The sequence below is a fragment of the Cupressus sempervirens genome, chromosome 5, assembly GCF_028749045.1.
Source record: "Cupressus sempervirens isolate cs-2001-9-10 chromosome 5, ASM2874904v1, whole genome shotgun sequence".
Classification (NCBI taxonomy): Eukaryota; Viridiplantae; Streptophyta; class Pinopsida; order Cupressales; family Cupressaceae; genus Cupressus; species Cupressus sempervirens.
Window position 1 is genome coordinate 493,838,459 of NC_143122.1, and position 72,089 is coordinate 493,910,547.

Consider the following 72,089-nt stretch of genomic DNA (forward strand, 5'->3'; position numbering starts at 1 on the left):
TTCTATGTCTCTAGTTTTTGAACATGCTTAAAGTGGCTCTTTGGTCTTAGCGCTCTTGGTCTTTCTATCTTCATGGTCTATGTCCACTTGCTAGTTATATTTTTGCTGAAATGGTTGCCTTGATTTCTTGACTACACTCTTGGGTTGGAGAGTTGTTCACTTGTCACCCCGCTTGCTCTATCTATTTAGCTATTTGGGCATCTTGCCTAGCTATTGACTTGAGTCATTCATGTCGTAAGTTTCTTAGACATATTTTTTGACAAGTTGCTTTAATCTCTCTCTACTATCTTGGCAAGTGAACACTCTACCTCCTATAGTTTCAACATCAAGTTATCTTGTAGGCTCTTTTATGCTTGGCTTTGCATCTAAAACTATGGGATCTAAACCTTGTGCTACCAAACTTCAACCGAATCTATATGATCATGATATCCTCCATGTCACTAAAGAGTTTCAAGATCTATATGCACAATACAAAGAACTAGAAGAGACAAATGATCTTTCTTACCTTCATCTCTCTAAGCGCATGATGAAAATGAAGTCTAAACTTGAGAAAAGGTTGGAGGAGAAGATTAAATTGTTACATGAATCTTCCTTAAGGTCTTTATATGCATGTGAGTCACCTTCTTTGAGGTTATCCTCTTCTTGTAGGTCTACATGCTCTACTTCAAGACATCAAATTTCTTCATCTTCTAGATCTAAAGACCTCTTTAGAGAGCAAGCAAGTGATACCTTCTTTGAGCCTATGCCAAAATTTCATGATGGACCTATCTTTGATGAAGATAATGATGAAGACATGAATGCATTCTATTCACTTGAGAAACAACCAAAGGACTCTAGACATACTTTTGAGAGAAATTTTACTCCCTTGGGGAATTTTTATGAAGAAATTTTGAGAACACTTCTTGGCACCAAGCTCATCATGTTGCCTAAGTCTAGCTCCTATGGAAATCCATTCTTGGATACTTATTGTGCCTATCATCGATCTAATGACCATGCTACTTCAGATTGCATTGAGCTAAAACATAAAATCCAAGATCTTATTAATAATGGAATTATTGATACCTCTAATGATTCATGCGATGAGGATACTTTTCTTGAGCAAGATTACATTAATGAATCTATGTCTAGTAGCAGATCTATTACATCTTCCACTTCTTCCAACACTCGTGCATCTCCCAACACTTCAAATCTTTCCAGCATGCCTCCATCAAATAAAGAACCTAATGCTTTCCACATTGACTATGTGTATCCTCAAGGGCTATCTCTAAAAGAAACTCAAGCTAACCTTCACTTGGCTGCAAACCTTTTCCATGCTACTAATCCTAAACATCCTCAAGCTTCATGCACTATTATTCCTAATCCAAGCACTACTCCATTCACTCTTCATTCTTCCTTGTCCTTAGAAGTGGTTCCATGTCAAGAGGACTCTCAAAAAGAAAAAGCTATAAATGTCAAGAAAGATCAAGATCAAGCACCCTTTCATCTCTTTCAAGATTTTTCCCCTCCATATCCTATATCTTATCCACCTCCTAAGTATGATGAAGAAACCACTTCCATTATCCCCCTTGAGCTTACTAAAAATTATGAGAAAAGTTCTCTTCCTATGCTATACAAGGCTACTTGTCAAGATCAAAGCATCCCCTCATGTTCTACTTCTCCACATCCACTTCAAAATTGTGCTCAAGCTTCAAGTGCTCCTATTAAAAATGGTGTTCTTATCAAAGGTACTCATGAGTCTATTGATGGCTTTGACCACGTTGCTCACTCTAAAGATGTTGATATCCCTTTTCACTATCCATTTGCATCTCCTAAGTCTATCCTTGGTCCTTATCCAGCAAAGCTAAAGACTTCAAACCTTCCATCTATATTGGGACCTTATGTTCCTTCATCTCCTACACTTTCCACTCCTAGCTCTCCCATCATACCTCAAGATCAACAAAGACACTCATCCTTGATGACTTTTCACCCATCTATCCATCTAAACCAGTCATATCAGCTTTATTCATCCACAAATCCCAATTCCTTTGGAAGTGAGAACAAACATAAGAATCCATTGAAAAATGAAGATCACTATGTCCCATCTAATCGACATGTGAATGCTAAGAAGGAAAATGCACAAAAGAGACTACAAAGGTCCACTATTAAGAGAGCTAAATCAAAGCAAATGTGGGTTCCTAAATCCATCATTGAAGAAATGCACTCTCAAGCACCCAAAGAACAAGGAAAATCTAAAGCTATGTGGATTCCCAAGTCTCTTTTAAAAGACTTGAATATTGAAAATACTTCAAAGTTGACATTCAAGCTTCCAAAGGTTTCCATTCTATCTTTTTCCAAAAATCTTCCTAAAATTATTCCAAAGCCTTCCACTCCACTTTTTTCCAAATCTCTTCTACCACCTCATACATCTAAACCTCAAGCTACTTCATCCATGATTCCTACATTGTTCCAATACCCTTCAAGGCGTGTGTCAATGTTGATCTTGTCCAATATTTTAGCTACCCACATGAAATCCTCTAAAGCTTACACCTCCTTTCTATACATGAACTCTTATCCTCCATATATTCTTCCTACTACCATTTCCCTTTTATCACCCTATCAACATCTTTGAGCATACCTTTCTATGGTCTTGGCTTATCATGGCTTATCTTTCCTATAGGAGCACTATCTACATTCAAAAAGCTTGAGCTCTTTCTAAAAATTCAAAAATGAAAAAATGAAAAAAAAAAAAAAAAAAATGAAAAAAATTGAAAATGTGCCTTGGTGAAAACCACTTCTTGTGGCACCTTGGTAGCAAAAGTAAAGAGAAATAAATCCATCCTATGGTGAAAACTACTTCTTGTGGCACCTTAGATAAGTACCATGATGAAAACCTGACAAACAGGCATCATGCGTAATTCTTCCATCATCCATCTATCCCTTCTTCTCTCTTTGATCTTGACAATGTTGAGCTATCTTTGCATATTGGCTATCTTATCCACCAAATTTTCTATTGTGCTCTCCCATTCACTCATAGCCTCTATCTTGAGCTTTATTCTTATTATTCTATCCCATCGCTATCCTATCTAGTTGACCCCTTAGTCTTGATCATAATAAATGAAACATGGTTCTCATAGGTCTCTTGACATGGCTACTCTTTTGGACTACACACTTCATGCTATCTCACTTGTTAGCTTCATTGCTTATCCTACATGCTATATTGCTTATTTCTTCCATTTCTTATCCAAAAAATTCTTCATATGACTATTTCACCTCTTTCCCTAGCTTGGGTACTCTTGAGGAGTCAGTTCTTGAGGATCACTTTCACTTGCTTCGCATTCCTTTCTTATGCATTATTGCTTATCCACTGGCTTGTGTCTCCATCATGTCCTATACCTTGCTAGACATTAGGAGAAAATGATGTGATCTTGCTCGAGAACTAGTAATCTCTAAAACCTTCTAAAAAATCCAAAAAATCATATATGATGCAAAAAAAAAAATTCTAAAAATTAGAAAATGCCCTAAAAAAAAGATCATCTTAGTGGAAACCTAGCAATAGGCACTTTGATGTATCACCAAAATAATTTTTTTTTAAAAAAATGAAAAAAGTCCTGAAAAAATCTGTCAAGTGGTGAAAACCTGGAAACAGGCGCTACTTGAAATCCTTGCACCTATGTCTATCAGTCTCAATCGTCCACTTCGCTACACATTTCCTAGCTTGGAATTGTTTCTTGTCCTCATCTCGAGGGCATAGCTACTTAGCCTATTGAGGTATTCTTGTGCATTAGGGTTTCTTTGACAACTCACAAAATAGTGTTTCTCAACACTTCCCCCACTTTGACATCAAGTGTTTTTTTTAACACTTTACAAATAGTTTACCTACGGTCTCTGATGTTGCGATATTTCTCACTATCAGAATCAAGTCTTGAAGAAATGGCCAAGTGACTTACACACACGCACTTTAACACTTAAATGACTGAGCTATGCTGATCTTTATCTACTTTGTGTGTTGTCTATGATGATTTCTTTGCCATGTGTTCCCTCCCTAATAGTCTTTCAAGGATGTCATTGACTAGAAGACTGGGGGCATGGGACATATTTTCTTGATTTCTACTTGTGGGTATGCTTTTGTTTTTCTATAGTGTTGTAAGCATTTATGCCGGTCCTATTCAACATGTTGACTTACAAATGTATCATCCTTGACTATTTTGCAAGACTGCACTTAGGGTTTATCCTGGCGCTTATGCCTTGATACAGGTGTAATCTTGCTAAATTAAACTTAGGGAATCTAATCGTGTAGTTATCTTGACTTACATGTCTCTGATGCTTATATTGGATTTCCACATACCTATCTAATATCGATCATATTCATATCCTCATAGTTATACTAGTGATGGTTATATTATCTCATGATGTCCCTAATAAATGCTCAATAATGAAATTAAGAGTCTAAATGTTATGCACTTCTTGCTAGTAAACCACTTTGCATATTAGCTTGCATTTTAGGTTCATTTTCTAGATTAGTCTTGCATTCTTGCATATGGGGAGAGCTCTCTCTTCATCTTTTTTGTGGACATATCAGCTAACTCCTTTCATATATTTCTTTACTTTCTTCTTGTTCATGTCTTTTCACCTTCTTAATCTTTCACTTCATCTCTTTTCTATCTTATCATCACATTATATAAAGTTTTGACCTCTTAAATAATTTCAACGTCCTAGATTCATTTTCAGGATCGAAATCCAAATTCGAGCTCATCTTGATGGTCAAAATTGTCTTTTAAAAGTATACTTTCTTATGAGTAGTTAGCTGACCTTTTGAGGTCTAATCTTTGAATCATCACTGGGGCATCTTCATTTCTTCATGTCTTCATCATTTCCATACTTCATATCTACTTCAATTCACTGTTTCATGTCTAAAATCACCTTTCTACTCATTTTGACCTAATTTTTATGCTATATCCTTCAAGGTCAACTCTAGTCAAACTGGGGCATTTTATCAGTTTCTTATAGTCATTCTTGGGTTCTAATCATCTATCTATCATCTTGGACATTGTTATATTCTTGATTTTCTCATATCTAGCTTGTTTCTATGTCCCCTTACCTCATTTCGATTTCGATCCTGAGGGGGCAGAAATACTCTATCACTTCTTAGGAGCATTTGTTTGATCTTCTCACTTGCTCTCACTCTATCTGCTTTTCTAGGTGTTAACATTCTTCTTGAATTCTAACATTGTTCTCTTCCTAGTGTTGAGTACTACCGCTATCAGGCTGTGCATTCAGGACTTGCTATCTATTTTTGCATTTCATTCTTTGGAATCAGACATCTATTTCTATTGCTACCTACTTGGCTTCTATTCTTTGACATAATGTGTTCTCAAATCAATCACACATTAGTCAAAGAGGGGCAAATGTAATCACCTAAAAATGGTCATCTAGACTATTAGCCCCCTTCTCAACATTTCAGCTAAATTAATTTAATCATTTACCTAGACCAAATTTCTAATAATCAATTTATTTGATTATAACCTATAGTTTGACTATGCTATCCTAAGTTCATTATTTGATTAAAAGAACATGTCCCCTTTTAATTAAATAAAAGACCCCATTCTTCTAACCCACTTAAAGTGCACATATAAAGTCCTTTTTCTATTTTGCAATTAAAAGAAAAGGCTTTATGACTTTTGTCTTATATGACAAGTCAACTTATATTCTATTGGTTGACTTGTGTGTGCACATGGATTACTCCTATTTTCGAATTCCACCATTGATCATCCACCATCTTCATCTTGATCTCTACCATCCATATATCTTTAAAAGGGAGAGAGCTTTCCCCCTCAATCAATCCATCATTTGAATATTGTTATGCTGCAAGTTTTCTAACAGGTTTCTTTGGAGCTTTGTGGAGAACTTCTCTTTCTTGTCTACATTCTCTCATCCATGGCATTCTAGCTTAGCTTAGCTTTCATTTTTACATGTAGCTTAATCTCACATAGCTTAATAATGGTATTGTAACACTCTCATACATGTTTTAGCATAGCTCCACTTTGCATCTCATTCTAGCTTGATTTTCATTTGCATTGCATTCTTGAGGAACTCCTTGGGACATTTGCATTCTTGAGGAACTCCTTGGGACCTCCCATTGCATGGTTTACTAGCAAGAAGAGTATCTCTAAGGCTCATCTGAGAGCCCTTGAACTTGAAATACACTCTCTTGCACTCCGTGGATAGGGAGCTCTAAGCCGACATCCAAGCATTCTGAACTCATGGAATCGTTTGGATAGAAGGGTTTAGAGTGGGACACTTTTGAGTGTACAATAGCTAGATGATGATCTTGACAATGACAACTAGTTACATTGAAGCTTTGATCATAGAAACCCTAGAGCCATCTGCTAGTGCTAATATTGAATAACCAGGTCAATAATCAACCTATGATAGATTGTCTTTCCATTTGAAGGGAAAGTCATAACAACTCCTTACCATTAGAGAAATTAACTACCAAAAAGGGAAGAAAATTAAAAACAATAACTTTAAAGGAGAAAAGTAGGTGATCATACCTGATGATGTGTAGTTGAAAGATGAAGGAATTTCGTGCAGTGCCAAAGCAAAGTCTCATGTGATAATAAAGAAACCCCATGAACAACACCCCTTTCAAGAAAACAAGCAACATGTGCTAAGCATGCAAGAGGCACATACATGGTAAGAGGCACATATTGCAGGTTGTGCAAAGGACATGTAGAAAGACAAATGCATACATTTTTAAGATTGAATTTTATGTCAATGAAAAATAAAAGACTACTAAGAGAATGCACCCTGACTAATGGAAATGCTAGGAAATTCGGAGGGAAAATGATAATAAATTGAAATGGACAAACATGGCTGAATTTGATGAGATTCTTTTGATGTTTCCTTGGCAAGAGACTTTTAATATATAAGTGATGTGGAAACATTAGTCCCCACCTATAAGTGACCAAGACTAATAATCTGATTGAACAATTAAATAAGGCAATTTTATGAATGCAATAGTTTCATGGCACCAAGAAAATACCCTTCACTAATGGATCAATATGTGAATCATTGGTTCCTATATGGCATAGCTAAAGTTAAAAATTAAAATCTCACGCTGAAGGAATAAGCTTGCAAAATTTTATTATGACAAGGGCTCTACAAGAGCTAGAGTCCCTGCTTTTTGGTGAAAAAATAAATGTCTGTTTTAGTGATTGATTTGTCAAATTTTGTTTTAATCATATATATATTTTAAAATATTAATCGGTAAGTATGTAATTAGAACATAATGTACAAATATATAGTGTGGATAAGATCCAATGCATTTCTTGCAAACAATTTTATGGCAACAAAATTAATACTAGTAATTGTAAATAAATTAATTTTAAGATAGACAAAAATAAAATAATTGTATATACTTATTTCAATATATATTTGTAGTTGAAATTGTTGGGGAAATTAATGTTGAAAAGAAAAGACAATTATGCTGTGTGCAAAAAAACAATAATCATATTTGTCTGTTAAGCAAAATTCATATTTCATTGCAAAATAGAATACAATAAATAAACAACATTTATAATAATTTTTGAACTTGGAAGAAATCTGAATTTTTTATTTGAAATAAAATCAGCAATATTGAAAGGAATATGCAATATAGGCCATAATATTTTTAGGATAGTAGCAATAATATTCTCCATTTATCAAGAGGGAAAATAGTAAAAAAATGCATCAAAACACCTCCATATGTTTCCTAAAATGAAGAGCAAAAATATTTTAGTTGTGTATTGGTAAATCTCAAAACAATTAAATAAAAATTAGTTAAGACCATTATTGTTTCTTGTGCTCAAATAAAAAAAATGATGGACTTTTATAGAATATTTCTAAAGGCATTGTTAACATCTAAATAGGAGGCTACAAACCTTTAAAAAATTAATATCTACCTTAAAATCATTGTGGAAAGAATAGAAAAAGAAGAAACACCATGAACAATTATTTAAACATAAATGAACAAGTTTTTGAAATAAACATAAAAATGAAATATTTGAGTTGGATGGGCAATATGATTATTGCGAACTGAATAATGTTGAAAAAAATCCTTCAAAAATTTATTATTGGTGGTGTTGTATATGTTGAGGAAGATTGATGATAATAATGAAATGAAATGTAACATTATGTGCGAGAAACCAAGTTCTTTGAATCATAACCTAATATAAATAATAGAGCTCAAGATTTATTTATCCAAGTATTCTAAATGTTCTAGAAAATCATTGCATAGTACATTGCATGAAATACTAGTATTCTAGCTATTGTAAGGGCCAATTGTTTCCAAACTGTGAGGCAAGATTTAGAGGAAGTGTGGTAGATGGACAAGGAGGAATATCAAATACAGTTACAAGAGCAGGAGACAATCCTAACAATCCAAAAGTCCCCCCACCATTAATAACAAAGGCATCCAAGTGATCATAATTGGTGACACTATTGGCATGGCTAGAATCCACAATATTATTGTTCTTCACAATTTGCAAATAAATATGCATGTCTCATCATTCCTGGTCTCACAAATTCCTCTTCTCATGAAAAAATGCCACATCATAAGAAAATGTATTTCACAGACAACAATTTGAGCCTTAAAAATATGGATTTTTATAGATGTCTAATACATACCTCCTTTAGTGTTTAAGTTATTTCTAAAATTCACAAGAAAATGATTGGCACTATGGAGGTATTTGGTTCTTGTAGTGCCTGCCCCTAGTCTACATTTTCGAGCTACATTTCTGATATCATTGCCAAACTCTTTTAGGCCAATTTATGTTTGATGATTAGTATTATTATTTTAGAGATTATCAGATGTTGTTTTACACTCAGTTTATTATATGATGAGATTACTTGGTACTCTATATTTCATGCATGTATGATGATTATTCAATGGTTTCAGTTATCAATGATGATTAGTTAGATGGTTTATTATTCCATGTGCTTCTTATGGATACTTACCCCATACTGCATGTGTATGGTGTGCGTGTTGTTTTATTTATGTATGGTGTTTCTGATGTGGTTAAGGAAGGGAGTCATAGTCACCTGCTAGTCGAGATCTACACGATGCACCACTTCCTGCCATTGTCTGTTTAGCTTAGAATATTGTGTTTGTACATGCGTGAATTTTATGCAGGTTGCAGGTATCGGTTATCGACTTCCCTGAATTGTCAGGATGAGCGTACCCTATCGCACTGTCTCAATGGTAAGAGAGGGGAGATAAACTCTTTAAGTCCAATTCTTAAACCCTTTAGCCAATTGTCCTAATTGATAATTAGGACATTTATCTGAGTTAAGTACCCTCTGAATGCATCAAATGATGTAATTTCAGGATTATAACCTTTTTGTTTTGATTTAGTATATGCTTTTCTATGTAGGGTTTTCGTATGTTGTTATATGAGTCCTTGATGTGTTTTCTATTAATTAAGTCTAATTAAAAAGATTAATTAAAGATTTAATTTAATGGAGAATTAATATGATATCTTTAATATTTAATTAATTGAGAAATTAATTAAATAAAAGAACTAAATTTGGAGATTAAAGTTCAAAGATAAATTTAGAACAGGATAATATTTATTTAATTTAATAATAATATAATTGGAGTTCATTTTTAAATAAATGCTAAATATTATTGTTAATTAAATTAATTAAATATGTTATCAATTAAGTTTCTAAAATTAATTTAAAAAGTTGAAAGACATTAAATTATTAAAGGATTTTAGATCGCATGATCTAAGCATGAGTTTAAATTTGAGTAATAAATTAAAAGATTAAGTTATAGAAATTAATAATGTTATTTTAATTTCTTAAAAGTGCTCATGAGATTAAAGTAATAAATTAATTTAAAATAGAAGTCAAGTAGAATATTAAATAAAAGTTATTTAATAAATCAACTTAATATGCATGAAAGTTGAATGCAAAATAAAAGAAAAGATAATAAAGGTTAATTGGAGTTAACTCAGTTGTGCAAAGAGTCTTCTCGGGTGAACGCACAATTAAGTGCCCCGGTTTGAGGAGAAAATGGGCTTATCACAACGTTGGGGGTTCATTCTTGGGGGACACGAATGGGGATACGTTTTTGAACGGGAATTTTTGGGAGACTACTTTTGGAAGCGAATTTCAGAAGGCTGATACCAAGAAGGTTTTCCAGAAGAAGGTTACTGAGAGGAGCGAATTCTTTTACAGTTCTTGGAGATTGCATAATAGCATGAAGATCAGTTAGGGTCTTGTGTTTTTGTTTATCAATTTATTACGCAATTATCCTTTCCTATCTTCTTCGTGTCTGGGGTTTGTAAATTTGAGTTCTCTGTGAGGAATGTTTAAACATTACCATATTAGAATTTATCAGATACTTGTCTATAACTTCTGTATACAAAATTTAAATGGGAAGGGTTGAATCTTAGACTGAAATTTTAAATTAAACGTTCGGATGATTGACTATATTTTCTATATTAATATATATAGAAGGAAACAAATTTTCAATGCATATGTTTATATATATATTAAAAGAAATTATTTTAATATATATATATAGTTATAAATTTATATATATATTTATATCCAAACAAATTTAATTTAATTTTTAAAAAAATTGATATAACACATATTCGTACTTCTAAAAAATATATATATATATATATAATAATATAATTTTTAAGTGGGGGGGAGGGATTTACCCCGTGCCCACCCCCACTGTCGGCATAGCCGACAGAACCTGCGTCGCAAGTACTGCGACTGTAGGTACGATGTACCTGCTACCGCAGGCCCTGCGTCCGCAGGACTGCGACAGGCCGTCGACTTATATAAGCTGACGGTTATATATATTACATGGTTTTATTTTTTTTTATAACATATTTGTTAATTCATTTTTTTTTATAAAAAAGTATATTATTTACAAAACGATTTTATTATTATTTAAAATTTTTAATTAATAAAATTATAATATATTTTATTTAATAATAGTTTTATTTTTATTAATATTTAATAAATAAATATTAAATGTATTTCACATAGTTTGTAAATATTAATTTATTAATAATTTTGGTTTAATATTAATAAGTTAATAATTAATGAATAGATTAAGATAGGTAATTAGAACAAGAAATTATTGATTAATTTAATTAAAATTGGTTTAATTAAAGTTAATTAATAATGAATATCAAATGATTAATGGCAGATTTGGAATATTGACTTAATGGAAGTTATTATAGAAATGGGTTAATCGTAAAAGGGTAGTTGAGAAAACCGAGTTACTTGAATTCTACATTAAACTGAAACATAAACCTTACCTTAACTCAATAATATACTTTCAAATCCAATCTTTGAGACTTTGACGTTTTCTTTGTGTTCTCTGTGTTTTGGGGTTGTTCTAGTATTGACCAGTTTAGGTCGTTACCAGAGGCTCGGGGTTGTGATTGTGATGTCATGATGATTTGGTCTCGATCTTTCTTAACCCGACCATGGTAATGTGATGAAGTGCTCTATGACATGATTGTGTTTACTGTTTGTTATTGCTTTCCAGTTTCCTTGTGTGAAGCTGAGGTGTATGTATTTGAGATACCTAACTTAACCATTTTTGAGTCTCGATCAATTATATTTGATAACCATTTCTGACTCTCGATCAGTTATACTTGTATTACCTTCTGGTTGCTTAGACTGAAATGTTTGTTATGTTCTTGATGATGTCATGTGTTGACTTGACCATTTGGAGTCTTCGATCAGTATTGTAATTTACTATTGAGATACTTTCTGGTTGCTCATTGGAGAACCATTGGATTTTGTGACTTATCATTGATGCCTTCAGTTGCTGATAGAGAACTGTCGTGATCATATGATTAATATTTGATATTATCTATTGCTCATGAAGAACTGATGTAATTTTGTGGCTAATCTTTTATGATGTTTTTCAGTTGCTTTTATAGGATTGAGGTGGTTTTATTATGATTCTTTGATTTATGATTTCATGAGCCTAGGGTAGGTTATCTATGTGTAGAGTCGGGAAGTGGCTTACAATGGGGGTCGGAGCCCTAAGAGGCTGCCTTGAGAAACCCATTGTAAGTCATTTTTAATAAGTGAAAACATTTACACTAAATGAGAGAAAATGAACCTAACAAGATAATTATATGTTCTCTCCCATGCCTTGAGTGCTAGTACAGACTAGGATGGGGTAGAGAGAACGCTTGGTTACAACCTTGCATTACATAGTAGGCCTCGTCCGTACGAGAGGATACTAGTGGCCGCAAGATTAGTTGGGACCCGGGATTCCTAAGGGATTGCTCGGGTAACTTCTACATGACTTTTGTGATGACACTTTCCCGCTTGCATATTAGGTTTCCTACGTGTCTTGTGGTACCTCTGGGATTTAGATGTCGATCTTTTTAGGAACCCTTGAGTTAGCATACTTATAGGATTTCCTGGACTTAGAGAGTATTTATGATTATAGGTTTTGTTATCCTATTTGGGACTTGAGACTATCTCCTCAGCACGGTGGGAGTGGACCATTTAGGTTCCACGCGGTCGGGTGGTAGTGCTTTTACTCTTACCATTGAGATCCGTTCCGTGGTCACCGTGGCTGGAGTTTTCGTGATTGGCATTTACCTTCACTATGTTCTTGGATTATTATGATGGATGGTTAGATTTTATGATAGATGTTTTATCATTATGGATGTATGGATGTATCATGTATGGTGAATAGTTTCATATATTTTTACTGTACTTTGTATCATGGATTTGAGGATGTTGTATCTTGATCTTTACATATGTATATTCTTTTAAGCCTTTCATACCCTGTGACTTGTATAGTGGATGATTGGGCATTCCAAATTAATTTGCCAAGAGGCATTCAGAACAAATGTATATTATGGACATGGGACTTTCTGATTATTCTTTCATATGTATGTGATAGTTGTTAGACTTAGAATTAATTAAATTTAAACGTGACTCAACGTCTTGGGATCTTTAAGAAATGTAACTTACAATGTATGTTTGTCGATGATTACATGTTATTGCTTCCGCTACTATGTGTTTGATGTGTATGTTGTACTTTCTTACTTTAAAAAAAAAAAAAAAGTTTAGCAAACTTAGTGAAACTTTAGGTTAATTCTTTTGGATCCCTTGGCGGGGCGTTACATCTGGTATCAGAGCCCGAGTTTCTACATTGGGAGCTCTGGGTATATTGGAACTCCACTAGTGTTAACTAGTTGAATAAAAATGCAAACCTTAAACTGAAACTTGAAACTAGTTGAACTAAAACAATATGTAAACTATTAGTTACCTATTTTTCATACTTCAACACTCAAGATTTCAAAACTGAAATTATACTTAAACTGAAATTATAGGTAAACTGAAAATTGAAAATATCTTGTTTGCAAAACATGTGTCTTTTATCTATGTGTTTCAGTAGTATGTTTCATGGTTATTTTAGCATCTTGTGTCTTGGATATTATTGTAGGATGGTATCTGGGACGAGATCTTCTGTTAGAGGCCGTAGCCTTGGCCGTGGCAGAGGTCGTGGACGAGGCAAAGATATTAGTGTTCATGAGTCTATCCACGAGAGCCCCATTCAGGAAGAGAATAGGGAAGAGCATGTCAGTGAACATCAGGAAGAGAACCACGGAGAGGGACATGCCAACTCTGAGGAGGTTGATCTGAGGCAAATGATGCGAACCCTTATTGATCGCTTACCTCCTATTCTTGAGCAGGATAGAGCACACCAGGCAGGACATGAGCATAGACACAGATCTAGGAGTCCTCAGAGGGATCGACATAGATCCATAGTATCTTCTCAGATGAAGGATCTTCAGAGGTCCAAGATCAAGCCCTTTAATGGGCAAGGTTCTGGGTATGTAGCTGAGCAGTGGCTTATTGCCCTTGACAGGATTTTTGCTATGCAGGACTTTGACATTAATGTCAAAGCGAGATTTGCCATTACCAATCTAGAGTTATTTGGGGCCACCTGGTGGACTATTGAGGAGAAGAAGTTGGGCATTAACATGGGTAGTGTCACTTGGGAGATTTTCTTGGAGAGTTTTCATGAGCGATTCCTACCAGAGAAATGGAAGCAATATAGAGCAGATGAGTTCCATAACCTGAGATAGTTCACTATGACCGTTGTAGAGTATGAGCGCAAATTCTATGAGCTCATGCCTTTTTCGGGATTCAGTGACAACCCAGCGTAGTTGGCACAACATTTCATTCGAGGCTTGAACAACCATTTTATTGGGGGTGTTAAGGTATTTGAGCCTAAGACCCTCAAGGATGTGGTACATTGAGCTATCCTGGTAGAGCAGAGTGTCAACTTTGGACAAGGGGGTTTTGTGGGAGCGCCTACTATAGCAGGATCTAAGGGCAACCACAACTCTTGTGGAACCAGGAAGCCTCCCTTCCCTAGGAGGAATCAACATTCTTAGCAGCATTCTCAGCAGCATAAGGGATTTTACCCTCAGGCACAGAGTGGTGGCGGTGGATCCAACTCTAGGATCAATCGCAATGCTCAACGTAATAAACAGAATCAGCAAACTTGGCCTGCACAGAGCAGCCAGTCTTTTACTAGCAGGGGTAGCCACCAGCAGTCGAATGCACCACCTATAGGGAGAGGATCTGGTAGAAGCACGGGATGTTATTCGTGTGGACAGATTGGTCATATTGTAGCGTACTGCCCACAACGAGCATCTCAGTATTCAGGACCTAGGCCAGCAGCATCTGAGCCTATAGTCGGAAATGCAGGTGGATCTCATAGAGTATTTGCAGCGGTGGATCACTGTCAGGTAGACCATCAGGGGACAATAGTTAAGACTACAGGAGTTATCTGAGGTACACCTCTCTCTGTATTATTTGATTCAGGTGCTACAGATTCTTTCATTTCTCCATCTCTAGTTGATAAGTGTAAGCTAGAGTCGGTTAAGCAAGATCATGGTTGGCAAGTGGAACTAGCCTCAGACGCTAAAGTTTCCACAGATTTTGTAGTTCATAAGTGTGGACTTAGCATAGGAGGGTTTGAAACTTCAGTCGATTTTCGAGTTATTCCTCTTGGCTCCTACGATGTGGTCTTAGGTATGGATTGGCTTGGCTCTCATAGGGCTAGTATAGACTGCAGAAAGAAAACCATTATGTGTCAGGATGACCAAGGGAAGGATGTTGAGATTGTGGGGATACCAAGGCCTATATCCCTACGGATGATCTCTGCTATGCAATTAAAGCGAAGCTTTCGTAAGGGATGTCAGGGATTTGTCGTTACGGTAAATAAGCTAGATGAGGAAGACTCTACGAGGGAGACCCTAGATCACCCTATTTTACAGGAGTATGCTGATGTCTTTCCGAGTGAGATTCCAGGCATGCCTCCGAAGAGAGACATTGATTTTAGCATTAAGCTCACTCCAGGAGCGGAACCTGTCTCTAGAGCTCCTTACCGTATGACCACTCAAGAGTTAAGTGAGTTGCGTTTGTAGTTAGAGGAACTTTTGGCCAAGGGTAGTATTCGACCTAGTGTATCACCATGGGCAGCTCCAGTGCTCTTCGTGAAGAAGAAGGATGGTTCTTTGCACCTTTGCATTGATTACAGACAGCTGAATAAGGTGACAATAAAGAACAGGTATCCTTTACCAAGGATTAATGATTTATTTGATCAGATCAAGGGGGCTACAGTGTTCTCTAAGATTGATCTTAAGTCGGGATACCATCAACTTCGCATCAAGGAGGCTGATATTCATAAGACTGCCTTCCGAACTCGCTACGGGCATTATGAGTTCACAGTGGTACCCTTTGGGCTGACAAACGCTCCATTAGTTTTCATGTGCTTAATGAATGGGGTGTTCCGTTCCTATCTTGATAGATTTGTTCTTTTGTTCCTTGATGATATTCTGATATATTCTAGGTCCCAAAAGGAACATGAGGAACATTTGAGTTTAGTTTTGCAGTGCTTGAGAGATAATCAACTTTATGCCAATGCGGAAAAGTGTGATTTCTTTCAATTAGAGATACAGTATTTGGGACACGTTATTTCAGGTGAAGGTATCTCTGTAGACCCTGCGAAGATCCAGGCAATAGTAGATTGGCCTGCACCCACTACTGTGTCGGAGATTCGTAGTTTCATGGGTTTAGCTATTTATTATCACAGATTTGTTCAAAACTTCTCCAGAATAGCACACCCTATTACCTCCCTTCAGAGGAAAGGAAAGAAGTTTCTGTGGACAGAAAAATGTGTAGAAGCATTTCAGAAACTCAAAGAGCTTCTGACCAGTGCACCGATCTTAGCAGTACCTGATCCAGAAGGTGATTTCATGGTGTGTACAGATGCTTCCCTTGAGGGTATTGGAGCAGTTCTAATGCAGAATGGTCGAGTGATTGCATATGAATCACGCAAACTCAAGGATCATGAGTTGAATTATCCTACACATGACCTTGAGTTAGCCGCAGTAGTTCATGCCTTAGTGAGATGGAGACATTTCTTGTTGGGACACAGATTTGAACTATATAGCGATCATCGTAGTCTTCAGTACATATTCACGCAGCCTAATCTGAATGCTAGGCAAAGGCGTTGGATGGAGTTTTTGTGCGAGTATGACTTTGAGGTAAAGTATATCCAGGGGAAGGAGAATGTTTTAGCTGATGCTTTGAGTCGCAGGAAACATGTGATATCGTCTATGACTCTTAGTGTCGATTTGAGGTGTCAGATACTTCAGGCACTCCCCACTGATTCATGGTATCTGGAGGTGTGCAGTGAGATCAATTCAGGGAGACCCTTGGAGGGTAAGTTTTTAGGCTATGTCCTTGAGTCAGATGGCCTTTTGAGACATTCAGGAAGGATCTATGTGCCGCTACTGGATGAGCTTCGCATATTGATCCTATCAGAGGCCCATCGTGCACCTTACTCGGCACATCCAGGTGTCAAGAAGATGCATGCAGATTTGCGACATTTATTCTATTGGTTTGGGATGAAGCGTGACATTGCTGATTTTGTGGCTAGATGTCTTGAGTGTCAGAGAGTCAAGGCAGAACACCAGCATCCGGCAGGACTTTTGCAACCGAATCTCGTTCCTTCATGGAAGTGGGACATCATCTCTATGGATTTCATAGTAGGATTACCTGTGACTTCTCGTCGTCATGATGCTATCATGGTCACCATTGATCGGTTGACTAAGGTGGCACATTTTGCACCAATCAGGTCTTCCTACACTGCAGCTTTTGTAGCTAATGTCTTCATGCATGAAATTGTGAGACTACATGGTATTCCCCGAAAGATCATTTCGGATAGGGATCATGTTTTCACTTCTGCATTTTGGACATCACTACAGCATGATCTTGGAGCGCAGTTGAATTTTAGTTCAGCATATCACCCTGAGACAGATGGGCAGACAGAGAGAGTGAATCAGGTTCTCGAAGATATGTTGAGGATGTACGTGATGGATAGGCAGGCTCATTGGGAGGACTATCTCTACCTAGTGGAGTTTGCTTACAACAATGGGTATCATAGTTCTATTGGCATGGCACCTTTCCAAGCCTTATATGGACGCCCTTGTCGTACACCTTTGAGTTGGGATAGCCTTGAGGATCGCATCTTGTTGGGCCCAAAGATGCTTCGTGACATGGAGCAATAGGTTGTGCGTATCCGAAAGCACTTGACAATGGCACAGGATAGGCAGAAAAAGTATGCTGATGCACATAGGACAAATAAGCAGTTTGTTGTGGGAGAGAAGGTTTTCTTGAGAGTGCGTCCGCAGAAGAGTCCGATCCGTTATGGAAAGGGCTCAAAGCTAGCACCTCGCTTTGTGGGACCATTTGATATTCTTGAGAGGATTGGTCCAGTTGCCTATCGTCTTGCTTTACCGCCCAGCCTTGCTCGCATTCACGATGTTTTCCATGTTTCAGTACTTAGACAGTATATCCCTGATGTTGTACATATTCTTGATTGGAATGCATTGCAGGTAGAGGACGGGCAGCTGGCTTTGGAGCCAATTCGTATTCTGGAGCAGCGGGAGTTGACCCTCAAGGGTCGAACCATAGAGCAGGCAAGGGTCCAATGGGACCCTACTGATGACTCTTCAGCTACATGGGAGGATGCATCTAGATTACGAGATTTATATCCCTATTTGTTTATAGGCTTCCAGGAGTAAGCCTAAGTCTAGGGGGGGTGGATGTAGTGCCTGCCCCTAGTCTACATTTTCGAGCTACATTTCTAATATCATTGCCAAACTCTTTTAGGCCAATTTATGTTTGATGATTAGTATTATTATTTTAGAGATTATCAGATGTTGTTTTACACTCAGTTTATTATATGATGAGATTACTTGGTATTCTATATTTCATGCATGTATGATGATTATTCAATGGTGTCAGTTATCGATGATGATTAGTTAGATGGTTTATTATTCCATGTGCTTCTTATGGATACTTACCCCATACTACATGTGTATGGTGTGCATGTTGTTTTATTTATGTATGGTGTTTCTGATGTGGTTAAGGAAGGGAGTCGTAGTCACCTGCTAGTCGGGATCTACACGATGCACCACTTCCTGCCATTGTCTGTTTAGCTTAGAATATTGTGTTTGTACATGCGTGAATTTTATGCAGGTTGCAGGTATCGGGTATCGACTTCCCTGAATTGTCAGGATGAGCGTACCCTATCGCACTGTCTCAATGGTAAGAGAGGGAAGATAAACTCTTAAGTCCAATTCCTAAACCCTTTAGCCAATTGTCCTAATTGATAATTAGGACAAGTATCTGAGTTAAGTACCCTATGAATGCATCAAATGATGTAATTTCGGGATTATAACCTTTTTGTTTTGATTTAGTATATGCTTTTCTATGTAGGGTTTTCGTATGTTGTTATATGAGTCCTTGATGTGTTTTCTATTAATTAAGTCTAATTAAAAAGATTAATTAAAGATTTAATTTAATGGAGAATTAATATGATATCTTTAATATTTAATTAATTGAGAAATTAATTAAATAAAAGAACTAAATTTGGAGATTAAAGTTCAAAGATAAATTTAGAACAGGATAATATTTATTTAATTTAATAATAATATAATTGGAGTTCATTTTTAAATAAATGCTAAATATTATTGTTAATTAAATTAATTAAATATGTTATCAATTAAGTTTCTAAAATTAATTTAAAAAGTTGAAAGACATTAAATTATTAAAGGATTTTAGATTGCATGATCTAAGCATGAGTTTAAATTTGAGTAATAAATTAAAAGATTAAATTATAGAAATTAATAATGTTATTTTAATTTCTTAAAAGTGCTCATGAGATTAAAGTAATAAATTAATTTAAAATAGAAGTCAAGTAGAATATTAAATAAAAGTTATTTAATAAATCAACTTAATATGCATGAAAGTTGAATGCAAAATAAAAGAAAAGATAATAAAGGTTAATTGGAGTTAACTCAGTTGTGCAAAGAGTCTTCTCGGGTGAACGCACAATTAAGTGCCCCGGTTTGAGGAGAAAATGGGCTTATCACAACGTTGGGGGTTCATTCTTGGAGGACACGAATGGGGATACGTTTTTGAACGAGAATTTTTGGGAGACTACTTTTGGAAGCGAATTTCAGAAGGCTGATACCAAGAAGGTTTTCCAGAAGAAGGTTACTGAGAGGAGCGAATTCTTTTACAACTCTTGGAGATTGCATAATAGCATCAGGATCAGGTAGGGTCTTATGTTTTTGTTTATCGATTTATTACGCAATTATCCTTTCCTGTCTTCTTCGTGTCTGGGGTTTGTAAATCTGAGTTATCTGCGAGGAATGTTTAAACATTACCATATTAGAATTTATCAGATACTTGTCTATAACTTTTGTATACAAAATTTAAATGGGAAGGGTTGAATCTTAGACTGAAATTTTAAATTAAACGTTCGGATGATTGACTATATTTTCTATATTAATATATATAGAAGGAAACAAATTTTCAATGCATATGTTTATATATATATTAAAAGAAATTATTTATATATATATATATATATATATATATATATATATATATAGTTATAAATTTATATATATATTTATATCCAAACAAATTTAATTTAATTTTTAAAAAAAATTGATATAATACATATTCGTACTTCTAAAATATATATATATATATATATTTAATAATATAATTTTTAAGTGGGGGGGGAGGGATTTACCCCGTGCCCACCCCCACTGTCGGCATAGCCGACAGAACCTGCGTCGCAAGTACGATGTACCTGCTGCCGCAGGACTGCGGCAGGCCGTCGGCTTATATAAGCCGACGGTTATATATATTACATGGTTTTTTTTTTTTTTATAACATATTTGTTAATTCGTTTTTTTTATAAAAAGGTATATTATTTACAAAACGATTTTATTATTATTTAAAATTTTTAATTAATAAAATTATAATATATTTTATTTAATAATAGTTTTATTTTTATTAATATTTAATAAATAAATATTAAATGTATTTCACATAGTTTGTAAATATTAATTTATTAATAATTTTGGTTTAATATTAATAAGTTAATAATTAATGAATAGATTAAGATAGGTAATTAGAACAAGAAATTATTGATTAATTTAATTAAAATTGGTTTAATTAAAGTTAATTAATAATGAATATCAAATGATTAATGGCAGATTTGGAATATTGACTTAATGGAAGTTATTATAGAAATGGGTTAATCGTAAAAGGGTAGTTGAGAAAATCGAGTTACTTGAATTCTACAGTAAACTGAAACATAAACCTTACCTTAACTCAATAATATACTTTCAAATCCAATCTCTGAGACTTTGATGTTTTCTTTGTGTTCTCTGTGTTTTGGGGTTGTTCTAGTATTGACCAGTTTAGGTCGTTACCAGAGGCTCGGGGTTGTGATTGTGATGTCATGATGATTTGGTCTCGATCTTTCTTAACCCGACCATGGTAATGTGATGAAGTGCTCTATGACATGATTGTGTTTACTGTTTGTTATTGCTTTCCAGTTTCCTTGTGTGAAGCTGAGGTGTATGTATTTGAGATACCTAACTTAACCATTTTTGAGTCTCGATCAGTTATATTTGATAATTATTTCTGAGTCTCAATCAGTTATACTTGTATTACCTTCTGGTTGCTTAGACTGAAATGTTTGTTATGTTCTTGATGATGTCATGTGTTGACTTGACCATTTGGAGTCTTCGATCAGTATTGTAATTTACTATTGAGATACTTTCTGGTTGCTCATTGAAGAACCATTGGATTTTGTGACTTATCATTGATGCCTTCAGTTGCTGATAGAGAACTGCCATGATCATATGATTACTATTTGATATTATCTGTTGCTCATGAAGAACTGATGTAATTTTGTGGCTTATCTTTTATGATGTTTTTCAGTTGCTTGTATAGGATTGAGGTGGTTTTATTATGATTCTTTGATTTATGATTTCATGAGCCTAGGGTAGGTTATCTATGTGTAGAGTCGAGAAGTGGCTTACAATGGGGGTCAGAGCCCTAAGAGGCTGCCTTGAGAAACCCATTGTAAGTCGTTTTTAATAAGTGAAAACATTTACACTAAATGAGAGAAAATGAACCTAACAAGATAATTATATGTTCTCTCCCATGCCTTGAGTGCTAGTACAGACTAGGATGGGGTAGAGAGAACGCTTGGTTACGACCTTGCATTCCATAGTAGGCCTCGTCCGTACGAGAGGATACTAGTGGCTGTAGGATCAGTAGGGACCCGAGATTCCTAAGGGATTGCTCGGGTAACTTCTACATGACTTTTGTGATGACACTTTCCCGCTTGCATATTAGGTTTCCTATGTGTCTTGTGGTACCTCTGGGATTTAGATGTCGATCTTTTTAGGAACCCTTGAGTTAGCATACTTATAGGATTTCCTGGACTTAGAGAGTATTTATGATTATAGGTTTTGTTATCCTATTTGGGACTTGAGACTATCTCCTCAGCGCGGTGGGAGTGGACCATTTAGGTTCCACGCGGTCGGGTGGTAGTGCTTTTACTCTTACCATTGAGATCCGTTCCGTGGTCACCGTGGCTGGAGTTTTCGTGATTGGCATTTACCTTCACTATGTTCTTGGATTATTATGATGGATGGTTAGATTTTATGATAGATGTTTTATCATTATGGATGTATGGATGTATCATGTATGGTGAATAGTTTCATATATTTTTACTGTACTTTGTATCATGGATTTGAGGATGTTGTATCTTGATCTTTACATATGTATATTCTTTTAAGCCTTTCATACCCTGTGACTTGTATAGTGGATGATTGGGCATTCCGAATTAATTTGCCGAGAGGCATTCAAAACAAATGTATATTATGGACATGGGACTTTCTGATTATTCTTTCATATGTATGTGATAGTTGTTAGACTTAGAATTAATTAAATTTAAACGTGACTCAACGTCTTGGGATCTTTAAGAAATGTAACTTACAATGTATGTTTGTCGATGATTACATGTTATTGCTTCCGCTACTATGTGTTTGATGTGTATGTTATACTTTCTTACTTTAAAAAAAAAAAAAAAAAAATGTTTAGCAAACTTAGTGAAACTTTAGGTTAATTCTTTTGGATCCCTTGGCGGGGCATTACAGTTCTATTGGGGTTAGTAAAAAAGGTTTACTCAATGTCTTTCATGGAGTCTACAGAGATTTTTCTACATTGTGTTAGAACACTTAGATTATACAACTACAAAAAACTTATTTGTTCAAAGACATGTATCTAACTATGTCTAAAAAAAAAGTGCCTCTAACATTTTCTATACCTTGACGGAGGGTTTCAAATGAGCTCCGTATCATAATATTGTATGAGAACTAAAAAAATCTTCACGCCTTTGAAAATATCTTCTCCATTATTTAAATGCTTCCCTAGATTTCCAATTTGGCTAGCAAGATCATCTACTTTCACATCTTCCAAACTCAAATATTTTTTAAAGAACTCTCGACCTTTGCATCATTATTTTTGATAACTTCCTCAATTTATTTCTTAATCAGAAGGCCTTTATGATGACTAGGTGGAAAGATGAACTATTCAAACTAGAACTAAGAACAAGGGCTTTCATTTTTAATCAACTTTCCATCACTTCCATTCTCATCTTCATCTTTGCATCCAGATTCTTGAGGCATTTTTGTCGTAGGGAATGCAACAGAATTTTATGTATTATGTGGAAAAACTTCCTATTCATGACCATGACTCTTACTTAACTCTTGCTTAATCCATCAGACCTTTTTTCTTACTAAACCATGTTTTGATCTGTTAAAGAAAATATATCTGAATACACCAATTTGTTCCTCAAAATATCACATGTAACAATTGGTCTAAAACTTTAAAGGCAAAAAAAAGATTAATTAAATAGCAAAAACAAATTATGAAATTTACTACAAGATGGGCCAAACACTAGAATATTCACTGTGAAAACAAAGCCCTATCTTTAAAAAATATTTCCTTTAAAAAGAGATGTCAAAGAATATGTACCTAGCTAAGGAGAAGAATGGATATGTGGCCAAGGAGGAGCTTCAAATTGAATGGTAGCACAACCTGAAAGTTAGTAACTAAAATGCCCAGAACATAGAAAATTACAGAAAGAAGAAGAATGAAGATGTCTGGAGTCTTCCATACAATGACAAAAACTATGTACTATTAATTTCATAATGAGAGTAGACATCCTCTGCTAAAGTATAATGTTGAACACCATTTTTATCCAAGGAGTACATAACATACCACTATGACTTGGGGTTTTCATTACTTGAAGAATATGAACTCTATATAACTCTATTTTGATGTATTATTGAGAATGGAATCCTTGCAACAAATACAAACCCTTTATATAAATATATAAGGCTATTGCAGTACAATACAAATCCAATATTGATGTGATATGAATAAAAATACCCAAATAATATAAAAGAAAAGAAAGCCATAAGGTAGAATGAGCCATAGAATATAATGGAGAAAATGGAGAAAGACACCTACACTAGTTTTACTTATCTCCAACCCAACCCAAAAAAACACCAAAGCTTAGTGAGTATTTCGAAAACTAGGTATGAAATATAAAACAAGTGCCATGTAATGGCTTAATACTTAGCTTTAATAGTTTTTAGTATAAATCTAATGTTAAAATAATAAATTTATCATAGTATATAGAATATTTTAATCAACACAAATCTTATATGGTTAAATTCTAATCATATATATCATATATACTATTATAAATAATTTATAATATGAAAATTATAATATTTTAATAATAATATATACTAGTGTTTCTTAAAATATTATATAATATAAGTATAGATAATATTTTTAAAAATATTTTAGTTGAATAAAAAAAGTAATTCTTAAAAATATAATATTGAAAGTAAAAATATCTAAACTAACTTATTCACAAATAAAAATATTTGACTTCAATCATTTGCCGATTCACCTAATCAAATTATCAAAAAATATTTAATAGCAATTATTAGTTAAAAAACTTGCATTGAACTATGCATTTTATAATTAAATTAAAAAATGATAAATTTAAGCTTATAATTTAATCATGAGTTAGACATAAAATGCAATGCACAATAAAGTTTAATGAATATAATGCAACCACTAAGACCAAATTAAAGGTGGGTCCTTTATTTAAGCCACTTTCCTTTCACATAGCAATAAAATAATTTCAATAAATTTTTAAAAATGTTTAAATCACTAGCAAAAATAGTAATAACCAATAAAAAATAGTATTTAAGTGTGAAAAATATGTATTTAAATAATAATATTGAAAAACATTTAACATTTAGTAATGTTGTTGTATTTTTGACAAAAATAGTAATAGTATAAAGAGGGCAAAAACTATAACTATAGTCTCCTGCCCACTGGATCTATGGTTCAATCGCTTCTTCAAGAAAAATCAGAAAAGAAAGGAGTGACCAGATACATTGACAAAATGAAGTTAATCTTCGCGAAGTATAATCCATCTTTTGAATAAATTTATCTGAAATATGTAGATTGTATCAAATTCAATGATAAATTACTAAGGTTCCGTTTGTTTGCTGGAATTACTCTGAAATAGGGAAACAGAAATAAGAAAATTGAATAAATCTATTCCAATTTTCGCCCAAAATGGGAATAAATTGAATTTTTAAAAAATTCAATTTATTCCCATTTTGGGCGAAAATTGGAATAGATTTATTCCACTTTTCTTATTTCCGTTTTTGAAATTCGATTTATTTTCATTTTAAACTAAAATTGAAATAGATTTATTCTAATTTTCCTATTCCCGTTTCCCTATTCCAGATTAAATCCAGCAAACAAATAGGGCCTAAGCGAAGTAAAAACGAAACGGGTTTCCGAAAGAACCGAGTTTGTGCATTTGGATCAAGTACTGTTAAGCTGCGGATGAGAAGCATCTGCCCTGCTGCACTTTGTTCATACATATATCCTAAAAATGTAAGTCCGTCCTCCTTTCCGTCGTTCAATTTTTGGTTATTTCTGTGCCCATGTGCCAAGTTGATTGCTTAGAAAATTCATGAATGCATCATATGGGATTGCAGCGCTGTGTTAATCTATTACTGTGAGATCCGTGAAAGAGAAGGGGAAAAAAGAGTTCAAGGTTTTAGGGCAAGCTAGGAAGAAGATGAAAGCCATGTGCGGAAGGAAGAGGTCTGCAAACGCGGCCGTTGGCAGCATATTCGAGAAGAGACAATCATTAACATGCGAGGAACTTGAAAAAGATAATGTGAGCTTAGAGCTTTCTAAGAATGGTAAATACCCTCAGAGTGTGATAAAGGCTGAGGATTGGTCCGTTGCTACTCGAGAATTACGACCGAGGAAGCATGAGCTACCGTTCGTTGAGAATATCATAAAAAAGAATGATGCAGGCATAATAATTGGGAGTAGAGTAAAGGTCTTTTGGCCCCTCGATGATGACTGGTATGCTGGAACAGTTGAGTCTTTTGACAGAAACCGAAAAAGACACCGCATAGTTTATGATGACGGCGACGAGGAGTGGCTTGAGCTTGGACGAGAAAGATTTAAGATCCAACTTTTCCCAGATGATAGCTTTAGGAAAGCCAGTTCTTTAGTTTGGTCAGATAAACTGAGGGTGCGGCATCCCGATAGAATTAATAAGTCCAGAAGAAAGGTTAAGAATGGGAAGAAGAGAAGTGGGCGAAGAATTGGGAAGTTATGTAGCACAGGGGAGGAGAAAGTTATACTAGCAAAGGCAATGGATTGCGAGAAGATGGCAAAGATGCTAATTTTAAGGAAGACTGCACCGAGATCAAAGAGAGCAAGAATTGCAAAACAGTACAATCAAATTTCTTTTGGTAAAAATCTCACCAAAGATGTAAACTTTGAGATTGTGAGTGCAAATGATGTCGGACTGCTGCACGTTAGGAACCAGGATGTCGAAGACGTTGAAGGAAAGATTGGATTGGATGCCAGTTTTCGTAACACTGATGGTGCAGATGGTTGCAGACAAGGAGAGAGACAAAGTTTTGATCCGGTTGACAATTCACTTGGAATGGAGATCGATATGCAAGAAGAAAATTCCCATACACTTAAAGCAGGGAAACAGGTTCAAAATTGCGATGAGAAAGATTCTGTTATCTCCACGGAAGTCGATGAAATGATATCAGAACAGCAGACTGAAAAAAATGATAAAAATTATCAAGCTGAAATTCACGTTAATCAGTTGGACTCAAATCTAACATCTGAAAGGGGATTTCCAAATCAGGGTTGTCAGTTTGCCGAGGATAAGACAAATGTAGAGTCGAAGACAAACCTTAATCACGAACCTGAAGAAATGCAGCCAAATGTTGAAGGGATCCATCAGAAAGTCTTTGGAAAGCAGGCATGTGCTAGGATCAGTGATGAAAGTGTTAACGAAAAGCTGGAAAGTTCTGACATGGTTAACATACATGGAAAGCCACAGGGAATCGAAGACACCTTAGCTGAAAAGCGCCCCTCTGGAATAAGGAGTGATGAAAAAGAAGCTGAAAATCAAGTACGCCGGAATCTCGATAGTGTGTTTGGCAACAAACTTGGAATTAGAAGGCAGCGTAGCATTGCGAAAATCAGGTCAGAAGTCTTGTTTGAGTTGAGGTTACTGACTACTGTCGTAAGTTTACATTCCGCATGTACATTTTATGCTAGAAGTATACACAACAATAGTACTATTACACAACTATAGCACTATTGTTACTCATAAATCTTGAAAGTTTAGTGGAGAGGATAAGATATGGAAATTACTTTCTTAAGAATAATACTTGTCCTTCTGGGATGTTTTCAAATGTCAAAACGTACAACAGTTGTGTCTAAATTGTGGATTTAGATGCGTTGTCTCATATTTGACATTTCTGTTTGGAAGCTGCTCTGATAAACGTAGTGCTAGCCCTTTTAGCATGCTTTCTAGACATAAAACATTTTGACTTTATGGTAGTGCTTGTTAACCGGAGGCAAACCATTAGATCTGTTACCTTCCAACCATAGATGCTAGCTTTTATCATCACCTCCAAGCACACTACATATTTTGTTCATTGCAAAATTCATTACTATTGATGCAAGAATGACCTTGCATATATATGAATCAACGCCTCCTAATAGACCTTCAGTCGGACTTGTAGCTTTGGTGCCAGGAATAGGATCAGACCTGTTGATTACAAGTTACATTCATATAGGTCTTGCCCAATTACATAAATGCAAGTTACATGAATTGCCCAAATAGGGCCAGACTCAAATAAGGATTGATATGACAAAGTTCATTAGCAACATGGCTAAGGCTGACAAACCAGTTAACAATTAGGTGTACTAGGTCGGCCCTAGAAGGGATTCCTTCTTAATATCCGAGTTGCATAGTGACAACCATCATGGTTACTCCCATGAAAATGCAAGCAAACACAACCCACCATGGCTACTCCTCCAGGGTGGACCTATCATGGCTACATCCATGAATAGAAACACAAGTGCTTATCACAGAAATGTGATGACGTTTACCATGGCCACTCCTAGAGGGTGAATAAACAAAAGTGGTACATCATGAAATTTCTTCTATGACATCCACCATGTGTACTCACAGAGGGCAGATCCACCATACCTATTTGTAGAGGGTGGAACAAGGGCTTTCACCTTGGACTTCTCCTAGAGAAGAATGCACCTCCACCTTGCTTACTCGTAGAAGATATCTACTCGCAAAGGGTGAAACAAGGGCTTTCACTTCAAACTTCTCCCAAAGAAGAATGCATCTCCACCATGCCTACTCATAGAGCGTGGATCCACCAACCCTACTCGTAGAGGGTGGAACTAGGGCTTTCACCTCAGACTTCTCCTAGAGAAGATTGCAGCTCCACCATGCCTACTCCCAAAGGGTGGAATGAGGGCCTTCACCTCAAACTTTTCCCAGATGAGAATGTATCTCCACCATGTCCACACATAGAGGGTGGATCCACCATACCTACTCATGGAGAGTAGGACAGGGATTTCATCTCAGACTTCTCCCAGAGAAGAATGTATCTCCACCATGCCTACTCGTAGAAGGTGGATCCACCATACCTACTCATAGAGGGTGGAATGAGGACTTTCACCTCAAACTTCTTCCAGAGAAGAGTGCATTATCGATGGCTTGCACCTCGAACTTCTCCCATAGAAGAATGCATTACCAAGGTGATGTGGCTTCCTTTGAACCTCATATCAACCTTTTGAAATAGCCGGCTCCCTTTGAAGAAGATATCAACTTTCTGACCTCTTTGTCCAAGGTTGCTTCTGATGATATGTTAGACTCCCTCTGAATTAGATATCAGCCTTTAGATCTCCTTGATCAAGGTTACCTCCGATGAATTATCAGACTCCATTTGAATGTGAATTCTTTCTCTTCGAAGAAATGCAAGCAGTTATCGATGTCTTCCTTTCTTGAAGGCAATTTCTTATGCTTCTTACTCTGTCCTGAAAGCATTTCACAGAGATTAATAATAGTTTAGGACTATTTTGAAGAGAAATATCAATGCTTGAATCATACATGATTCATTATCCCAATGATATAGCATAAATGAATAACCACATGAAAAATTCATGAACATTATTCAACCATAAAGAATACTTATCTTTTATAAGTTAGTCTACTCACCGATGTTCTTTCCTAATTTCTCTCAGTAATGAAATCAGACAAAATGCAAGGTGAAGTGTTGAGTGAAATGAAATCTACAAACCTTTTCTAGTTTTCGAACCGGCTCTGATACCATGTTGACTTTATGGTAATGCTGTTTAACCACATGCAAACCATTAGATATATTGGCTTCCCAACCATATATGATAATCTCTTATCATCACCCTAAGCGCACTACAAATTTCGTTATAGTACAAAATTCTTTACTATTGATACAAGAATGGCCTTGCATATATATGAGCCAACACCTTCTAAGAGACCTCCAATCAGCCTTGTAGTTTTGGCACCAAGAATAGGATCAGACCTATTAATTACAAGTTATATTCATATAGGTCTTGCCCAATTACATAAATGCAAGTTACATGAATTGCTCAAATAGGGCCAGACCCAAATAAGGATTGATATGACAAAGTTCATTAGCAAGATGGCTAAGTCCGACAACCCAATAGCCATTAGGTGTACTAGTCAGCCCTAGAAGGGATCCGACCTAGCTACACATCAACAAATGACACGGAGAAGGGGTGAATAACTAGGGCCAAAGGCTTACCCAGCTATCCAAAACACCCTGCAAGAGTTAACAAAACGGAAGCAAACACAAAGAACAATAACCAAAGGAGGAAGAAGAGTGATACTTATATTGATTCATCAAAATATTTTCATACATGCCAAGCTGTAAGGCCTTTTGGGTTACGGCCAAATACAAATACATTCACATTCAAAGATCCAACAATGAATTCGCACTTTCTAGTTCTGCTTTGCAATCCTCCTCCAAAAACTTGCCTAACTCTAAGCCTAAACACTCTATATATACTTGCCAAAATGGCTTACAGATCATTCTAGAACATTACATAAGAGGAAGGCTGACCCAACAACGGTCTGGACACATCCCAAGAAAAGATCTTAACATAAATGTCGCGATTGAAATAAATCCTGCAAGTCGGCTCGCAGAAATCACGTCCAAATACTGACACTCGGCATAAGTAGGAAAACTTGGCACATGAAGGGTCACTAGGCATACATTGGGTAACTTGGCATATGAAGAGTCGCTTGGCATACACTGGGTAACTCGACACATGAAGGAACACGCGGACAACACTAGATTGCTATAGTAACTCGGTACCAACTAAGTGCTACAGTAACTCGGCACCAAGTGCTATAGTAACTCGGCACCAATTTGCAGAATGAAAAAAAATGAGGAGGATAACAAGGCAACCCAGGATGCTCCTGCATCAGACAACCGAGATTGAAAGAAATGATTCTCCTGAATCATTGAGATGTCACAAGCTGAGTTGAATCCAACTCAGATTGAGAAATCCACGAAGCATCTTCAATAGGCCTGTTTTTCCACTTCACCAAATATTCATAGTAATCTTTTCCTCTTGTGCTCTTGCCAACTCTCTGACCCAATATCTGTTCAACTTCTTCAATTTGCTTTTTAGGATAATCTTCTGATACAACAACTTCATCATCTGATTCATGATACTTACACAAATCAGAAATATTGAATATAGGAGATATATCCATGTCATCAGGTAACTCAACTCCATAAGCATTACCACTGTCAAACTTCTTCAAGATCTTACGAAGTCCAAATTTTTTCATCTTCAGCTTACTGTATGTTACAACTGGGAATCTTCCTTTCTTTAGATGAACCATCACCTCATCGCCAACTTGAAAATCATGGTGTCTTCTAGACTGATCAGCATTCTCCTTATACTTCTGATTACTTTGTTCCAATCTCAACTTCACTTCCTTATGTAATAAAATCAACAAATTCTTCTCCTGCAGTGCTTCTCTTTTCTTCACCAGCAACATCTCTCAAATTTGATACTCCTCTAGGCTTCATTCCAGTAACAATCTCAAAAGGTGTCTTCCCCATACTCCTGTTCATAGAATTATTATATGCAAATTCAGCTTATGCCAATACCATCTCCTAATTACTTGGCTTATTCCCAACTAAACATCTTAGCAAATTACCTAAGCTTGTATTCACAACCTCTGTTTGTCCATCTGTTTGTGGATGGAATGTAGAACTAAACTTTAATTCAATACCCATTTTCTTCCACAAAGTCTTCCAAAAATAACCAAGAAACTTACTGTCTCTGTTAGAAATAATGCTTCTTGGTGATCCATGCAATCTCACAATCACTTTAAAAAAAAGTTTAGCAACATCCTCAGCATCTGATGTCTTCTTACACAGTATGAAATGAGCTATCTTAGAAAATCTGTCCACTACAACAAATATGGAATCATACCCCTTCATTGTCTTAGGTAATCCAAGAACAAAATCCATACTAATGTCACTCCAAGGTTTCTCAGGAACAGTAATAAGTGTATACAAACCGGTATTTTGACTTGCTCTTTTTGCAGTTTGACAAACTCCACAACTCTTTATAAATTTCTAAACATCCTTATACATTTGTGGCCAATAATACTTCTCTTTTGACAAACTCCATGTCTTATCAATTCCAAAATGTCTAGCCAATCCACCACTATGCTTTTCCTTAATCAAATTCAACCTCATAGAACTTCTAGGAATACACAATTGAATGCCTTTGAACAACATACCTTCTTGAATGAAATACTCATCATACTTACTTATGTGATCTGTTAGATTTGGTGCTCTGCACTCTCTCCACGCCTCAGAAAAATCAAAATCTGCATCATACAACTATTTCATTTCATCAAAACCAAGAACTTCAACCTTCATTTTAGTCAACAAAGAACGTCTTCTACTCAATGCATCAGCAACTCTATTAGTAACTCCACTCTTATGCTTAATAACAAATGTAAAACTCTGCAAGTACTCAACCCATTTCATATATCTGATTTAATTTATGTTGACTTCCCAAGTATTTTAAAGCTTTATGATCAATATACAACACAAACTCCTTAGGAATCAAAGAATGTCTCCACTTCTTCAATGCTTGAATAATAGCATAAAATTCTTGATCACACACAAAATACTTCCTTTTGGCATCATTCAACTTTTTACTAAAGAAAGCAACAGGTTTACCTTCTTGATTTAATATAGCTCCGATCACATTACCACTTGTATCACATTCAACTTGAAATACTTTGTTGAAATCAAGCAAAGCCAATACAGGTAATTCAACAACCTTTTGTTTCAAACTCTCAAAACTCTTATCAGTTTCATGTGTCCTCTTGAATTCCTTTTTATCTCCCTTCATCGTTTCAGTCATAGCATTATAAACAACACTAAATTTTTTTATAAGCTTTCTGTAAAAACTAGCCAAATCATGAAATGATCTTACCTCACCCACATTCTCAGGTGTGGGCCATTCCAAAATTGCTTTAACTTGCTTAGGATCCATCTTCAATCTATCAACTGAAATCACAAATCCTAAATATATAATCTCCTCTTGCATAAAAGAACACTTTTTCAGATTAATCAACAACTTTTCCTCTTTCAACCTCTGCAATACTTGTCTAATATGCTCAATATGTTTTTCCTTAGTCTTACTAAATATCAGAATATTATTCAAATAAACAATCACAAACTTACCCAAAAACCTTTTAGAACTTTATTCATCAACCTCATGAAAGTACTAGGTGCATTAGTCAAACCAAAAGCTATAACCAACCATTCATACAAACCATCTTTTGTCTTGAAAGCAGTCTTCCATTCATCACCTTCTCTAATTCTAATCTGATGATAGCCACTCTTCAAATCAATCTTGGTAAAATACTTTGCTCCACTCAAACAATCCATTTGTCATCCATCCTCAGCATAGGAAACCGATATTTCACAGTTATCTTGTTAATAGCTCTGAAATCAGTACACATTCTCCATTCTCCATTCTTTTTATGTGCTAATATAGCAGGTACAACACATGGACTCAAGCTTTCTCTGATCAAACCTTTCTGCAATAACTCATGCACTTGTCTATTAAGTTCTTCATTCTCTATAGGTGTCAATCTATATGGTGCTTTGTTCGGCAAACTAGCTCCAGAAATCAGATCCATATAATGACTTATACTTCTCACTGCAGGTAAACCATCGGGAATATCATCAACAATAATGTCTTTATACTCATTCAGCAATTTTGTAATTTCGACTGTCATTCTATCATTACCAACTTCTGCTGCTCAGTTATTACTACTAATGCTCGGTCCTCTAGGAACTATAGCAAAACAAACTTGATTCTTTTTTACTTCCTTTTCAAATTGCTTTCCATTAACCATGCAAACTTTTATTGCAGTACAACTGACCTCATCTAGACTTTAAATCAAAGACAGCAATATTTGTTTCTTCCCATTTACCCAAAGAGTATATTGATTCAATCTTCCATCATGTACAACATATTTATCATATTGCCAAGGTCTACCCAACAAAATATGACAACAATCCATAGGCATAATATCACACAAAACTTCATCAAAGTAATGTCCAATCTTGAATTTCACAAGGCATTGCTCACTTACCAATATCTTATGCTCATCTTTGATCCATGAAACATGATAGGGTTTAGGATGCTTTAGCCTCTACAATTGCAACTTTGTAACCAACTCTTCTGATGCCAAATTTGTAGAACTTCCACTGTCAATGATCATTTTGTAGCATTTTCCAACCATCTTACATCTTGTCTTGAAAAGACTTCTCCTTAAAATAGGTTTCTCATCACTTCTCTTATTACATAAGGTTCTTCTCACCATTAGATTTTCTCCAGCCTCAGGTCCAATTGGTGAACCCTCATTATCTCTTTGAATCACAGCATTTTTGTTACCTTGCCCACTTTCAGAGGATCTACATTCAAAAGATCTATGTCCCTCTTTACCACATCTGAAACAATTACCATGAAATCCACCTCTAGAATAAGAATTATCTCTTCCTCAGTAAGAATTAGTACCTCCTCGGTAAGAACTACCACTTTTCCATTTGGTCTTGCCTTTGTCATCATTCTTCCATTCAGATTTGCCTTTATCCTGTACAAAATTGTTAGATCTGCCACCTTCACCATAAGATCTACCTCTGCCTCTTTGGAATCCACCACCTCTACCTCTTTGTCTTTGTTCATGCTTCTTTGCTAAGATCTCCTCAGCTTTCAAGGCATATTGGTATGCTTCTTCCACACTTTCCAACTTCACAAAACTTATTTCATCTTGTATTACAAATTTCAATCCATTAATGTATCTTGCAATTTTCTCAACATCATCATCTACATGTCCAGATTTGATGTCCACTCTATAGAATTCCTCGGTATATTATTTCACAGTCATGTCTTTTTGTTTCAAATTTTGCATCTTTCTCAACAAGCTAACTTGGTAATCAGCAGGAAGGAATTTGTTCTTTACCTTGTTCACCATCTTTGGCCAAGTTTTGATCTTCTCCTTTCCTGTCCTTTGTCTATCAGTTTGTAAGTGCTCTCACCATAGTGATGCATGACCTTTCAACCTAGTGACTGCAATCTTCACCTTTCTATTATTAGGAGTGTTTTTATACTCAAAGAACTTCTCCATATCAGAGATCCAATCCAACACAACATTGGTATCCAATTTTCCATCATAAGGAACAACTTCTACAACAAGCTTTGAATTTGCCCTAGACAACATTCGCAACAATCTTTCCTCATCTTGATCTTCTTCAGGTTCTGGATTATGGTTTGGTGCTACTGCTTCATTATCACTTACATCATCAAGATGTGCTCCTCTCCTCTGGGTTGTCTCCACCGCATCTAATCTGGCTACAATTTGTCTCAACTGATCCAATATGGCATTATCAACATCTCCTCTACCACGAACCATCTTTAGAAATCAGGTTCCTGCAAGATCGTAACCCTTTGCAAGTTATAGGTTAAATCCGTTGATCTGCAACCCTATAACTAAATCCGAATATGGGTTCTACACATTCCAATCTCCACAAGGATGAACCTCAGGCTCTGATACCACTTGACACAGGGAAGGGGTGAATAACTAGGGCCAAAGGTTCACCCAACTATCCAAACCACCCTACAAGAGTTAACACAACGGAAGCAAACACAAAGAACAACAACCAAAGGAGGAAGAAGAGTGAAATACTTTTATTGATTTATCAAAATATCTATATACATGCCCAGTTGTAAGGTCTTTTGCGTTATGACCAAATACAAATACATTCACATTAAAAAATCCAACAACAAATTCACACTTTCCAGTTTTGCTCTGCAATCCTCCTCCAAAAGCTTGCCTAACTCTAAGCCTAAACACTATATATACTTGCCAAAACGGCTTATAGATCATTCTAGAACATTACATAAGAGGAAGGCCGACCCAACAACGGTTTGGACACATCCCAAGAAAAGATCTTAACATAAATGTTGTGATCGAAATAAATCCCGCAAGTCGGCTCGCAGAAATCACTTCCAAATGCTGACACTCGGCATAAGCAGGAAAACTCGGCACATGAAGGAACACTTGGACAACACTAGATTGCTATAGTAACTCGGCACGAACTAAGTGCTACAGTAACTCAGTGCCAATTGAGTGCTATAGTAACTCGGCACCAACTTGCAAAATGAACAAAAATGAGCAGGATAACAAGGCAACCCAGGATGCTCCTACATCAACAAAACATTGTGTTTAGTTTGCTTGTTTAGATGTTGTGCCTCCCATTCAACTTTTGTAGTTTTGGTGACCTTGTATCCATATGAAAAGACTTTTGCACTCAAGGAAGTATCCTGCATATAAGGAGTTTATCTAATATTTAGAATTTGCAAAAGTTCTCGCAGAAATAAAAACAAGTAGAAAAGTGGGAAAACTAATGTTATTTCAAATTCTACTTTGAAAAAGGCACAGAGTACTGTCATGATCTCATTTTTCCCAAACTCACCAAATTCTTGGAATACCTTGAGTATTATAAGAACTTTTTTCCAGCTATATACGAGAATTGCGAAACAAGTCTAGACTTGTAGGTAAGCTAAATCAGGATCTGCCACATGAAAGGTTACATCCAACATTCAAAGCCAAATAAAAAGAATTTTACTCATAATTATAAGTGTTTATAAAATTAATATGGAATTATAATTTTATTAATAATGCCACCTAGGCATATATAGATCCAGAATTACATAGAATTATATAGATTGGGAATCACAGAGATTTATAATCAAGTTGAGATTATATGCAACTTTTTTTTTTTTCTTCTTGATTATTCTTAATATTCTTGAATGTGTTGAAGGTTGTAGCTGCGATAGAGATCTTTATCTCTGATTTTGTTAAATAGAAATATGTTTGTTATGATCGTTATGGTCATCTTCAGCTGAAAGAGACATTTATGATAATATTTAAAGAGAATATTATGTAAAAAGACGTGTCATATGTCATGCAAAGAGGCATATGTATGGGAATATGAGGTATTGAATATTTGGAAAGATGAAGGGTCTTGTATTAAAAATTTGAAGAGACTTTCGTATGTAATCCAAAGAGTCTCATTTCAATCTATTTATGTGATTGCTCAGTTTATTGTAAGCAATCAATTGTGAAGGCCTCGTACTCAAACATTTTATAACCAATAAAAGAGATATTTTGCTGGTGTGGCTGGGTTTTTCCCTTCAAGTGGAAGGGTTTTCCCAGGATAAATGTATTGAGTCTTTTGTATTGTTTATGCTCTTCTTATTACCGTTTATCCTAATTTTTGGGTAAAACTTAACTTGGTATTAGAGCCAAGTTTGATAACAACAATAAGGGAGTTTCTCTTGTGTTCTAGTTTTTAAATAGGCAATTTGTATGCAATGAAGATCGCTCTATTGGGAGAGCTCTCTGTTTTGAAGGTTGATGCATTCTATCATACAAAGTGAGTGTTTTTCTTTGTTTTTCATCTTGTTTTCGGCCTCTACTTTTGCATATGTGGGTCAGCTTCAGTCATTATATTCTTGGTCTGCTGTTAGAATTGGTTTGGCCTTTTTATCAATGAAATTCATATTATGCCTTGAGCATCTGTTATATATACTGTGTATTATATGTAATGTGAGTTTTCTCTTGCAATTGAGCGTTGCATTTGATGAAGACTTTATCTCAACTCTGTCTATAGTAGAGCTTGGTTCAATCGGTTGTTGAGAATGAAATCATCAGTTTTGTTGGAAAGATGGCATTCAGGGAAGGAGTCTGAGCGATGATTTGCATGTAAAAATCACATTCTAGTCTGTGCAACAAGTATGCTTAGGAATGGAGTTGTTGGATCAAGTTTGAAAGAAGTCTTGCTTGACGATAGTTGAATTCTTATATGCGTTTTTGATTGCCGATGGAAGTGATATTTTTCTTTTCAAAGAGATTTACATGAAGCACATATATTTTTTAATTCACAATTATAATATGCATGCATTATTGGGAGTTGTTTCTTGGAGGAAGCATGCATATCACCTTCGATGTGTTAAAGGCAAAGGATTTGTTTTCGTTCAAATAAAAAGCAATTGTTATTGTGAGTGTGTAAGAGATGACTGTGAAAAATGAAGAAAAGTATCAGATTGCGGCGACAATCTTTTCCACATTCGCTAGAATAGGATTAGATTGGATGGCGAACCTTGTTGATCGTATCATCTATGTAAATGCACTAGTGATGTTTTGGTCTCCAAATGTATATATGTATTACTTTTGGTCCAACTCTTGGATGGCTTTGAGATTGGATTGGCCCTTACCCTTGTGCTCTCTCATATATTGTAGATCACTCCTTTAGATATGCATGGTAAGCTTAATACTCTTATGAAGATGGCTGGTTCTAGTGGAATGTTCTTGCAATACTATATAGTTTTTGGAATGTCATCAATTGATGTTAGCTCTCTTGTTCATTCCATCCATAGCATATGTGCTTTTAACCTTTTCTTACATGCCCAAGTCTCCAAGGTGGCTTGTTAGCAAAGGGTGAATGCAAGAGACAAAGCAAGTTTTACATGATAGAGCGGAATTTTAGCGCAGATCCTAAATATTAAAAATAATGAAACTAAGAATTGTTGTCGCAAAGCAGAATGGAGTTGAGATGGATTTGTGTTAGTATCACATGTCTACGTAGCAAAATCTTTGTATGGGTCCTCATTTCAATCTATTATGTGATTGCATAGTTTATTGTAAGCAATCAAGTGTGAAAGTCTCGTACTCAAACATTTTTATCATCAGTAAAAGAGATATTTTGCTGGTGTGGCTAGGTTTTTCCCTTAAAGTGGAAGGGTTTTCCCAAGATAATGTATTGAATCTTTTGTATTGTTTATGCTCTTCTTATTGCTATTTATCCTAATTTTAGGGTAAAACTTAACAGGGTATCAAAGCCAGGTCTCTCTTGTGTTCTTGTTTTTCAGTAGGCAATTCGTATGCAATGAATATTGCTCTCTTGGGAGAGCTTTCTATTTTGAAGGTTGATGCATTCTATCATGCAAAGTGAGTGCTTTTCTTTGTTTTTCATCTTGTTTTCGGCCTCTACTTCTGCATATGTGGGTCATCTTCAGTAATTATATTCTTGGCCTGCTGTTGGAATTGGTTTGGCCTTTTCATCAATGAAATTCATATTATGCCTTTGAGCATTTGTTATATATACTGTGCATTGTATGTAATGTGAGTTTTCTCCTGCAATTGAGTGCTACATTTGATGAAGACTTTATGTCAACTCTGTCTAGTTGAGAATGAAATCATCAGTTTTGTGAGGAAGATAGCGTTCAGGGAAGGAGTTTGAGCAGTGATTTGCATGTTTGTAGATTGGCTCCAACTTCTATGTAGACAAACTATCACTCGCCTTCTTTGGCATTTTTCGTTGATGCTGAGCGAGGTATCAAGGGATTAAGGAAAAATCACATTCTAGTCTGTGCAATGAGTATGCTCGAGAATGGAGCTACTGGATCAAGTTTGAAAGAAGTCTTGCCTGACGATAGTTGAATTCATATGTGTTTTTTATTGCTGATGGACATGATATTTTTCTTTTCAAAGAGATTTACGGGAAGCACATATATTTTTCAGTTCACAATTATGATACACATGCATTATTGGGAGTTGTTTCTTGGAGGAAGCAGGCATATCACCTTCAATGTGTTAAAAGCAGAGGATTTGTTTTCGTTCAGATAAAAAGCAATTGTTATCGTGAGTGTGTAAGAGATGACACTGAAAAATGAAGAAAAGTATAAGATTGCGGCCATAATCTTTTCCACGTTTGCTGGAACAGTATTAGATTGGATGACGAACCTTGTTGATCGTATCATCTATGTAAATGCATTGGTGATGTTTTGGTCTCCAAACGTATATGTATTACTTTTGGCCCGACTCTTGAATGGCTTTGTGATTGGATTGGTCCTTACCCTTGTGCCCGTTGATATATCTGAGATTGCGCCTTCAGATATGCGCAAAATGCTTAATACTCTTCCGGAAATGGTTGGTTCCAGTAGAGTGTTCTTGTTATACTATATAGTTTTTGGAATACCATTGATTGGTGTTAGCTCTCTTGTTCATTCCATCCATAGCATATGTGGTTTTAACCTTTTCTTACCTGCCCGAGTCTCCAAGGTGGCTTGTTGGCAAAGGGCGAATGCGAGAGGCAAAGCAAGTGTTGCATGAAAGAGAGGAATTTTGGCACAACTCCTAAATAATAAAAGTAATAAAACTAAGAATTGCTGTCGCTAAGCAGAATGGGGTTGAGATGGATTTGTGTTAGAACTTAGTATCACACGTCTGCATAGCAGAACCTCGGTATGAGCCCTCATCCAATGTGCTTCAGTTATCTCCCTCCAATTTTAAGTCCAAGATATTGAGTTCAGAAAACACATGTTGGTAGAGTTTTATACAGTGTGGTGTGGGCTCTGCAAGGCACTTGCTCTCATCTGGTAAAAGATAATCAATGTTTTGAAGGGATTTGTTTCAGTTTGCTAAGCCCACCAAGTTGCGATTTTAATCTTCCTTATCAATCTGCAAGATTATGGTGAGTTAGCACCATAACTGTTAATTTCTGACAACATTTCTATTCTGTTGAGCCTCTTGAAGTCACTGTCAGTAATGATTTTTGTGCAACTTCCATGCATATATGGACGGTGTTTTGTAACTTTCAACACCTGTCAGTCTTGTACGCCTCTTGAGCTGAGAATGAAGCAAGTCATTGCCATTTTGAAAGGATCTCCTTGGAATATGTTTTGAAGTAGAGTTGTTATAGTGTGAGCCAGCTGAAGAGACATACAGAGGATATTGGTGAAAGTTTGCTGACTAGATGCAGTTACTGATTCAAGATTTTGAGATTTAATTTTGGTCTTGTTTTTTGGATGTCTGTTTTATTCTAAGAAATCAAATTGCTGCATTGTTATTTCATATTCATGAAGGGTTGAATGGATATAAAACATATGGTTATCGTGTCCTATATGCTTCAAGATTCTTTCCTTTTTGTGTGTATATCTGCATGAATATCAGGAATCAGCGAAGCAGTCAGAGGAAAGCTAATTATTTTCTACCATTTAATCTAATCCCAAGGAACCTGCATGATTTATTTAGTTGAATTTCATTCATTATGGGATGCTTAAAATTTGTATCTGATAGGTAAATTTCATTGATCTCTATATTTAATTTATGAGGTATATTTTTTGTCTTTCTTAAAGGAGAGAAGGCATCAATAAGCAATAAGAGGATTATCTGCTGTAGAAATAAATATGGGGATCCACTTGCAGCCGTGGGACTGATATGTTGTTTGCAGATTTAAATTGAGACAAGCTTGGGCAAGTATCAAAGATGTTTAAAGCCTAGCTATCTGGTTTCCTTGTTTTGGTTTCTCAGGATAGTTTCAGTAAACATTAATAAGGTTTCAGATTTTCAGAGACTGATTTACCTGATCTGAGTAATTTCAAAGCAATGGTGCAATGAGCACATTAGATATTTGGGATATTGCTCATAAGGAAGGAGAGTGAGAACTCATACTGTTTTAAAAGGATGAGCTGACTCTCAAAGGGAGTTTTCCTGAGAACTTCTTGGCAATCTCTGAGGCTGCAATGATCAAGGGCAAGTTCTTTTTAGTAGTGAATATGTCAGATTGCATTAGTCCAAGGGTTGTTTCATGTTACATGTTGGCTCTATGTTGTAGTCATTGTTAGCATTTGGCTCGACAAAGGCAAGTGAAGGCTCATCTTGAGCATCCGATATGGAGTTCTTGTGAGCATTGGTAAAGATAATGTAAATTCATGGTGTCAAATCAAGGAGGTTGAACTCATCCCTTTGCAGTTTTCAGATAAGTTTTCTATTATTATATTCTGAATGTTGATATCACTACAATAGTGTATGCTTTTAGCAAGTTCTCTATTATAGTTGATTTTATGAGTTATTAACATCTCTCTTGGTTGCAGGGAGCAACAAGAAGCAATGAGATGAGAATGTTTCTTCGAAGGGAGATATTTAGCTTTAGAGGGAGGATACATCAGCTTATCTTATTATGGTGATTAAAGCTGTCCCTGCTGAGAGGGAGATTCTGTTAAGAGAAAATCTCAGTTATTAATACATTCTTCTTTGGGAGAAGTTTGAGGTGAAAGCCCTCGTTCCACCCTCTGTGAGTAGGTATGGTAGACCACCTTTGCAAGAAGAAATGGTGAAAATGCTTTCTTCTCTGGGAGAAGTTTGAGGTGAAAGCACTAGTTCCACCCTCTGTGAGTAGGTATGGTGGACTACCCTCTGCGAGTAGGCATGATGAAAATGCATTCTTCTTTGGGAGAAGTTTGAGGTGAGGTGAAAACTCTTGTTCTACCGTTTGCGAGTAGGTATGGTGGACCACCCTTTACGAGTAGGCATGGTGGAAGTAAATTCTTCTCTTGAAGTCATGTATGATTCCATTTTATGTGCTTATGAAGTAACTGTGACGAATTGTGTTATGCTGATATAACATGTGTTATGTTATGTGAATTATCTTCTTTGGTTGCAGCTATTATGCCTGCTTGACTAAAGATCTCTCTCTTGCTATGAGGGAGTGTTGAAGATTTTGGCCTCAAGAGAGATCTTTATCTCCGATTTTATAAAATAGAAACATGTTTGTTATGACCGTTATGCCCATCTTCAACTGAAAGAGATATTTGTGATAATATTTAAAGATAATATTATGTAAAAAGACATGTATAATACGTCATGCGAAGTGGCACTTGTATGGAAATATAAGGTGTTGAATATTTGGAAAGATGAAAGGTCTTGTGTTACTATTAGAAATTTGAAGAGACCTTTGTATGTAATCTGAAGAATCTCATTTCAATCTATTTATGTGATTGCTCAGTTTATTATAAGCAATGAAGTGTGAATCTTTAATATATTGAATCTTTTGTATCGTTTATGCTTTTCTTTCATTTCGGGGTAAAACTTAACAAAATGAAATAGGGGAAATGCTAGAGATCATCTTCACATACAACTTTTCATAACAATAGAAGGTATTAAAAGAAAACAATTAAAAAGCTGATCAAACCTATGATACTCCACAGAACCCAAAAGGTAGAGGATTATTCAATTTTAGAAAATGTGGATGCTGTTCTGGAATATGCATTCAATATTAGGTTTTCAAGTTCTCTCTTGTTTGGTCAGTAAAACCAAGGTATAGAACATTGTTGTAGGAGTGTTGAAAGAATCATATTTTGTGTTTTAAGTGTGAGCCTACTGTAACTAGTGCAGAGCTTGCGGAAATCTGAAATTAAAAAGTGAATTGAATGTGAATTCCAGGCAGAAATCTAAATGCCTGTAAAATCTGAATCTGCAGTTGATATTAAAAATTTAAATTTGACCTGTTAAGTCCTGGTGTAAAATGAACGATTTAGAAAAAATAAATCTGAAACGGGGAAATGAAAAATCAAAATCTGGAACTACTGAATGTGTGTATAGTCTTCTTCTTTCTTTTTTAAGTCTGTAAAAGCATAACAGAATATCAAAATCTAACTGCTTAAATAGGAAATCAAGAGAACAGAAGTGTAGTATTCACCCTGTTTGGCAAGAGATATAATAAAATAAAACACAAATAGCAGGCTAATCTATTGTAGAAAAGAAGCCCCTAACCTTGAGCCCTGTGAAAGTCTTGTAAACTCTGTTTCAAGCCTTCACAAAGCAAGAGGAAATGCCTTTGTGAAGCCTAAGCTAAAGGTTTCAAGAAGTAAGACTTTTGGAGACTCAATTTGATGGTGGCCCCCAAGAAGAATGGTGATGTGATAGTTGAGTAGCTAAGTTACCATATTCGCTGGATTTGCCTGGAATTTGAAAGTTGATTCGCTCAACATTTGAATTTGGTGCAAATTCAGTCCCAAGTTATTTTTTTCCTGTGTAATTTGTTGCCAAGTTGCAATGCTGGACCCTAGTTGAATGGCAGTCGAAATTGACTAACTTTTGAACTTTCCAGGTGTGTTGGAAACGAATTTGGCTTTCTTTCTGCAAATTTCAACGAATTTGGGTGACGTCGGTTTTTTGTTTATTAGTTCTTTAATATTGTTTTTTGATCTTTGATTTTCATGAAGCCTAAAGTTATTTGCATTCACTAGATGTTTGCAGTAATATCAATTGATGTTTGTAGAAGTATCAATCGATGTTTTGCTATTTTGCTATTTATATTTTGTTTAAGGGAGGTCTCCCTTGTAGAAGTCTCCCTGTGAACTGACGCCAGTTTCCACAGACTGCTTGACGTTATGGACAAGCATAATCCTTAATGTTTTGCCAATAATAAACACCCATTAACCCCTATTGATGGTATGAATTATTATATCGACTGTAGGAACTATTATATTGACGACAATATTCATATGAACTCCTGATGATTGTGAATGCAAGTCCAACTCCAATGTAATCTTGCCAACTCATATTCAGAGTTCATGTTAGACTATGTTTGTCGAAATGATAATCGAAGACTATGGTCAACGGACTAATTGATTATTATTATTTGACACCTTAATAAATTATTAATTGAGGATTATTGCCATATATCATTATTTATTTAAAAAAATGTTGTACGGATGAACCCAAAACAAACCCAAACCTAGCCCAATTTTTTTTTGAGCGAATGTCAAACCCGCATCTGAACTGGAATCCAAACTGACAACTTAGCTGAATAGGATCATTTTTGCAATATTTTAGCTTTTGTGGCTCTCTGTTCTATAGCCTCTCTGGTTAGGTAAGACAAGATTGCAAAAGCTAGAGGAAATTATATCTTCTTAGTCCATGCAGCTTCATAGATAGTTACAATAACAGTTTTGACAAAGTTGAAGTTGTTAACTTGAGTTCAGAAAATTCATTGATGGAATGTGGATTTAATCTCCACACATACACTAAAGATTCAAAAGGAACACATTTATTTAGTTAGACACCAACAAAATATGCAAATGCAAGACTGAAGTTTTCTTTCCTATGTTTTCTTAGCATAAATGTACTGTAAGATTTTAACATTTCTGACATTTTAATCAATGTGTGTTTTACAAAATTTTTGGGGTTGAAATTTTTATTTGTTTGGGAGGTCAAAAAAAATTGAAAATCACAAACCTTTAAAAAGGTTTTGAAAATTTTGATTCAGATTTTATGTTTTAGATTTAAAGCATAAATTTTCATAACTATTAATGAGCAAAAATCTGAAAATAATGAAATTTGTAGATATGCAGAAATGTTAACGAGAGTTTCACATTTACATCAAAAAACGGAGTAATATAGTGAGCCTTTGACTCTTTCCAAATTTTCCCTTCCTTTTCAGGGAAGCAGGGATGTGTGAAAGGTTAGTTTTTATTTTCTTCTTCTTTTTATTTGTCATTTTTAGTGCTTTGAATATTTACTTAATGTTAGATGAACAGGGAGTCAAAATGGACCTAAGTGTCAATCGGTGCCTGTGAGCTTGGGGATCAATGCCTGCATAAATTGGCACCTGCATCTGCATCGGCATTTCCACCACTTAGCTTGATGAGCTAGTTTATGGATGCCAGAGTGCACGTACTTGTTTTTTCAGTTAGATCTTCAATGACCTTAGGACCCAAGTAGGGTACTAAATAAGCTCTTGTATTGTAAGACCTTGTGACTGGTCCTTATCTCGTTAATTATCGGTGCCATTGGACCCTTGGATGTGGTTCTATGTATAATGTCTTCTGTGCAGATGTTTACTGATTTTTGCTTGTGTATTGTCTTGCTGAATCATGGTAATGATATGTATTTGATGTAATTGTAATTTTTTTTTAATTGTTTCCTATCTGGTGCATTTTGGCTGCTTGTTTAAGGTTTCCTTGGTGGGGCATTATATTTGTAATTGAAATGAAATGGACAAATGTATCCTGTCCAAAAAAATCTACACTTATTTGAATTTGAACCAAATACAAGGTAAGCCTTTTTAAGTCATTTCTACAAAGACCAATCCCTTAATAGTCACTTCTTAATGACCTTTCTCTCATGTATGTTGGAGATAAGTACAAGGCTATGGGACCCACAGAGCACACATTCGCTAGAAGCTTTGCCAAATAAGAAGAACATCTGAGGTGTGAGTTCTGAGTTGATCCATTTGCATCTTTCTTCTATTTGGCAATAACATCTCATAGATTCTTGAGTGCTTTATGGTTTTTCTCAACTAACATAATTGAGAGAAATGTAATGGAGAACTGACTGCATTTGTAAGTTGGTCTTTTGAGAGCTGACATAAATATAGGGAATTTGAAATACTATAGAAATTGCAATCTATCTACAATCTGATCATGTAAGCTCTAATTATGTATCAAACTTCAAAATATTATGTCCAACTTGGTCTCATAAACATCAGTTCGTGTATGCATATTTCTTCCCTGTTGCATGTTTTCCCATATGGGTTTGTTTTGTAGAAAGTGGTGGATAACCAATTGGAAAGAACAAATGTTATGAAACATTATGTTTTATATTTTATAATTTTGCAGAGATGGCATTCCAATTTTCAATGTCTGCAAAATCTCTGTATAGATGAGCACAATGTTTCTCTAGCACAAGTCTTTGTACTGCAATGGATATCTAAATAAATTGTACTTATTTTTGCATTTTTCTTTCACAACTAGTAGGCCTCGAGAACTCCACTATAAATGTCTTAGCATGAGGTCATAGAACTGCTAATCAGGCAAGAGACCTGGGACTGATAATAACCATTTTTCTGATCTCTTAGGGTTTTTTATTATGATCTCAAAGTAGAAAGAGCATCAGTCAGATGGATATCTGTATGGTGCATTGTAATTTATGATATATCATTTTTGTTAGTTAATGGAACTTTGTCAACCAGTTATACTTTCTATCAGGTAGCAGAGTTTTATGACAGTTGTATTTTCGGTTAGTTGCCATAGTGGCTAAGTCATAGCATTCATCAAACTTCATCCATGAAATTTGAACTTTGCCAAACTTCGTCCAAATTTTATGATATTTATATATAATATTGTTATTTAATATAATACTGTTTTAATTTAAATTAATATTGAATTATTTAGTTAACTTATTTAGCAATGTTAAACTATTTTGGCAATTTTGTGGATATATTACTTATTTAAAAATAATTAATTTATGTAAGGTGAATTTAATGTCGAAGTTTTACCTTTGCCAAACTTTATCCAAATATTGCTATGATGAAGTCTACCAGTCTTTGTTTCGCCAAATTCAATAACTACGCAAAGTTGGTGCAATCTTCAAGCGGTGTGCAAAGGATTTTCATATCCCAATGAATACTATCATAATGATCCATATGCATCAAAGGTAGAAGTAAAGTTTCCACATTAAGTCTCAGAACCAACCTTTCAGGGCACTTAAGAATCACTTAAGAACAAAAGGTATGAGCAAAGCAACTTTACCACAACAATAGCTTCAATCGCATTCATCTAAGTACTTGAAAGCTAATTCTAAACTAAACGAGAGAACAAAGAGAATGTGCAAGCATTAGATACATTAATAAATCACCAAACCTCAATGACAACTTTATTATCTTAGAAGCTCATAGCAACAATCTCCAAATTCTATCCTTTCACAAAAGTTTCTTGACCTTTGCCAATTTGCACCCTAGGTGCATTTTGGCCTCCCGCGGAGTTCTTCCCTCTCACAAAATTCCATGACTTTACGAGAATTGTGCTTTGGGTGCGTTTGAGGCACACTCGCGGATTTCATCAATTTAGTTTTATACTTACTAGGAAAAACACCTTGAGTGCAAATAAGGCCCATTCACGGATTTTATTCTCTGCATGGGATTCCTTGCTTATGCTGAAGTAGCACCCTGGGCTTGCATGGGGTTCATTGGTGGAATTTCTCCCTAAAACTTATTCCATGCCATAGTGTAAAATGTGTTGGGTCCATATGAGAGCATGTAAGGGATGTTTCAACTTTCACACCATTTCGATGACCATGTGATGTTTTCTGTTGGACACATCAGGGCTTTGCTATGATGGACTTTTAACACAATAGGCTGTATGTTTTATGCAAGGATTTCTTGCAACCTTTTCAGTCTGTTTGCTGAGCGCATACCAGAGACGAGTGGATTTTCCACTTGCTCAAGATTTTCTTGATCAACACTTATGATAGAAAATTTGTATCAGAGCTGGACTTTGGTGCTTTTACCATGCTTTGTCACTCTCTGGTCTGCGTTCATGGGAGATTTGAAGCTAAGTTATATTCCCTCACCCTGATTGGTTTTTCTGAGAGCCCTTGACCTTGGTGGAGGAATAACAAGGTTGGGACTTTAATGTTTTGAGCAAGTCCTTTGAAGAAAGATCTGGTGTTTCCAGCATAGTGCCCTGGATTTCTTTTTTTCTTTTCCTGAATTTACAATAATTTGTGTAGCCTTTGTGGAATGCAGCTCATGGTTGTTGGCCTTGCCATGGGTTATCAGGCAGATTTGGATACGATTTTTCTTGGCTAGGTGCTATTTGTGCCCGTGATGGCAGGCCCTTCAGACTTTGAGGCCATCCTAGTCATGGGAGATTCAGTGACTGTCCGCCTTTTGTGCATTTGAAGCAGGGGGAACTATACATTTTCGGATTTTTGCTCGACTTTGAGACCTGTTAGAGATCATTCGTGAGACTTCCTGGAGTATTTCAACATGTGGAATGACACTCATTGATCAATGCCTTTGAGCACCTTCACACCCTATCAGAGGATTCTAGTTCTGATGTCAGCAATATCTTCACTGACTGTGTGATGTCAGCAATATCTTCACTGACCGTGTGATGTGGAATGACACTCATTGATCAATGCCTTTGAGCACCTTCATACCCTATCAGAGGATTCTAGTTTCTGCAATTTTGATGACTCTGTGATGTTTTCTGTTGGGCACATCAGGGCTTTGCTACGGACTTTTAACACAATAGACTCAACGTTTTATGCAAGGATTTCTTTTTTCAGACTGTTTGCTGAGCGCATACCAGAGACGAGTGGATTTTCCACTCGCTCGAGATTTCTTGATCAACACTTACGATAGAAAATTTGTATTGGAGGTGGACTTTGGTGCTTTTACCAGTGCTTTGTCATGTCCCCACTCTAGCTCAGTCTAGGAGAGACATGTGAGTCAGCTTATTATGGGGTCTTATAGGCTGACAGGGTTGGATAGAGACCCAATATGGTTATTCAGTGTTGGGGACTTGATGTTCTGGCAGTTATTGATTAGTTGGGAGACGTTCCTTGTTTTTAGGAGGCAATTCCTACTTTTTAGGAGGTATGATCTTGCCCAAGGTTGGGTCTCCATGAGATTACTCTTTGGGTTCAGTTTCAGAGGGATAGGGCTTGTTTCCTAAATTTTAGGATCATCCCTAGATTTTAGGGATGAGACTGCCAGTGGATCCTTGATTTTGGACTTCAGTTACAGACAGGTGACAGGATGATTTTATGGTTTGTGATGTCAGTTGGGCATTTTGTGGCTATTTGGGTTATATTTTTAATATTTCCTAAGTTAGCGTTTAATAATTAAATAAGGTTAAGTTTTGGCCATTTTGGAGTAATAAGGGGTTTTTTGGCCTCATTTGGATGTGCATCCTATGGTGTGATAGCTCGTTGGAAAGGTCTCGAAATTCTCTAAATCTTTCTCTTTGGTCTCAGGGCATTTCAGTGAATGGAATTCTATCTATGAGGAAAAATGTCATTTTCTAGTAACATGACCACTTTAAAATAAGAAATTATAACACTTTCACTACACAATGCCACTTGGAGACACTTAGGGTTCGATTTGCAATTGAGAGTGGGTTATAAGGAGATGTAAGCTTTATTCTAAGATCATCTTTTGCATATTTGACAACTTGTTATGATTTTGCTTTGAATAGGCGATTTATAGTCTGGGACGCAAACCCCAGGTTAGTGGTTGGCTGGGATGTAGCCCTCAGCAATCTTTGGGACCGGATTTCTTAGGCATTGTGCGTGGTCATTAAGAACGGAGGCATCAATTCTCATTGGGGTTTCAGCGTGGCAAATCATCTTTCCAGTTGGGACGTGGTTCATTTTAGCCTGTGGAACGCCATTTGCAGCAGTTACACCACGTGGTGTATAGGATATCGCTTATATTCACCTACATATGTATGCTGGATTCAAGAACAATCTTCACCTTCCAGTTTGACATCAAATTTGTATGTGAGCTTTGGGAAATGCATTGGATTGATTGCTTGGCTTTATAATTCAGACAAATCTGCCTGGTACGATTTGCAATAAATCTGATTTTTGCTGCATACTTATTTATTCCAATCTTGTTTCATGTTTGCTGTTCCTTATTCCTTTCTATGTTATAAAACTATAGAAAACAAGCAAATCTTTCTGCACTTCTGTCTAGTTCTGCAAGACAACATAAATAAAAAGGAAAACAAAATTAAATATAAAAAAAGTTACAGCAGTTTAACAGAAGAGATCCATCCGGGATGTTTCATGCTTTGTCACTCTCTGGTCTGCATTCATGGGAGATTTGAAGCTAAGTGATATTCCCTCACACTGATTGGTTTTTATTGAGAGCCCTTGACCTTGGTGGAGGAATAACAAGGTTAGCGTTTTGAGCAAGTCCTTTGAAGAAAGATCTGGTGTTTCCAGCATAGTGCCATGGATTTCTTCTTTTTTGTTCCTGAATTTACAATATTTTGTGTAGCCTTTGTGGATGAAGCTCATGGTTGTTGGCCTTGCCATGGGTTTTCAGGCAGATTTGGATACAATTTTTCTTGGCTAGGTGCTATTTGTGCCCGTGATGGCAGCCCCTTCAGACTTTGACACCATCCTAGTCATGGGAGAATCAGTGACTGTCCGAAATTGTGCATTTGGAGCAGGGGGAACTATGCATTTTCGGACTTATACTTGACTTTGAGACCTGTTAGAGATCATTCGCAAGACTTCCTGGAGTATTTCAACATGTGGAATGACACTCATTGATCAATGCCTTTGAGCACTTTCACATCCTATCAGAGGATTCTAGTTTCTGCAATATCTTCACTGACGTTTGTGTTTGCTGTTTGATGAAGGATTTTCACCATTTCCAAATTTTCTTGCCATTTGTCGTCTTCAGATTCCGTTACTTTTCTCTCTTGGATGCAAGCTCATGGAAGAACTCAATGCATAACGATCATGGGTACAAATTAGGTGCGGTGAAGGACTTTCATTTTCAAATTGATTTCTTGCCTGTGAGTGTTAAATTTTAATTTCTCCTTGCAACTCCTTCATTGATCATTTATGTTATGCATGTATGGGCACTATTCATCATAGGGGAGGATTTTGACATTTTAAAATCATCATCTTCACTTTGTTCAATGTATACTCCTTTCTAAACTTGGGCATAATTGAGTGGCTGAAGATTTTTTTACGAAGTGGTCATTTTTTTGTTCCTTGCTTGTTTCTCAACCACCTTCACCATTTCTCCATGTTTCTTGACCAATGCTTAGATAGTCACTGGATTACTTGGACTTGATGGAGTTCAACTCTCCTTCACTGTATTTTGGACGCTCTTCTAGGAAGAAGCACCTCAAAACTGAAATCTTAAAAGGCAGAGGAACTACTGTCAAGACTCTAGACCTAGCCAAACTTGCCACTTCCCAATTGGATCATGAGGACTTTAGGGGTCCGAGACCAAAGCTACCAAAATTTCAAAGCCCAAAAGGCCAAGTGAACCAAAAAGAAAAGGGGGTTGCATTTTTACTCGGTGATGTGTGAAAAGGTCACAACATGACCTAAGTTAATTCCAATAGATTTCACAAACCATGAAGTTAAAGCATACAGACAGACATAATCAAATCCAGAAACATTAGCACTATAATGATCTAAGTTGCTACCTTTACCTTTACCTTATCATCACGAGGAATGAATGATTCTTAAATTATGTTTTTCTCCAATGCCTTTGACACCACTTCTTTTCTCTCCCATTCAGTGAGATCTTTATTAATGAATATGATATCTGGATCTTTGATAGTCCAGTCAGTAAATGGATCAGTGCTAGCCAAGTTGATGGCATCATGAGAAGGGCCCTCTCTTGTTTTGCTTTGAGATGAAAGTTCTATTGGATGAAGACAAGGTCATTGAGGTACTCTTGGGTCAATTTGTTTTTGTCCTTTGTGTAAATGCTCTCAAATAGGCTTCAATCATGTTCATACCTAGAATCATTACAAGAATGGATAAAAGTACACCTAGCTTTTAGAGATTTGATGTGGAAGCATGGTAAATCTCTCACCACAAATTTACAAATAAAACATTCCAAGGAAATATATTAATATCAAGTAAATTTTAAAAACTTAAAACTTAAATAATTAAAGAATTAAAGTTAGAAGTTAGAGTTGATATTTTTTATTTGGTTGTTGATTTCGTCTCTTTCAAATGGCTTGAGTTGAAGAAAGAGCCTCCCCTTCATACACTTGTAGACCTTCAACTCATCTAAAATTTATTTTTGATATTTTGTTTGTTGCCATCCTGTATGCATAAAAAAGGTCCACCATGGACCAAATCTGGAATTATATCTTTTTAAGAATTAGTGTCCAAACTGCTGATTTCCAGCGAACTGTAGATTGCTTGATTTTTTTGTTGTTTTTAATTGAGGCTAAAAGCTTTTGACCTGGAGCTATGACCGGTGCATTTACAAAGAGGGTACCTCATCCTCACGCAAACATTCAACAATACCACCATGGTGGGGTTTGAACATTGATGTCAAGAAGAACACCACAACTTAACCGTGACACCATGCCACTATCGACACAATGGGTAGATTGCTTGAAGATGACTGAAGTAGCCTTTGTCTGATTTTGTCAGCATCGGCAATTTGACTTCGTCAATGCCAAATGTTTTAGTTTATTAGCATCAGTTATCCAATAGATGGAGGAATGTCGAATTTGCAGGCCAATAAAAGAATTCGTAGATGATTTGTGGTTGGAACTCATCAGTGCTGCCATTATGTGCCTTAGTCATTTTTCTTCCTGTTCTCTTTTACTTACTTTTTTGGGCACTTGAGGACACGCCTTCACATTTAGTCCAAAAATCCAAGCAAGGTGGAACTTTAACCTATTGATCTCTCCTTTCATGGCATACTAGCAAAAAATTGCAGGTCACTGTGCCCCTGGCCTCACTTGGCATCTTTCGTGCCACTGCCTTTTGCTGCCATCATTGGTTTGTACATAGAAAAATCCAAAAAACTACAAATTTCAGCAGGATTTTCAGTCTTGACGATAAAAGTTTGAAAAAATATGAAAGGGAAAACATGAATAAAATAAGAGAAAATGCAGCACTAGTAGGGAGAGTTGGGAAATCAGAAAAAACAACTTTTTTAAGACTACAACATAGTAAGGTGTTCAATGGCTGAAGTTTGAATAAGAAGGAAAAAGTGTACGAAAAAAGAATAAATTCATTTCTTGAATTGATTCTATGTCAACTTAATCTTCAAACTTCAAGCGTTTTCTAATCACTCTTCTCTACCCTTTAACCTCATCAGATTCTCTGCTTCTAGACCCCCATTAGTTGTCAGGATCTTGTCACAAAAATAACCTGATTACAATGACAGGGTGATAAAGGAATTGGGACATAACTTTTGAGTGTGCTGGCTTAGAAGTTATTGCACAACTTTCCAGAAACCTTCTTAGATGAGGCAGCTTCTATATATGGCATGGTTAGTGGAAGTGGCATTTTAGCTTATTGTGGTTCAAATGAAATCAACTGAAATGTTGACTTTGATACTCTTGATGAAGAGCAATATGAATATTATTGAATATTGCTTGTATGTTTCATTGTGAATTGACATTCGACAAGTCACTGAATTATGAATTTACGAGTCTTTCCCTTTTTGCAAGTTATGAGGTATTTGAATATTTCATTTCTTAGCAATTTACGAGCATCACTGTTTATATATGTATAACTGGACTTGTATCCATACCCAAGGGAGAAAAAAATTGCTGGATTGCCATTCTTGAACCCTTTACTCATACCCATACTTGGATGAATAACTTAGGAATAAAATGCTGCGTTTAAACTTCATGACAAAATACAAAAATGCAGCTTTTCTGTTTTTGGAATCCTGAAATATTTTTTATTTATTTTTTGCTTTTTTTAGAACTAGGCTGTGGTTTGAGGGTGGCAGCCGGTAGCCCCACTTGTAGGTGTTGATGGCTATGCCTTGTCATGTTCACGCTTTTGATACAGTATGACCAAATTAAGGTCTTCAAGGTCACATGGATCTTCATGGTGGAGGGTATTTTTAATAATTTTATGACTTTTAACCATGCTCTAAAGTTCCAAACCCTTCAGAAAATGTGGGTGTTGAAGCTTTAAAGCAACGACTATGCCCCAATATAATAAGAACAGAACAGATGCTTGCCGAAAAATGAATTCCCTAAAGTTCACCAAATCAATCCAGTTTTTTTATTTGGCAAAATCGAATCTGGAATGATAAAATGAGGTTCACTGAAAATTCAAATCACAAGTATTTAACAGGTAAATAAAAAAAACTAGGTGAAAAATCAAGACCACTTGTGATTAAATTGCTCTCAGGAATTGTTTTGGTAACCAGAGGAAAAAACTGGCAGCCTTGGATATACAGGCAATTCAAAAAAAAATAGATGAAACAATTTTAGTATATTATACAATCAAACTGGCCCCAGGAATCACACAAGTAATCAGATAAAATGCCTGATAGCCTCCATAACCATGCTAGCAATCAGAGGAAAAGATTGATTTGTCAATGGGGCTGAGCAGTGATAGATTAAAGATTATTTGTACTATGGTATATATACTGTTACTGTGTTATGTATACCTTTGAGTTATTGAGAAATATTTATACTGAGGGCACGGTGTGACTGATGCATCAAACTTTTTTGTATATGAAATAATGGATGTATGAAATAAATAGATGGATGTGTTACTTACCTTATCTTAATAATTGATAAATATTAATCCGACTTGTTAAATCTACATGAAGTCCTCACCACATTTTTGGCTCAATGCAGATTGAGAGATTCAATTTCCGCCACGGATGTTCTGTCTAATCCTAATAGAGAGGGCCCTATTGTGAACAAACAGGGTCTACAATCCAGCCCCAGTTGGGATGGCTTATCTGGCCATAGGCAGAAAAATATTGAATGGAAGCCATAAGTGTGTACTTTATTCAGGCATGTGCATATGTACATATTTTGGCAATTCAAACATTTTTGGTGCATTTGCAGAACCTTGAACTGGGAGTATGTATATCCTTTCAGATTGAGATTTCACCAAATTTTTTGAAGACTTTGTCTGGTTCTTGATCAAAATGCTTTGTTTCCTGCTCAATTATATTGCATTTTGCTTGATATTTATTAATATGAATATCCTGATTTCAGGTAGTTCTTGGTCCTCTTAAGCTAATTCCTCACCATAAATAGTTTTTTGCATCTGGTATCTTGATTTAATTCTTAGTTTGCTGCTAATCGTTTATGTCAGAAAAAACTATTAAAATTTATCAAAAATAATGTGTTACATTCACTGAAAATAAATATGTAATATATTTAAATATTCCTTGAACATAGTTAATTTAGACATTATTTTAAGTTTATAAAAATACAACACTCTAAGAATATTTGACACTTCGGTGAATGTTTTTAGTCCATGAAGTGACATAAAATTCATTTCTCCCTAGAAAAAAGGGGAAAAGTATAACCATGCAATGAAAACATGCCATATAGTTTTTTTTACAAATTGCAAGGTTAGTATCTTTAAGTATATTAGAGTGAGTCACATGCTCAAAATGCTGGAAACTCTCTGGCATAATTGGCAATCTGTTCTCATGGATTTCGTTTGTCTAGTTGATGCCTTATTGCAAGATGCATGAAGCATGGGTATGGGTGAGATAGGGACCCCATGTTTTATTGTTGAAACTTCAAACGTTTGAGTATAGACATATTTATGTCAGCAATTTTTTTTACATCAGTTTATATGCATATTGTAGTTTATAAATTTATAAACTTTATGTCCATGTGCATGTGCATTGTGAACAGTAAGCTGCTGCAGGTGTTTTGTTTCCTCTCAAAATGGCATAGGGCATAGGGTCTTTCTGGTTGTTTTACCTGATGTTGTGAGGATCATTTGGGCATCGTTCTTCTGCTAAAATGATTATCAAGCAATTCTTAATGCCTTTAGCTTTGCTGTAAGCGCTGGAAATGATGGACATTGAGTGTATGCTTTGGAAATTGATCCTATAGGGCATTGTGGCGGGTGTGCAGACTATTGTAAGGTTGTGTAGGACAAAAGATTTTAAAGTGATAGTTTCCTCCTCATAAATGCATTGATGGTTTTATATTGGCTGTATTCAACCCCTTTTAGTGCTATGGTGTCAGCTTGGGCAGCAGCCAATTTCTTCCTTGTTGTTGGGCTGTTAATTGTTTGAAGCTGCCACTGATTCTCATTTTTTTGGTTTCTAGCAGTACATTTTCCCTGGTAGTTGCTATCCATCTTTGCCGGCAGCCATTTCTTCTCCACATCAGAGCTACATTCTGCCATTTGAAAGCGACATTTCTTTAATTGCTAGTGGTCATTATGGTTAAGATGGAGGTCGTTTCATTTTTCTGCTTGGGTGTTTAGTAGACAGTTCGACAGGTATATTTGGCGATCACTAGTGGCGTGGTTTCTTTGTTTAGAGCTGTAGCTGTTTATTTTCCCTGGCAGTACCTGTCTTACTTTTCTGGCAGCCATTTCTTCTCCACCTTAGGGACACAATGGTTTACTGCCCTTGGCAGATGAGGTTTTCTTTCATTACTAGTGGTCATTATGCTCAAGATGGAGTTTGTTCCAAATTTTCCTGCTTGGGTGTTTGGTATATGGTTGGACAAGTATATTTGGCAACCATTCAGTTGGCCAGCACCAACCCTTGCGATGTTGGGAACAATTGATCTTCCAACTGAGAGCTTGAATGAAATGATATTGGGCAGAAAGGAGGTTGATATAAAGGTTGGTTGACTCAAGAGAGGGACTCTCATTACTGGATTCGAAGAGGGCAGAAGGTGTACATGTGAAGTGTGGTAGCAAGGTGGGGTGAAAAGAGTTTTGTAGAAACATTGAACAACTCTGTGATAACTATTGCAATGGTATAATCTCTATGTGGTGACATTGGATTAGTAAACGGGATGCTTGTAGCATGCCCTTCTAGAGCTTTCCACCTATTTGCGTTTTTTCCAGTTAAATATCTGTGTTGTGTTCTTGATTATTGTGTGCCTTGTTAATTTGAATATTTCAGCTACTGTGAGTAGACAAGCCATTAGGGCAGTCTACACTGAAAATTGAAGGAGTAGGACGAGCGTATAATCCTTGGTTGATGTACTCGTAGGGTTATATACCCAGCAATTATGGATTAGATACTGATTTTTGATTGTTTCTGAGAAAGAGTAGGGCCTGGGACAACAAACGTATTAGACACAGACAGTCTGAGCTGCAGCCACGACAGGATTAGCAAAGACCATCAAGAGTGCAAGAGAAGGGCCACAATCATGTGCAGAGGCCAAATGCTAGTCAGGACTGTAGGAGGAGAATGTGCAAGGGCAAAATGCTGCAACAACTATTTGTTAAGGTGTTTTCTAATCTAAATTTGTATTACATATTATAGCTGCAACCATGATAGGATCAGAAAAGCCAATAAAGAGTGCAAGAGAAGGGCCACAGCCATGTGTAGAGACAAATGTGCAGGGGCAAAGCATAGTTGGCAGACACGCCAAAAACTCAGAGTAAATCTCAAGGTAAGTTTTTGAAGGAAAAAATCACCCGGGAAACACACTGACTATCTAGTGAGTGCAGGCTGGCTTTTGGCAAGCACATCTCTACACGGGATTCACGTTGATTGTGCCAATCTTCATTAGTCACCAACAAATCCATAGCTAGCTTCTTGTGCCCAACCATCCCTGCCAGTGCACGGTCATCCTCACATTCATCTTTTCGATAGTTTCCTCACCTGCTTCACCCCTCACTCATACCTATGCTTTCTCTATCTGTGACTTTTCAAGTCTCTGATTATGGTTAATCTTCTAAGAGTTAAGTATTCCTTTACACCAGCACCAAGGTGCAAGATTGATCATTTCTAATTAAATATCTACAGATAGTAATGTTGTGACGTGTTTTGGGCAATGAAGATGAATTAGTGTGCCTTTTATTAGTCCCTGCCTTATATAAGGCAGGGAACTAATGTTCCCATTTGCCCCCCCAGCGATTGACATTAATATTTTTATGCACAAAAACGAAAGCCGTAATCCAAAGTTTCTAAGGTATGATTTTAAAAATAAATTATAATGAACTAATTTTCATTTTCTGATTGGTTGGCGGGTAATTTTTTGGGAATTATTCCTATTTTCCCTGGGTAAAAAATTGGAGAAATTAAAAGGCAGCGGTGTTCTAGAATCTTCCCCCTTCATTGTTGCAAGAAGCTCTAGAATCTTCCCCCTTCTTCATTGTCGCTGGAGAAATTCTTGAGTATTTTCTGAACTGTTGCCTCTGCTCCGCTGATTCTTTAGGGAATTAATCAAGGACCCAAAATGAAACTCTCAAGGATCCATGGCTTCCTTGTTTGAATCTGAAAACCCTTCGATAAAATCTGAGAAATATCTATTTGCAGGGAAGCAGATGAATCCTCATATTTGGAGCGGTGCAACACCCGGATCAATTGGTGGCTGTTGGCTTTCAATCCAAGCGCCAGATCAGTCAAAGTATCACATTATAGATTCAGCGGCCCATAATGAGACTGCGAGAAAAATGACTGAACCAGGTGAATGGAGAAGGAATGACAGTCGATAGAGCCTAGAACAACAACGAAGGGAGAGCGATAACAGTGGATCGAACATGGAGTGAATACAAGTTCCAGAGACATTTGATATCTATAAAGCATAATTTGTTTTTGGAAAGTCTTAGACATTGATGGTAAGCATGGGAAAAGTTGGATTGATCAATGATGCCAATGTAATTGTAGACATTATAGATGCATGTTCATTGATATTCCCTTCCTACCGACAACAATATTAATTGTCCAAACTCATCTCTGATAGCCGATATCTGATTGTGACTTTAAGTCTGGGATCCAAGCATAATTGATCTTTGTGCAAAATATGGAAGGAATTGATTGGATTTTAAGGAGAAACGAATGCCATTTATTTATCATGGAACAATTCTATGAAAGAATGCGATGTGAGAGAGATGATGGAATTGCAATATAGGAAAGAATAAAAGGGAATACAAAATAACATTAAGATTGCAATCCAAGTGCCAGATCTGTAATTTTCTCACCATAACTGTAGTTCCTCCAGAATATTTTACCAGTGGTTCAAGTGTGTGCTGCAGTGTCGCTGTAAGTTTGATGCGATAGTAAGATTTAGACATTTTTATTGTTCGGTTTGGAGTGGAGAGAAAAATGGGGAGAATTGGACTGGGTCTTCAGGCAAAGGACAAAAAGCATCACCAGCACTGGTAAGGCAAAATTATTTTCACATTTATTTTTGATCAGCCATCATCCACGAAATCCCTTAGAGACAACCCCAAAAAAACCATTCCGTTTCACAGAATCATGATTCTATTCCTCCACAACAGATCAATGGCAACTTTTGCTTCCTACACTTCCACCTTGATAGCAATTTATATTTCTGATCTGCATTTTTGAGTCTTCTTTGATCGGTCCAGATGTCAGTTGTACAGTTATGTAGTAATTTATAATTAAAATTTGTAAAATATTTATGTCAAATTAAATTTATTTTCAATATCTTGTAAAAAAAATTGAAAGTTGATTTCATTTAATATATAAAACTTTAATTTTATTTTCCATGTTTATCTATTTTTAAATTCTCATTCTATGTTTATGAGTAAAAAAGATTGTCAACAAATAAATGACTCCAACACTCCTGCTGGTTAACCACACCCGCTTTCCACATAAAAATAACAAACCTATAAACTTATATTCAAATGTAAACTTTTGTAGTGCCTACCCCTAGTTTGTTTTTTGTTATATTGCCGAATTCTTTTAGGCCAGTTTTCATGGATACATGATTTGATTTAGTGGTACTTGGTAACTTGATTTGGTTGATACCATTGTTGGAAATGAAGAGAGTAACTGAGAGGGGATGGGGGAATCAATTATCACAAAAATAACTCCATGTCCCTAGATGTCAAATCAAACTTTTCACTGATAATGACATTTTATCCAACTCGGTTAAAACTAAGTTCCTGTTGTAACTCAATTAACAAAGCAGTCTTAATGATATTTGTTTTAACCTTTAGTAGCTTAGTTGCAGAAACATAAAGCATAAAACAAATAACATGAACATAGATGACACCAAGATTTAATGTGGAAACCCAATTTGGGAAAACCATCATGTAACTAGTTACAATATTTTTCACTCTTTTGAAGTGAGCCTTGCTAAGAGCCAACCTTGGTAAAGGTTACAATACACACTGTTAAGTATGACTTTGTTAGAGGATTTAGATCACCTTGTTAGGAGTGGCTTGTTTAGAGGTCTTCAAACACTTAAATCTTGAAATGTCAACTTGTTAAGGATTTACAATCTGATTGTTAAGTCAATTTTGTTAGGAGATTTCTTTATTGCTACAATGATTTGAAGGTAACAATAGTTTGACCTGATTTATGAAGCAACTCCTTTTGTAGTTTCAGATATTTGTTATGGCTTGACCTCTGGATGCTTACTGATTAGAATATTATTTGCTGCTTATCTTCCACTTGCACGCTCTTCCTTTTTCTTCGATCATTTATCCATCTTGTATCATGTATCACACACACACACTTCTTATTACACTTTTTGACATTTCTTAGATATCATAAGCTTTGTCAAGTTGGCTTGAATACCTCTTCAAATAACCATTAAACAACCAACTAGTCAGCCTCAGTTAGTTAATCAATAGACTAGTGCAATCTACCGATACTCGATCAATACTGGGATTAATCACTTGATTAACACTATGATTCCTTTGATGCTCGACCACTTAGTTAATATTGACTACTGGATGTCCTTCATTGTTCGATTGCTCAGTTAGTACCGAATACCCTTCATTGCTCGACTGCTCAGTTGACACTGAATGTACTTCATTGCCCGACTACTTGGTTAATATTGAATACTAAATGTCTTTCATTGCCCAATACTGAATATATTAAATGTATTTCTTTATCTGATTGTTCAGTTACTATTGAATACTGAATGTCTTTCATTGCCTGACTGCTCGATTAATACTAGCATTTGTGTAACATCAATGACAACATACAATTTGAAGAATTGTTTCCAACAATCTCCCTCTTTGGCATTGATAGAAGCACACCATGCCAATCATACAATGATAAAAGTATGAGCAATTTAGATAATATCCTTAGTTTGATTCTTATTCTCATCCATACCAACTCCCTCTATGATTCTGCCTAGATGTGCCTCAACAACTTCCAAATGAATTCTACCTTTTACATCTATCAACACTTTGCTGAGTGTATGCCTAAAATGTGGACACACTTCTATGAGTCATTATATCCAAGATTGCTTAAGAATGAGATCTCGAATGGCGACTCATACCACTCTATTCATGAAGTGCAAGAGTTTGTAATGAAGGCTTTCAATTTGACCTAGTTTGTGCCCATGCAAGTACACCATGAAACAAAAGATTCAAGGATCCAAATATGCATGCAAATGAAAATGCAAACTAATCTAAATGATGACAATGCAAGACAATGCAAGAAAAGAAACCTAATCTATGAAAAGAAATAACAATGCAATATTAATTTATAAAAACAAATATGGATCTAAGCTAATATGCAAATGCAAGGATGGATCATAATGATGGAAGCCATGGATGCATGAGAGAAGAAGACAAGATAGAAGTTCTCCACGAAAAGCTTTAGTATTCAAACTCCTTCAAAAATCGTTTTCCAAACCTACAACATAACAATAGCATAATAATAGGATGTCAAAAATGAGGAAAGAGCTCTCTCTTATAAAGAAAAATGTGGAGGTGAGAAGCTTCTCACAACCAATATGGAATAACAGAGTTTGATCCACGTGAGACAAAATTCCACCAATGAGAAAATAGGAGAAAAATTAAATGAAGGAAGGAAAAAAGAATTTATTTAATTTTTATTTATTTCATTTCCTTTTTGATTTGAGATTTATTTAATTAAAAGGGAGCAAGTTCTTTTAATTAAATAAGAAATATTTAATTAAATTAAAAGAGGGGTTCTCATAATTAATTAATGTGGGATGAATTTAATCAAAAGAGAGATTTTCTTTTAATTACATGAGACTTATTTAATTTAATTAAAAGAGAGATTTTTTTTTAATTAAACAAGACTTAGGATAAAATGATCAACCTTAGAAAAAAAAAAAAATCAAATTTGATCAAGGAAATTGACTTAAATTGATTGAATAAAATATTGCAAACCATTGATTCAGGAAATTTGATAAATTGAAAAATATAATAGGGGCCCATAGTCTAGGCAATCATTTTAGGGTGCATACATTTGCCCCTCTTTGACTAATGTGTGATCGATTTGGGAACACATGTAGTCAAAGAAAGAAATTGAAGTGTGAGATCGATTTGGGATCACAAAACAGCCCAGATGTGTGGTTGATTCTGGAATACATTAGGACAAAGAATACAAATAAATTTTGACTTTAAAAAGTTGAGAATAAAATTGATAAAATTGAATCAAGGATTGAAGCTGATAAGTACTGCCCCCTCGTGATTGAAATCAAAATGAGATAGAGGAGAAACAACAAATTGATAAATTTGATCAAATCAAACAAAAGATAAAGATCTTGATGTAAGATGAAAGATATAAGAATCATAGAACCAAGGTAGATCATCAAGCATGAAGTATTATTCTCCAAAGGTGAATTAGAAGAAAAGATGTGGGGTAAAAGAAAATGGAAGATAGAAGTTTGGAAGAGATGAAAAGAAACAGAAAGAAGAATTTTTTTTTTTTCATAAGAAATAGAATGCTCCAAAATCAATTGACTGTTTAAGATAGAAATTTGGATTGAGATCACGAAAGAAGATAAGGAAATGAAGATCAAAACGTGATCACAGTTGATTAAAAGTCCACGATAAAGATGAAGGGAAAACCCTCTCAAACTCATAATGCAGCCTAAAAATACAAACTAACATGAAGTCTAATAATGCAAGCTACATGAAAATGCAATGGTGTACTTGCAAAAGAGCAACTGTAATATAGGATTTTGTGTTCATCATTCATTAGAGAATGTAAAAGAACTAATTTTCATCATTGAGCCATTATTAACGGACATTGGAAAATCACACAGTCATCACTAGTTACAAGCGCAACTATGAAAATATGAATGTGATTTATATTGGATTGGAATGTGGAAAGATTCTAACATAAACATCAAAGACATAAAGGTCTAGATGATTGTGATGTTAGCTTACCCAATTTAATGTAGCAAAATCATGCGTGCATCAAGGCATAGTTGCTAGGATGATCGGAAAAATGGTTGTGCAAAAACAGTCAAGGATGATGCCTCAAATCTCTTAAGTATTTTAAGGGGACAACAAAAGACACTTAAGAGTTTTAAGACCACACCCACAAGCTAAAAACAAATAAAAACATGCCTCATGCCCCAAGTCCTCTAGCTATGCATTCCAGAGAGACTTATCAGACAAGTACACTCAACACAAATTAATAACAATCAGCGCACAATGAAAAGGTCATGACATAAGTCAAACAATAAGTGTTTATGTTTAAACTTTAAGTGTGTTAACTGATATTGAGTTCCAAGGATAAGGATCAAATTCTTGCAAGTAGGTAAGATCACATGATGAAACTAGGTAAGACCAAACCAATAAGTGTTGAAAAACACTCGATGTCAAGGGTTGTATTGAAAAATACAATTGGGGTGGTGTTGAAAACACCGGTTGCGAGGTGTTCTAAAGACTAACATAGCCAAGAGACCAAAGCTAACACAGTTATGCCCCCTAGACAAAGACCAATTCCAAACCAGGAGGATCTATAGGCTACAAGGACAAGGCATGATGGAGAAAGGCTAAGTGTTGAGGATGCATGCTTAGAAACAAGGGTGCAAAGGCCTCAAGTAGCGCCTCTTTCCAGGTTTTCACCACTTGATTTTTTTAATTTTTAAAATTTTTAAAATTTTTGTTTGTATTTTTGCTACCAAGGCGCCCGTTTCCAGGTTTCCACCAAGGCACATTTTCTATTTTTTTAATTTTAATTTTAATTTAATTTAATTTTTTTTGTATTTTTGAAATATATATATATTTTTTGGAGATACATCAAAGTGCTTATTACTAAGATGATTATTTTTGCAGGACATTTTTCAATTTTTAGAATTTTTACAATATATATTTTTTTGAATTTTTGAAATATATATCATTTTTTTGGATTTTTTCAAGATCAATAAATATGTACCCTAGACAAAATGAGCATCACTTCCAAGCAAGAGCACATCATTTAGTTCCAATGTCTAACAAGGTAGAGGACATGATGGAGCAACACGCTGGTGGAAGAAATGAAAGACAAGAGAATGAAGGAAAATAAAGGGAAGAAATCCTCAAGGGAAAACGCCTCAACAGTACCCAAGCTAGGCAAAAATTGTCATGTAAAGCACATTTGGACAAGAAATGAAAGGCCAACATAGGATAATTCATGAAAGCATAATGTAAAAGTGAGAAAGATGCAATCCAAAGGAGTAGAGATGTCAAGAGTCTTCATAGCATCATATTTTACTCTTTTTTATTAGATCAAGACCAAAGGGGTAAATGAGAAAATGATAGCAAAAGACTAGAATGAATGAATAAAAATAGATATCAAGGCTAAACATGAAAGGAATGAAAATAAGATCATTATAAGATAGCTCACAAGATAGCCAAAATGTTTTTGTATAGGTCAACATTGTCAAGATCAAAGAGAAGACAAAATGGATAAAAGATGTAGAAAAACTATGCATGATGCCTAATTGTCAGGTTTTCATCATGGTACTTATCTAAAGTGCCACAAGGGAGTGGTTTTCACTATAGGGCGAATTTATTTCTCTTTACTTTTGCTACCAAGGTCCCTGATTACTAGGTTTTCACCAAGGCACATTTTCAAAATTTTCATTTTTTTTTCTTTCTTTTTTGTTTGTTTGAATTTTTAGAAGAATTAAAGCTTTTTAGATAATGCTCTTTGAAAGTTTAAACCATGATGTGCAAAGGAGTTGAAATGATATGTTCAAAGATGTTGATAGAGAAAGGAAGATGGAAGACAAAAATGAAGGATATGGCTTCATGCAAAGCGAGTAAGATTGGAAGATGGAAATGAAGGCAAGATCAACGTCAACGCAAACCTTGAAGGGTGGTGAGAGGATGGAAAAAACATGAACGAAGGAATACGTGAAGGAACGTGGTGAGTGAATTGAAGAGGTTGCGGTTTAGGCACATGGAATGGAAGAATGCTTTTGGAAGAAGATGAAGTGGGATTTTTTGGAAGCTCGAATGTCAACTTCAATTGTTGTTCAACATTAGACTCTCTCAAAATAGACTTTGGAATCCATACAACCATAGGTCTCTTTTCATTTCTTTTTGATGATTTAGAGATAATATCTTCAATGACGGATTTTGGAACCCATACTTGTCTTATAATTTTTTTCTTAGATATCTCTTTTGACTTTATGCCCCCATGTCGATTAGATGAGACATGGTGATCTTCTTTTTTATATGGATTCTTGAATTGCTTCTTTTTCTTGTATTGAACATTCAGGTTACTTCCAAAAGACTCGGGACTTGTGGAAGAAGAAGGATGATATGACTGGTTTAGGTGAGTGGGTGGATGAAAAGGATTCAAGGATATGCATCTACGTTGATCTTCAGTAGAGATAGGAGAGGGGGGGATGTAAGGACCCAAGATAGATGATGAATTAGGAGAGTTGGAAGGGGAACGTGAAGGGATATAAGGACCCAAGATGGAAGGAAGATGTGAAGCATTTAGTATTGGTGGGGGAGGTCCAAGGATGGATGTGGAAGATGCAAAAGGGTAATCAATAAGTTCATCAACATTTGTATGACAATCAAGGACATCAGCATCTTTAGAGTGAGTATTAGGATTTTCAATAGGATCATAAGCATCTTGAATAGGAGTCACTTCTTTGATAGGAGTACTTGAAGCTTGAGAAGACTTAGGAAAAGTAGAAAGTGGAAAGGAACATGGAGTGGTAGAACAAGAACATGGAAGACTTTGATCTTGATAAGGAACTTTGGATAGCATACGTGTAGAGTTTTTCTCTTGATTTTCAATAGGCTCAACATTGGAAGTAACAACACTATTTTTAATAACCTTAATGGAAGTATCATTTTTGGAAGACACAACTATATTAAGGTCATTTTGATTGTCAATAAGCTCAGCCGTGTAAGTAGTAGCTTGATCTTTCTTAGGAGAAGACTTAAGACATGGTAGAATGAATGAGGAAGGACACAGAGGATCAAAATAATCATGAAATGGATAAGAGACATCTTGAAAATAATTGGATGACATGGAGGGTTCTTGATCTTGATCTTTCTTTATATTCTTTTCTTTATCATTTTTAGAGTCCTCTCAACATAAAGCCACTCCTAAGGAGAAGGAAGCATTTTGGAACTGTATGAAAGACTTTGGAATAGATGATAAAGGACTAGCCAAAGTAGGCATTATAGCACATGAAGGCTTAGGCTCTTTAGGTTTAGCATTATCAAAATTATTTGCAGCCAAGTGAAGGTTAGCTTGAGTTTCTTTAAGAGGTAACCTTTGAGGATAACTATAGGGAACTGCATGAAAAACATTAGGATCTTTGTTGGATGAAGGATTGGTAGAAGATTTGAGAGACTCAAAATCTTTAGGAGATGTATGGATAGTGGAGGAAGTACAAGATGGAAGGGGAGCATCAGAAGACAAAAGTTCAACATTAACATGATCTTGCTCAAGAGTGTAATCTTTATTTTTAGCATGAGGGTTCTTAGAAGAGGAACTCTTATGCCGTTGATATTTTATTTTAGTGCAAAAAAATGCTCTTTTCCTCAAAAAATGCAGATTTATCATTTAGATATTGTTAACAAAATTTATCAATGTTGTTTTGAAAATTCGAGTCATATGGAATACCATCAATATCTATCTGTGACTTATCCCCTTTAAGCACAAGCATAGGACTAAGAGAACTTTTAGGAATTGTAAGAATATAATAGTCATCGTCATCATAATCATTGTCACTATATTCATTATAGATAGACATATCACAAGACTTTTCATGTTGTTCATTATGATATGTCTCAATAAGATGAATAAGACTCTTGGTAGAAGTAGAAGAATGATATCATGAAGAAAATGTAGGTGAAGACCTACATGAATGATATTTAGAAGAATCATGGTAAGACTTGGAATATGAAGAATGTGAATAATATTTAGAAGAATCATGATAAGACTTAGAAGATGAAGATTATGAATGATATTTAAAAGAATCATGATAAGACTTAGAAGATGAAGAATGTGAATGATATTTAAAAGAATCATGATAAGACTTAGAAGATGAAGAATGTGAATGATATTTAGAAGAATCATGATAAGACTTAGAAGGTGAAGAATCTAAATGATATTTAGAAGAATCATGATAAGACTTAGAAGGTGAAGAATTTGAACGATATTTATAAGAATCATGGTGAGACTTGGAAGATAAGGAATATTTGGAAGAAGGATATTGTGATCTGATCTTGCATATGATCCTAGCAAGAACGTCTAATTTCTTCCATTTTTCAATTATTTTTCTCACAAAGTTAACATCCATATATCTATTGGAGTAACAACACTTTTCAAATTCAATAAGGAGGTCGAGTTCATCTGTGCTCAAACGAGGGTCCCTAACAAGATATTCAAGATCCATGGTTCTAGAAGAAGAAGAATCAAGAATGGAAGAAGAGAAATGATGAATAGAAGAAGGTAGACTATATGATAATAGGAGGAAAAGAATCAAGAAGACATGAACAAGAGCAAGAATGGAAATTGGAGACTAGAAAGACATGGAAGATGAAGGAGAAAGAAGACCAAGAGTCATTTTGTGAAATTTGATACCATTTGAGTTTATTTGAATGCTGAGCAACATGTAATAGCTCTTGTAACTAACATGAAAGAAAAAGTACTAGTTGATAGGATAACCCTAAGAAACATTGGTACCAAACTAGGATAGAAAAATCACTCACTTGTCTAAAAGAGAAATGATAAGATAAAATATTGCAATAGGCATAAACCAATACTATCATAGAGGTGCCCACAACTTTGGGTGAATACCCTAACACATATGGACTAGGAGGATGATTTACCTAAATTTCAATTAATTGAAATTGAATTTTGATGAAAGTAGATGGACAAGAGATTACTAAGACTCTTCAAGAATAATATCCAAAAATATAAGGTTTATCTTTCTCAACAAGGACGATCTCTAAATCACCAACTCCAAACAAGGTCTCTTGTGAAATCAATAATTACTAATTCAAGAGGTCAAAGCACAATAACCCAAGGTGCAAACAAACTTCTAAAAATGGGGTAAGTAGCCTAATCTGAACTGAATCAACCTAGGGAGATTGGAAATAATAGGACAACAAAGCAATTTGATCATAAAGTCTTGACTTAGGAACTCAGATTTTTTTAAAAAAAAATGTCAAACTAGATGTATCAATAGATTTTTAATCATGACCCAGGCATGCAAGACAACAATTAGGGATTCCAAGGAAATATCTTCAAACAATGAGCAAGAGACAAAGCAACCTTGCACATGAATAAGAATAGTGTCATAGTATCAATCTAATCTCTAGAACCACTACTGTGTATGTTCACAAAATATTTTTCAATCACGCACATAGTCTTAGAAAATAAAATTTGGTAGCACTATGGCTCTTAGTAATGTTCAACTTTGCAATTTTTGCAATCTAGAGTGGGCGAAATCCAATCCTGGTGCACCAGGGTTTTGACATATTCCAAGAATCTAATCAATCAGAGATACTGAGGAGATTTGACAGCCCAACAAAAGACCACATGTGAGGATTTCTCCACAAGAACATTTATATAGCGGTTGCTACTACCACGTCAAAAATGACTATTACCGCTTGAGGTACCATCCACGTGGTTGACCCAATAAAGAAAATGTCCACTATGGTTTAACCCTCTCTAATCAAGGAAGGCTCACAAAGTTGTACCACATGGGGACTTGGTTTGGATTCAAGGGTTTTAAATTTTTGATGTGCCCAAAAGGAACAGAGCATACTCCTCTAGCCTCTTCACCTTACTTAAACATAGCAAACAAGATTCTTAGACATGCTAATTTGAAATCACCTTACCAACTTTTTGAAAAATTTAACAAAAAACACCACCAATCTCAAAAGAGAAATAACTAATGGAGATTGAAGAAAAATCCAAGCAGAATAGTGAGATAATAACAAATATCCTTCCCTACCTACAAGGGGATCCGTCATCAAGAGGAGCTTCGCATGTAAAGCAAGCGAATGAAGCTTCGTCTCTCAAGATTTCCAAAATAGTGTTCATAGGGCCTAATTACTATGTGAAACACAAATGTGTGAAAACAAATCCAAATTTAATTTTAGAGCATCAAATAAAGTGTGAATCTATGAAAGCATGTACAAGCACTCAAGCCAAACACATGAGAGAGTTCATTTTACTTCTAAATCAAAATGTTATAGAGATTAAAAAAAATTTGGTAATCCTTGCAATGCGTTTTTTTCTCTGTTGTACTTTTCGTTTTACGCTTGAACACTCCCTCGCAATGAACAAAGCAACAAGCAAGATAAGCAAACACAAGATATGCAATATATATCCAACTTATGCAAAACTAAGGTTATATTTGAAAATATAATTTTTAAGAGTGATAATATCTTAAAATAACTCAAATGAAAGCTCACATTATGCATTGATCCATTGTAAAAATTAAATGCAAGTTATTTATTAAATGCCCTTTTTTTTAATTGATTTTTGACCTAGTCATAAAGATTGAACCTATATGATATGAATTTTGATCCAAAACTCTAAATTCACAAAAGTGATCCCTATCGAAAATTAGAGAGCTTTTCAAAAATGTCAAAATTTTGAAAATATCTTTTCATTTGTGCCCTAGGGAGCCATTTTGTCAAAACAGACCAATTTTTGCAAATCGAATTATTGAGCCCTAATATGATCTCTAAAATCAAAACAAAAAGAATTGACTCTATTTAGAATTTAGAGAGCTTCCCAAAAATGCAGACATTTCCAAAAATTCGCTAATTTTCTCCTTAAAATGATTTTTCATTAAAAATAAAGAAAATTTTATAAAAAATCAAAAATATCTCAAAAAAAGCTGAAAATTGGATTGAAGCTTGTTGGATATGTCACCATTTTGCAAAAACAATTTCAGATCAAAATACTTAGCCATTGGGAGATGTGATCAAATCTTCCAAATCTAGGGCTTTTATCTCCAAACAAATTTGCATAGGGGGGTTAAACCTAAAAATGTCCAAAACCAACAACTAAAGGTGGGTTGCCCCACAGTGGGCACAAAAAATGTATGCTTAAAATGTGGACACACTTCTATGAGTCATTATATCCAAGATTGCTAAAAAATGAGATCTCAAATGGTGGCTCATAGCTCTCTATTCATAGAGTGCAAGGGTTTGTAATGGAGGCCCTCAGTTTGACTTGGTTTGTGCCTATGCAAGTACACCATGAAAAAAGAGATTCAAGGATCAAAATATGCATGCAAATGAAAATTCAAACTAATCTAAATGATGACAATGCAAAGCAATACAAGAAAAGAAACCTAATCTATGAAAGGAAATAACAATGCAATATTAATCTATAAAAACAAATATGGATCTATGCTAATATGCAAATGCAAGGATGGATCATGATGATGGAAGTCATGGATGCATGAGAGAAGAAGACAAGAAGATAGAAGTTCTCCATGAAAAGCTTTAGTACTCAAACTCTTCTTTCAAAAATCCCTCTACAAACCTGCAACATAACACTAACATAATAATGAGATGTCAAAAATGAGGAGAGGGCTCTCCTTTATAAAGAAAAATGTGGAGGTGAGAAGCTTCTCACAACCAATATGGGATAATAGAGTTTGATCTATGTGAGATAAAATTCCACCAATAAGAAAAGAGGAGAAGAATTAAACGAGGAAAGGAAAAAGAAATTTATTTAATTTTTATTTATTTCATTTCTTTTTTCACATGAGATTTATTTAATTAAAAGGGAGCAAGTTCTTTTAATTAAATAGAAAATATTTAATTAAATTAAAAGATGGGTTTTTCTCTTAATTAATTAAATGTGGATGAATTTAATTAAAAGAGAGGTTTTCATTTAATTACATGGGGACTTATTTTATTTAACTAAAATGAAGATTTTCTTTTAATTAATCAAGACTTAGGATAAAATGATCAACTTTAGAAAAAATAAATATCCAATTTTGATAAAGGAAATTGATTTAAATTGATTGAATAAAATTTTGCAAGCTATTGGTTCAGAAAATTTGATAAATTGATAAATTGAATAATGGGGGTCCATAGTCTAGGCAACCATTTTAAGGTGCATATGTTGAGTACTTTTGTCATTATTCTCCCTCTTTGCAGTAAATTCCATCCTTTGTATACTTTACTTTTGAGATGCTAAAACTCTCCCTCTGTGACATCAAATGCCAAAGGATACATACTTTGAAGTTACTATGTACCTTTTGTACTAATCCATATGCAATATGTTCTGCGTTTCAGACTTGAAGTGTGACAATCTGTATTGACTTGATAGATCAAACTTGGTTGATGCATCACTATTTTGTGTTTTAGTGAGCATTAGATAGGGGAATAACCCCTAGTTTGCCTCTTAGATACATAAATGCATTCTTAGGTAATGCCTTAGTAAATATGTTTGCTATCTGCTCTTTTGTGTTTACATATTCCAATCTCACTTCTTTGTCTTAAACCAATTCCCTTAGGTAATGATACTTGATTGCAATGTGTTTTGTCTCTGTGTGCATCATAGAGTTTTTGGATATATTGATTGCATTTGTGTTATCACAATAGATAACCACTGGTTCCTTGATTTCTTCTTTCATTTATGACAATAATTGCTTGATCCATATTATGTTAGAACAGTTAACTGCTATAACAACATATTTTTCCTTTGCTATTGATTGAGATATATAATTTTTCTTCTTGCTAGTCCATGATACTAATCTCTTTCCAAGAAAGAATGCTCCTCCACTGGCGCTCTTTCTTTTATCAATGCTTCCTGCCCAATCTGCATCAGTAAATGTTCTTAACTCAAGGTTTCCTCCTTTGTTATACCATAAACCATATTCTTCAATTCCTTTTAGGTACCTCAAAATCTTTTTTATTATCATCATGTGTTTTTTTTTAGGATTTGCAGAAAACCTTGCAACTATGCTGCCTGCCAATGCAATATCAGTTCTAGTGTGTACCACATACTAAAAGTTTCTCAATCATTAATCTGTAGGTAGTCTGATTTACCTCCTTTGAACCATCATTCTTTGAAAGTTTATGTCTAGTAGACATAGGTGTTCCAACTAGTTTGGAATCTTCAATTCCAATTGCTTTCAATGTTTTCTTGATGTACTTCAACCAAGTGATG

At 35.4% G+C, this 72,089-nt stretch overlaps 1 protein-coding gene across 8 annotated transcripts; it reads left to right on the plus strand.

The window, feature by feature from the left end:
* The first annotated feature begins 25,245 nt into the window (after nt 1-25,245).
* On the plus strand, nt 25,246-54,815 carry LOC149556881 (uncharacterized). 8 transcript variants are annotated; one of them, XR_016364805.1, is made up of 4 exons: nt 25,246-25,410; nt 25,515-27,042; nt 44,669-44,786; nt 54,433-54,815. XR_016364805.1 is itself a non-coding variant. In XM_089831507.1 (3 exons), exons 2-3 carry the CDS (start codon nt 25,598-25,600, stop codon nt 54,575-54,577), a joined length of 1,590 nt encoding a protein of 529 aa, XP_089687633.1. In that variant the 5' UTR covers nt 25,246-25,410; nt 25,515-25,597; the 3' UTR covers nt 54,578-54,815. The 8 variants fall into 8 exon arrangements, 3 of the variants coding, with proteins under 3 accessions (XP_089687633.1, XP_089687635.1, XP_089687636.1); XR_016364807.1 differs by having other exon boundaries at nt 44,677-44,786; nt 54,433-54,641; XR_016364806.1 differs by lacking the exon at nt 54,433-54,815 and adding an exon at nt 44,863-45,278.
* Nucleotides 54,816-72,089: the final 17,274 nt, after the last annotated feature.

Excerpts from the sequence above, each read along its gene's own strand:
- LOC149556881 (XM_089831507.1), top strand. The coding sequence starts at position 25,598 with ATGAAAGCCATGTGCGGAAGGAAGAGGTCTGCAAACGCGGCCGTTGGC. Across the intron at positions 27,043-54,432 it reads CGTAGCATTGCGAAAATCAG|ATTGAGAGATTCAATTTCCG; the intron begins GTCAGAAGTCTT and ends GGCTCAATGCAG.